Source organism: Calidris pugnax, unplaced genomic scaffold (genome assembly GCF_001431845.1).
Source record: "Calidris pugnax isolate Ruff unplaced genomic scaffold, ASM143184v1 scaffold11, whole genome shotgun sequence".
NCBI classification, from domain to species: Eukaryota; Metazoa; Chordata; class Aves; order Charadriiformes; family Scolopacidae; genus Calidris; species Calidris pugnax.
Window position 1 is genome coordinate 1 of NW_015090803.1, and position 72089 is coordinate 72089.

At 38.9% G+C, this 72089-nt stretch overlaps 2 protein-coding genes across 5 annotated transcripts in view; both read right to left on the reverse strand.

Annotated features, from left to right (window-relative positions):
* Positions 1-488: 488 nt before the first annotated feature.
* On the reverse strand, positions 489-34925 carry LOC106885440 (dnaJ homolog subfamily C member 13). Of its 3 annotated transcripts, none has more exons than XM_014937644.1 (33): positions 34730-34925; positions 28232-28312; positions 24176-24251; positions 23535-23684; positions 23149-23190; positions 21836-22036; positions 20534-20740; positions 20331-20426; positions 20089-20180; positions 18935-19101; positions 18771-18850; positions 18522-18691; positions 17580-17679; positions 17240-17347; positions 16529-16684; positions 15786-15842; positions 14352-14473; positions 13021-13096; positions 11466-11561; positions 11179-11322; positions 10033-10047; positions 9443-9525; positions 7915-8068; positions 5664-5767; positions 5425-5584; positions 4346-4408; positions 3915-4016; positions 3651-3755; positions 3049-3251; positions 2502-2586; positions 1859-2013; positions 864-909; positions 489-647 (listed from the first exon to the last, which is right to left on the reverse strand). In XM_014937644.1, the coding sequence occupies exons 2-33, from the start codon at positions 28297-28299 to the stop codon at positions 489-491; spliced, it is 3642 nt and encodes a 1213-aa protein (XP_014793130.1). In that variant the 5' UTR covers positions 28300-28312; positions 34730-34925. The 3 variants fall into 3 exon arrangements, with proteins under 3 accessions (XP_014793130.1, XP_014793131.1, XP_014793132.1); XM_014937645.1 differs by having other exon boundaries at positions 34833-34855; XM_014937646.1 differs by lacking the exons at positions 10033-10047; positions 34730-34925 and having other exon boundaries at positions 28232-28299.
* A 16403-nt stretch (positions 34926-51328) lies between these two features.
* The window catches only part of ACPP (acid phosphatase, prostate), a 22879-nt gene continuing 2118 nt past the window's right edge, over positions 51329-72089 (reverse strand). For both annotated transcript variants that reach the window (XM_014937662.1, XM_014937661.1), the window contains exons 2-11: positions 67552-67647; positions 66089-66175; positions 65085-65237; positions 62116-62214; positions 60334-60438; positions 59068-59200; positions 57623-57705; positions 55688-55794; positions 54930-55099; positions 51329-54247 (exon numbers count right to left, since the gene is read on the reverse strand). In XM_014937662.1, the coding sequence (XP_014793148.1) occupies positions 54129-54247; positions 54930-55099; positions 55688-55794; positions 57623-57705; positions 59068-59200; positions 60334-60438; positions 62116-62214; positions 65085-65237; positions 66089-66169 (1050 nt within the window). In that variant the 5' untranslated portion in view covers positions 66170-66175; positions 67552-67647 and the 3' untranslated portion in view covers positions 51329-54128. The remainder of the gene's footprint in view (positions 54248-54929; positions 55100-55687; positions 55795-57622; positions 57706-59067; positions 59201-60333; positions 60439-62115; positions 62215-65084; positions 65238-66088; positions 66176-67551; positions 67648-72089) is intronic.

A 72089-nucleotide genomic window follows, 5' to 3' on the forward strand; every position in this document is an offset into this window, starting at 1 on the left:
TCCTGATCTGTTATAAAGCTACTTCAATTCCATGAAAATTGAGTTTATTAAAAACAACGTAAACTGACATTTTGTCCTCCCTCAACACCTCTTTACTTTTTGAAAACTCTAAAAATATATTGTAGTATCTCCTAGATAGGTGCTGGCAATAAATGAGTACAGCAAGTATAAAGCAGTCCACAGAAATAGTGGAGTCTCCACTCAAGAAAGGAACTTAATCAAGTAGGATAGAGGCAGATGTAAAGCACACTGTCAGATGTTAAGGGAAATATTCCACTTCCCACTGCCAATTCTGCTCCTCCCCACCCCTGTTATTTCTGATAGAAGCAAAGGGCAATGCAGGACATTGCCCTTGCAGAAGGTAAACAGGAGGGAAAAATGAGCCCATGGAATCCAAGTATTTTTGGCATTCTTTAGAAATGTCAAAGGCAAGACCTCTTCAGCATAAGATGTACTTCAGATTTATTTGTCCCTCTGACAGAAAACAATTACCTCATTTCATTGCTCCAAATTGCTTCTGGGGTGTCAAATTCTCCAAGGAATATCTCAGAAAATTTTTCTGGTTCATAGTTCTCTAAGTAACACACCATTGCTTCAGGAAGAATATGTCCAAGTATACTTCTTTGAACTATATCTTGACCTTTTGTCTACAGAAGAGATCACAGTGTCATCTCAAAGGTAATCAGAATTCAGTCTTGCTAACCAACTTAAGATCTAAAAATCCTTCCCCTTTTCCCTTATAGTTCTTAAATTCTAACTCCAGACCTCAGAAAAAGAACAAGCATCAAATATTGTTATAACAAGTACAGGTGGTCTGTGAAACAATTTGGAAACAGAGGTAGTTACTTTTGCAATCTACTCACTTCTTCAGACTTGAAGGCTTGTTTTGTATGTGTGTATTTCAAAAACCTAGAAGAGAAACAGAAGTTATTTTCTCTTTAACTGATACTTCAGGCACCCTTGAAAGATAAGCAGACCAATATAGTCCAGCAGGCAAAACTCATACTCTTTTATCTCAACGTAAATGTAACAGCAACAATTGAATGAATCTCTGTACAAAGTGCATCAAATCCTTGGGAACTCCACTAAGTTAAGCACTCCCATGCTAAAAACGTTGCCTTATATTCATCATTCAGTTTGCAAGTCACTCTCCTGAAAGCTTGTTTTCTCCAGCCACACAGAAAGAAGCTGATAAAAAAACCAGACAACCTTTCCCTACAAACCTCCCCGTGCACTGTTAGATCATCATTGCACGGGTGAAGCATGATCTCACACTAACTGCTGACACTCCTGTTACACTCGAGTCATCCTGTAACCATGTAATCATTTCCCAAGGCATTTTGCTACAGAAAAGACTTCACTGGAATTGTACAACAGCTTTTCATGAATTTAGAGGAAAAGAACTGGATTGAACTGCAATATCCACCTGCACATGCAGCGCATCTGTGTCAGGCAGTACAGACTGATTTAACTGTTTAAGGCTTCAATATTAAAACAGGCTATAAGGTTTCTCCACCAATTTTGGTAACTGCTTACTATCAAAAACTACATAAGGGTATCAGCAGCCAGTATGACTACTCTGTAGTGCCTGTAATGATTTGTTCCTCTACAATAAGCCAGACCTAGTTGTACTGTTAGAACTACATGATCAGACATGCTCTTGTTGCCTCCCTGGCAGGTCATAAGCAATTCACTTTTTTAGTGACTGACTAGACCACATAGAAGCAATTCTTCTAGAGAGTTTCTGCTTGCAGTCTCATGTTGGTTCTAGCAAACCACAATCCCCGGAGCGTTTAGAGCAGCAGTTCTTCTGAGCACGACTAGTCAAGAGGTATTTTTAGCTATTCTTTTTCCTCACCTTGCAATAGGAAGTACATTGGAACCTGTGTACATCATGATAAAGAAGAATACTCCACTCAGATAAAAACGAGGTAACTGAGGGTTATCTTGCATGACATGGAACAGCAATATAGCGACTTTTTCCACAAGGATAGGATCAAAAGTCAGTAATAGCTGAAATGAAACACATATTTACATTAGCTGCTTAAGTAGTACAAGTTACCTACCCAAAATTGAAGTTTTAACTAGCTCATTATTGGGAAAAGCCAGTAAACTTATAAGAATTTCAGTTAAAAAATACTGTAATCCAAAAATAAGTTCAAATAACAGAATATTTAAAGTTGAAGGAGACCTCTGGAGGTCATCTCGTTGAACTCCCTTGCTCAAAAGCAAGGTCACCTACAGCTGGTTGCCAAGGACCATGTCCACATGGCTTTTCAGTATCTCCAAGGATGTAAATATTTAGTAAGATACTAGTAAGATATTGGATGAAACAACATGAAATTGTTAACAGCACCCAGTGAAATAAACAGTCCAGAGATCTGCAGAATGCTACAGACATCATATGATGCGTTTGTCTCACTTTAAGTATTCACACAGGGAAGACGGTAGAATAAGTCAGAATTTTACTTGTTTAGATACATTTTTGAAGAGCTGCTTACCTGAGTGATGTGAGGAAGACAAGTACTATCTGACAACAGCCTCTTCACTCTAGGCAGAGGTCTTATAATAGCATTGTCTTGATCCCTAACAAAAAAAAAGATAAAGTGGCACAGCATAAGCACATGTGTCTTCTCCCTTTCGAGAATGAACAAATTTATTAAGCGATAAGTATCAGGCTACTGACATCATATTCAGTGTCATTTTTCTCCTTAACTTCAAAGTTTGTTGTTTGTTGATACGTTGTGGTTTAGTGTCATGCATTAAAGCAACTTTGTTTTCAACCTGAAAAAGAGCCTGCCTGGAAGAGTAAGACTACGTATCAGAAACACACATAGCTTGTGCATTCAGTCTTGCAGTCCCTTTCACAATATTAGTATTGTCTTATTTACAAACTCTCTATTTGCCCACAGAATTAATTACTATTATGTAAAAGGCTCTTTAATACAGTTCATTAGTGTGCTACTTGGTTTCTAAGAGAAGCTTTAAGATCGAATCTACGCGTCTGCCAGAGAAAGTTAACCACTTCTGCTGAAAATTAGTGTTTACCTGCTGGGAAAATATCCACACATTGTGATGAGCATGTTGAGTACAAGCGTGGCAAGGTCAGTCTCATTCAACACAGCCTGGCCGCTGGCAAGCAAGCACCACTTCAGCTGAGGGATGACCTGCAATGGTCGCCAGCCATCCATACCTTGAGCCCAGCAGCGTGTTTTGGAAGTCAGCTTTCCACTGTTCCAGAGCTCCTGCATCTGTTCCAAGATCAGAGATGAATTTAGTTGATTCAGCATTCAGAGCTACCTTTGCTCCCAGACATTCACACTCAAGACAAGCTTTAAACTGCTGTATAGCAAACTACTATAGTTGCATGAAATTCCAACGTATTTGTAACTCCACCAGGAAACATGAAATAAAAAGTTGATAGATTAATTGCAGCATATTTGGGGCATGGAGGGGTAGGCAGCCTTACCAAAAACACTGTGGTTCTTTTCACACCATCAAGTCTCTTATCTAGCTTCAATCCTAATTTGAAGGGTTACTTTAAGAATATAGTTTAGCATTGTTTACAGTTTTCTCTCACTGTTTGAAACGCACGTGGTGACCAGGATAGAAATCATCTGTGAAGTTTGAGAGTTTGAAGCTGACAGTACCTCTTGAAAGCTGTAAGGACCACTCCTTTCTTTGTCAGCATTGCCAAAGTACCATTCTTTCTCGCTCTCCCTCTTCATATCAGGCGCTGCTTCAATCACGTTGCTCTAGAAGTTGATGTTTATAAGAATAGCTTTAGATTCAGTGCAAATATCACATTTCTACAGGAAATGTGAAAAAGGACACTGATTTTTTTCTTTTTTTAAGAATTGTCCTTTTAGCAAAGCTATATATGAGTAAGTAAGAAACAGAGGCCACATACATACCTGCAGAGGGACTGTAGCTCTGCTTGTGTGAAGATGTGCCAGAGTAAGCAGATCTACAAGGATTCTAATGCCATTTGAATCCATAAGGTCCTTCACGTTTTTCTGTTAATGGATGAACTGAGTTAACACAAGCGTTTTCTAGATAAGAGCTGTTACAAGAACTGAACAGTTGTACTCAAATAAGAAGTGACTGTGAGAAAAGTCGGATCGTTTTCTAAAGCGACTAGAACAGTACAATCACAATATCTGCATTTCCTTCACCTTTCTTACCAGTAAATAACAACTAGCATACCCCAGAAAGATGTATCAAACACTGTTTTCAAACTTCCCCAAGACTTCGATTTTTGCTGAAGTTAACCCTGCAAGACTAGTCCAGGCCATTTTATACAGCTGAAAGATTGATAAACTACGGTTAAGCGTATCCATCTTACCTTATTAAGGATCAGCTTGTTGAGAAACAGTATCAATCTGTCCCGCTCGAGCCTATCAGTGCACTAGGGCAGCAGAAGAAAACAAATTAGTATTTCATAGCACTTGTTAGAAGTCACTTTGAAGAGTCAATACAGCTGCACCTGCAAAGACCCATTTTACTTTCTTCCTGCCCAGCATAAAACTCTTGACTATTAGAGGTGCCGTTGCGTGCACAGCTAATAAATGCAGGTTTCTGCCACCGAGGAGAAAAGGCCTTCTTGCCTCCCATCCTCTTTGTCACTCTGGGTTTGACACTCAAACCCACTGCTCTAAGTTTACTGTTCTACAGGGACAGTGTTGGGATTTCCCAGTGAGCTGGGTAACACAAATACACAGGAAAAAGAGAATGCTTTCACCCAGCAGAAAGAACAGGTCTCTGATGTTACACCTCTGCTACCAAGACTCACGGTAAAAATAACAAGAGGCCGCATTGGTTCAATTTCACTTACAACAGCTACATCTAAAACCCATACTGACCTTAGTAAAGAACCCCTTCTTCAGGCCGCGTGGAAATGCATTTTTGCAACCCACATCAGTTGCCAGACACTTAGCAGACACTTAATAGGCAAGTAGTTACCACTAAAAATCTAAAAATCATCATACGTGCTCTGCTAAAACTGCTCTTTCTTTAGGTCTGGGGCTGTTGCTACTACTCTTGATATCAGTATTTTGAAATAGTGTGGAATAAGGTTCTCCTCTTAAAAGATGTTATGCTTCTGCATTTCTCAAAAGCAAACACAAGATTAACGTAACACAAAGTTGCTTCATGCTATTTCTGTACAGCCTGAAAACCTGTTAAGGCCAACAAAATGCAGATATAAAGAGATTAGTATGAAATACCTTTATAATCAGGGGGTTTTTTAGCGAAGCTTCAACTGACTCAAGGGGAGATACTAGGAACACTTGGTGACAGCATGGATAAAATGTATTCATTCTACAGCTTCATGTTCTGTAAAACCAAAACTTGGGTTTCACAGAAACTTGAATCCGACTGCCTGTATGTTAACTACTATAACAAGTAATTTTAAATAATTCTTACCCTTTCTAACATCCCAACAATGTACTTTGTATCAGAAAATGGTCCTATTTCTTCATGACATCTTCCATAAACAATGGCCAATGCTTGCAGACATAAGCATTTCATATTCACTTTTGGAGTAAGCAAGAAGCGATGGTATAGTTCATTGAAGAATTCATACCTAAGAAAGAGATAATATTTTAGTGAAGAAAACGAATTGAAGACCTTAGGAATAAGACAGGATTTTAATAATGTCTCACGATTTTTTGATTGCTCCACTCTCTTCGGTTTCATCTTCTTCCAGTAGCAATCTTAGATAATAGTCCCCTATTTTTATTTCTTCAGAAAGGCACTCATATTTTACCTGTAAGACAGAACAAGTTACTTAATAGCAAATATTGTTTCTCTCTCATTAAGTTTTGCTTGCATAACAATACTGTACTTGCTTGCTTCCAGAAACTCAACAAGGGTAGCAAGCCCTACAGTTTGAGGAAGACTGAAGTCTGCACGTTTGCTGTTAAAGAAATGCATATCTACAAAATACACACGATAAGCTATTGTTGCTCCCCAGAACAAGTGAAGTTTCTTATCTTACTGAAATCACAGCTTCTGGCCTGTAAGTAACTTGTTTCTAATATCAGCTGGTTTTATTAACTAAATTTGGATAATACACTTTGAATTCAGTGACTCAAGCTTTAATAAGTAGTTACTCCGTTGCAAGGTATTTCATACAATGTTACTACAAGTATGAACCACAAGCACAACTTAATTACTGGTTATACTCGCTATTATGCTGGGTAATAAAAGCCTTGAGGTATCAATATATACACCAAGAACGTAAAGTGAAATTGCACAATGAGAGGCATCATTAACTTCAGAGCAACTACATTAAATTTAACCATATGCCTCAACTCTCAGTGGTTGGCAAGCGCCTCATTTAGTGGTAAGTCTAACATACCACAAAAGCCACCCTCTACAGTGGTTTTCTTATCTATAGTTTGCAGGCCGCTGTCACGAGGCCACAAAGTTATCTACAGATTTCACCACAGCACACAATACAATGAGGTTCTACTAACTAGTATGCTTCCAGAGTGATCTTAAGCCACTGTACCCAGGTTCCATAGCTGACAGAGAAGCCTCTGTCACTACTGTGTAGTTAGTTCAAACACAGTGTAGCCTGATAAAGTATTCATTTAAATTATTTAAAAGCAGATCTGACACAGCAACTGTCCAAAGATGTTACAGAAGCCCTCTCAAGCAAGTCTCAAAGTATCCTGGCCTGTAACTGCACGAATGCTAGTGACACATTCCAGTAGCATAAGCCACATAGGAGCACAAAGCGTGGGTGGGAAGCCTGTATTGCTAGATTTCAAATCTGTACTTCTGATTCTGCCCCAGTTGGCACCTCCAAAGTACAGAGATAGAGCTGGGAGGCACCCAGAAGTCCCATGCCTGACCCATACCTGAAAGAAACTTCAAAACCTAAATACCAGTGAAGAAAATACCAATCCAAACCCAAACTTAGCTATTTACAAGGTAAGAAGTAACCTGTAGCTGCATGATACAGGTAAGTTGTGTCATAGTTCTTTCTCCTAAAGCCTTAGCCTGATGTCTTGCAATTCCTTAGTCGACTACTCTGGCAAATCAGAAGAATTCCTCAAAAGCAGCAGTTGACTCTTGTTTCACTTGTCCCCTGCTCAAATTTCCACTAGAAAGTTGTACTGTGACAAGCATGGCATTGGGAATATCTAAGAATATCCTGCAGTTGCATTCAAGTGTGACCTTGCTTTGCTAAAGAATTAAACATTAAATAAAACTGTGTAGAACCATAACACTACTGCAGATAAGAGCAGAGTACAGGAAGTGTCTCCTACACACAGTACTTGAAAACATCTTGCAAGATGTTTTGAGAAAGCCAACTAAGACCATATCAATTGCTTTGCAGAAGCCTGAAGTGTTATTTTGACTGTAGGTACTGCTGTTCCTAGAATGTGAGAGATGTGAAAGCAGTATCCTCGACCTGTAGTTCACAGAGCAGCATGGTTTTAGCCACATAACCTATTCAGGGTTTGGCAACCCAGTATTTCATGGACTTAGGATCACTGAGACACAATGGAAATAAAGACAAGGAGCTTGCTATCAGGAAGAAGTGACTTGTGAAACAACCCCAAAGAAGTCTGATGGAGCACATTCAAGACATACGACTTATCCTGACAACAATGTAATACCAACTCTTCCTCTTAATGCAAGAATACATCAAGGGTTCCAATCAATGTCTCATCTCTGCAGTAGTATTTGTCAGGCTGGAAACGTTTCAGTTTTGCAGAGTAACATGGGACAACAATCCCTCTCCACAGACTTAAGCCTTAGCAGTTTATTCCAGGACCCCAAAAGAACTCTAGCTTGCAGTCAGGGATTGTGAAGATTTACTCATGTAGGTAGACGTAGAAAAGTGACATTTTAAGCAGACATATTTTATACATGCAGTTTCTCCTACAGTGGGTCATTTACCTCAAACTCCTGATGGTTCCATGAGATAACATTAGCACTACCAAGTTCTCTGTCAATATTAAATGCTCTCATCTCAGACTCAAGAGTATCTCTCAGTTCTTCCCGTGTTTTGAAGTTCCAAATCAAGTTTGATCGAGCATGATCCTGAAGAAATCTAAGAAAGAAGTTACATTATTTAAACCCCAGCAAACATTATTTGAAAGGCAGACAAGATTCAGCTGGCAACCTCGAGAAGATGAGCATTAGTGGACCTTAATTAAAATGTACTGAGTAGCCATCTCTAGTTTATTACAATAATTACAGTTGTTTGCTTCTATAGTGTTTCCATAGTCATGGAAGTCAACATAGAGTAAAACATGCCCGTTGTCATCCCTTTTGGCTCAATTTATTACTCATCTATAGTTGATCAACAGGAGACTTGCAAGCTATTCACCGTATCTGCCAGTAAGGGCTACAGGTGAGCAATAACCCAGGACAGCAGACACGCACACACCAACTGCATGTTTTCAACAGAAAGTGTACTTCATGCAGGAAAATACAAGTTGATGTCTCAAGTGTCACAAGACAGTCAGTGGACATTCTTCAGTGGCAGTTACAAAACAGCATTCGGATCCAGAGACTGGCTGAGAGCAGCACGTTAATACTCAAGGTTTACGAGCATGCAAATTTTCCTTTCATGCAACACTTGTGCAAAATGGACTATATTTCACCTTTAGAGACATTAAGTACTGAATTGAACAGTTAAGTTTAAGGAATTTCCCTGAGCTTGCTTTCATAGAGTTTGCTGAACAGTCCAGCATTATTAGTCTTTTTAACATAACACCCCTAGCCAAAGTGACTATCTTTTTCAGATGGAGGCCCCTCCATTATAATCTTCAACAGTTACAAGAACTCACAGGTAATCAAGCTGCATTTAGGACCTGTGGCACTATTTGAAATCCAATATCCAAGTGTTTTCTCTTTGCCTGCTTTAAGCTAATTTTTATCCCAATTCAAGTTCATAGAATTATAGAATGGTTTGGGTTGAAAGGGGTCTTGGGCAGGGCCGCCTTTCTCCAGACACGGTTACTCAACCTTGAACACTTCCAGGAATGGGGCATCCACAACTCCTCTGGGCAGCCTGTTCCAGTGTTTCAACATCCTGACAGCTAAAATATCTGGAGTAGCTCACAGGTTGATGCAAACACACTACAGTGCTTTTCAGTGCTACTCTGCTTAGCCTTCAACACCATGGAGATCTGCACCTGCAATTTGTTGCTCACACTTCCTTTTGATTCAAGGGTAAAAAGGATGTAGTTTGGTAACACTTGAGAAGCCTTCCAAATCCCCCCCTTTCCCAAACACAAGCTAAATCCTTGAGTGTATCTTAGAATTTCATTTTTCATAGGTTCCTGTTACAAAGCACTTGGACTGCTTCAAGGCAAGCAGAAATTGCAATCAAGCCACAGCAACTAAGAAAACATTAAAAAAATTTCCAGCCAGGTAATAACTGGTATCACAAACCATCAGATTAATCTTCGTTTTTTACCTGTAATAGAAGAGATCCCAGTTTGCTTCTATTTTTATTCTTTGGCGTCGTTTCCTTAATATCACTGGCTTTTGAATAATGTTCTGCAAAAGAGTCACATTTAAGAAGTCAGGAGTAACAGCTGCTCCCCATTCCTTTTTCAAAATAAAAAGCTAGGGTTTTTTTTCATTCCTTAGCCACACTATGTTAGGTCTCATTAATAATGTCTCCTTTTCTAAAAAGTAGTAGCAACAGACTTCCACAAGTGTTATTTACACAAAGTTAAATCATGCCAGAGAAACTTTCAGATGTTAAACAAGTCACTCATTTAGAAGCAAGTTAACCCTGAGAAAGGCTTAGTTCCCATCACCCTAAGAACTGATCAGCTCCGGAGCTGATGGAGGAGAAAGCCCACAACAAGAATGCTTTGCTCTTGAAAGGACATAATTAGAGCAATTCACAGAAATTAGTCACAAGTTTGACTCGGCCACTGAAAGGTTCCCTAGTTTGGTCAAGCATGAAATCCATATTATACTCTACAGGAGGTACCACATGCAAGCAGAAGTCTGAGCAATGTAATCCACACAAGTGGCAGAGATATACACACTCACCATATTGTTTCTGTCCTGATTGTGATGCAATGTCAGAAGAAAAAGAAAACGTACATTTAACAAGCCACAGTCACTCAAGCAATTCAAAGTGGTAACACCAAACTGGCTACTACCCATTCCAAGCTACGCTATTTACTGTGAAATTAAACAGCTCATAACTCCAGGTAAGAAAATGGCTGTTTAAACTTGGTATCTACACAAGATAGTGTCATTTGTCCTTGACCCACCAGTGTCCACATTTCTCCATTAATGCTGTTTTGAACCTAGTTCACATTTATTCCAGAAATGCCACCCATCAAAATTCAGCACCACAGCACACAAAGTTGAGCTAGATTTTATCAAGTTAGGGTTTTCCTAGATTAAAACTTATTGTTATGTCAAATCAAGTACAAATACAGGCATTTTCAATACTCTGTATTGCTCTTTGCATATATAATAGCCTGTTTCATTTTCAGAATGCAAGAAAATAAGCTTAGCTGATTAAAGGAAGTTAAAGGAAACCTCTCATGATTCAAGAAGTTTGTCATACAGAGCATGACAACAAAATGACAGGAAGGAGGAGACCAACTATAACAACTCAAGCAGTCCTAACATCACGGCAAAACAGTCACATATCACTTCAATCTTAACTGTGGTTTTATGTATAGTCTTACATTGCAATTTAAGCACTAAGATACCTACATTCAAGGTAATATTAAGCTTCTTCAAGCAGGTTCCATAACTAAAATACCACTAGCATAAAGTGCACTAGCATAAAGACTATCCATAGTTTCTTCAAAAATGTAAATTTCAAGACTGGTCTTGCCACATTTCAAGAAACTTCCTGTTCTCTCGTATCTTGGAAGAGATGCACGTTAAGCTGCAGTCCAGTTTGATAAGTTTGGCTAAAGCAAGGAGAAGCTAAAGCTTAATACAGGTGCTGAATGAATCCATTTGCCTGCTTTACATTCTCCTTGAAACCCATTTCTAAGCCAAGATGAAGATTAGTAAAAGGCAGAGAGTTTACTAAAAGGAAGCAGAACTACGAAGTCTCTCACATTCCTGGATTTCTATTACTGTCAAGGTTCCCCTGATTTCATGGAGTTGGAGATGTTCCTCTCTACTCTTAGTGACGCTGCTGTAAAAGAGAACTTCAAATACTTTTACCTCTTTTTGAGCTATGCCCATTCTATCTCTCCAGTGCATCAAGACTAGATCCACCTTCTCTTTGGCAAATTTTTCAACTTCCTTTGCAGCCTTTCCAGCCAGTCTCTGCCACTCGGGCACTTTGTTAAACTTGCCGTACTGATCCTGCAGAATAGATCCGATTAGTCATTTGCAGTTGCAGGTCTATCAACACATTTGATGCAGGACAATACAACAGTCAAGTGTCTGTATTAAAAAAGCCACTAAGATTACATATTGGAGGAGGTAAGACAGCTACATTTACTTACAGTTGCAATTTTCAGGTTATCTCTAACGTGCATCCTATCGGCATCTTTTTCAGGAACAGGATCAGCACTGTCAAGGTACGCCAGCAAACCTGGTGGCTACAAACATTTAAAACCAGTGTAAACATGCACGTGGCTACTGGAACAGAAACCATCACATTAGGTAACAAGATCATTTCTTTAATTTATGATATTTCAAAACAATTTCTATTCTACTCTAAAGCAAGTATGTAAGGTTTCATCAGTTTTTTGCTTTTATTACTGAAATGCCACCATCCTCAACAGAACCATCCAATAGAGGCACATAATTAGCCACAGTACAGCAGAGGTCTTGCCTATATCCCATTTCTTAAAGGGAACTAAGGAGTGCAGGAAAAAAAAAAGAGCTGATCCCACAGCAATTGAGGGGGATGAATACTATAACACTAGATTCCATCAATATCCTCTCATATGGATTGGACATTGCATGTGACATTGGAGATGAGATAGTCTCACAAACAGTATAACACTTGATTCCATCAATATGGATTGGACGTTGCATGTGACATTGGAGATGAGATAGTCTCATTTGACTAAGCCTTCTGGAAGATAGTGGTCACAATCAAGATGGTTTCCTCTGCCAAAAAAGAAGGAACTGCTATTTTTAATTTAAAAGTCAGTATTTTTCCAGATCTCGTAATTCCTTACAATACTATTCTTTGAACTAGTTTCATCGTATTAACTTAAGTAAGAATCTTTCAGGAGGCTGTAAGTGTGAAAGAACATAGCAAGTACCAGCTAATATGTAAATTTAGCTACTGACTAAGCCTTCTGGAAGATAGTGATCATGATCAAGATGGTTTGCTCTGCCAAAAAGAAGGAACTGCTATTTTTAAATTAAAAGTCAGTATTTTTCCAGATCTTGTCATTCCTTACAACACTATTCTTTGAACTAGTTTCACTGAATTAACTTAAGCAAGAATCTTTCAGGAGGCTATAAGTGTGAAAGAACATGGCAAGTACCAGCTAATATGTAAATTTAGCTACGTTATACACAAACAAAGTTGGACAGGCATGAAAGCAGAGACAGTGTTATAAGCAAAGTTGGACAGGCATGAAAGCAGAGACAGAACCAGTGTCTTCATTTCTTACTGGCACTAAGCATTAGAGACTATGTTTATCATGTCTCCTGTATTTTTGTCCTTTCAATAAGGAGAAAAAAGTCAAACACCTTAATTTGTGTGTCATACACCATTTTTAAAAGTGGCAGCGTTTATCGTGTCTCCTGTATTTTTGTCCTTTCAATAAAGAGAAAAAAAGTCAGACACCTTAATTCGTGTGTCATACACCATTTTTAAAAGTGGCAGGAAGTAACAGAATACTTTAAGAATCTGAGGTATTTTGTACTAGTCATCAATACCCTTCAAATAGCAGATGACAGGCTGCTGATGTCCCAGACTAGACTTCCCCCTTGGAGGGAAAGGGAATGTGTTTACCACATAGACTATCCAAAGTTTTCTAATATTACAGGCTTTCAGATTTTATTCTTTCCCTACTTCTACATCCCGTTTTTACTCACCAAAATACGTTTCAACAAGTTCATAGCAGTTTTGTTCTCAGCTGTCCAGAGGCCAACCAAATGTCTACTTAACTGCCTGAAAAAGCCATTGAAATTAACAAACCCCAAGTTAGTATTTTAAATAGATTTTTTTTAAACCACTGACCCCCCTATCATGCTGGTGAAATGAAGATGAGCAAAAGCTTCGTGCTCTTGAGTAAGACGCACAAAGCATTATATTGTCCCAGTCCAAGTATATGCTCAGCATGCTTTAGAGTGTTGCCTTCAAGAAGTTCCAGTGAAGTTAGTGGAACAGTAGCAGCACATGCTTTTTGATCTAGACCTCAAAAGAACACTTGAGCAATAGAGCAGAAACTAAACATCTAATGACCAAGTGTAAGTTTATCCAGTCAATCTTAAGTTACAGTTAAGAGTCTAGAAGCCATCAAGAACTGTTAACTGCTCTACTTGAAGCTCTTAATACCAGTTATTGACTAAAAAAGCCTTTTTGGGAGCCTGCCTTCTATGTCAACTGACACTTTCTGCCAACATCTGTAACTAGGGTTCTGCTGCACTGAAGTATTGCTTGCAAGTCATTAGTAGCTCCAAGCAGAACTAGTATGACAGAAGGTTTCACACTAGCTCTCTCTCCTGAATGACAGACAGTGGCAGCAAATTCCACTTGTCACTACATTGCTTAGCAACTCTAAGTGCTTCAGCACTGTGCAGTTAAAACTTCTATAACCTTGTATTTGTAAGTAATTGAGTTATCCTCAGCATGCCCTCAGGCCAGTCTCAACAGCTCACAAGTTCTCCTGACTGACAAATTCATGGAATGATTTCTCTTTGAGGAGACTTCTCTCCACGGAATGATTTCTCTTTGAGGAGACTTCTCTCAGAGGGGATGGTGACCCTAACTGCAAGATGACTGAGGTGTGTACACCAGGATTTAGAGCTGTATAAAGTCAAAACTTTTTACAAGTTTCTGACATTCTACTTGCCTTTTCTTTCCCTGAATGTTTTCAAGGGAAAAAAAAAAAAACAAAAAAAACCAACAAAACTTGAGCCTTTAATAAATAACCAACCCAAGTCCCATTTTGGCAAAAAAAAAAAATAATAAAAAAATCAAAGCTCTATTCAGTGGCTGCAGACTCAGCTGAAGTTTGCTCTGCTTACCAGCTGCTGAAGAAAATATTCTCCAGAAGAACTGCAAGTTTCCCTCCCAATGTTTCTAATGTTAGCCAGGCCAAAAGAACTGCAAGTTTCCCTCCCTGACCTCCCAATGTTTCTAATGTTAGCCAGGCCATTAATTAGACTTTTAAAATATAATATATCAAGTGATACTGACATACCTATTTGTAAGCATCCTCTGATCTGTGCTTATTGTAAACATAGCAGTGTGCAAGTGACGAGGTAAGGCACCTTCACTGAGGGCAAGATCTTGCATTTTGGTAGCAATCTCTTTGTCTCCTTCCTTTGGAAACAGGGCAAGATGATTACTAAAGAAAGAATCTTAGTTAAGCTGCTTTTATCTTAGTCTACAGTTCCAAGGCCTTCTTGACCATCAATTATATCAACTAATATCCAAAAAGCCAGAAGCTATAGTATGATGGGCTTTAAGTGCAAGTTCTCAATGGCAACTGATCAGAGTTGTAGTAATACCATGGCCCACACAATTGGTAGTCATATCTATGAGGACAGTAACTGGATTGGATAAGACACACCTCTCCCATCACAGATCAGGAGGCTGGTAGTACTGTCACAACTCCCATTTCCACGCTGCAATTGCAAATTAGGGTTAAACAAAGAATGACAGCCACAAGTAATTGCTTGTGCCTTGACTTTGGTCAACAGTAACTATTTAAGTATAGCTGCTGCTGTTCAGTTTAGGCAGCCACATGGATAAACCACTGGAGACTGCCACTCAGTTGAGATACATTAATTGCAATGAACAATTAAGAAAAAGGTTTTGGTGCATTTTTACTTGCCCATGTCCCACTATAGTTCAAATGACAGAAGTTGTAATGAACAGCACAGCAACTTTTAGCTAACGTTATCAAGTATTATCAATGGAAACTTGCTGATTTATAATACCTCTATTTCAAGTGTTCATTCACTTCCATTCCAAGAAATTACTCGATGCGTAAGCCACTGTGACACAATGAGGCACTAATTTAAGCCCTGAATTTCAACATAGGAAGTGTCAAGAGTCAGATAGCAATGTCACCCTGCAACAATCATGAGCAGCCCTTGGGAAGTATGGACTTGGCCCATACATCATGTGGTACAGAAAGTAACAAAGCCAAAACATCCTTTGTTGAAGCAGAAAGACCAAGAACGGAGGCTGACATCACTAGTCTGCTCTGGGACACTAATGCCTGCTAATCCCAGTCCCATTCCATCCTACATTGCATCCCAGGAAATGTGGCCTCTTCCCCTTGAGAGACTCCCTTTAACATGCAGAAGTCTGGTGGTTCTGAGGTAGGTGACTTGAGCTACACACAACATTAACAGCCAAATCTTGACTGCAGTATGAAAACATGCAAGGCAGTATCTGATGTCCCAACTCACATGCCTTCCAAACCCCCAAGTGTAAGATAAAGGAAGCTGCTATATTAAACCACCCACAATTAAGCAGGTGTTCTGTTCCTTGCCTTCCCCTGACCCCTCCCTTCTGCCCCCAAGAGCAGCTAATTTAACAAACTTCTATTGGTAAGCAATTGCACTTCCAAAATATACAAAACACATTTAGTATGCTATCCCAGGTAACACTGATAAAATCTCACCTCTATTATTGCCTTCATTACCAAACCTGCTCCTTTCACAATTGCCATGGAAGGGTGCTAAAACAGAACGTTGAAAAAAAGAATTAGCCAAGTGCAAAATTTGAAGACTGGATCATCCGTGCTTCAGGTTCCTTAATTCATCTACACATATGTTCCATCTCCAGTTCTGGGCAAAAGTTTTGTGAAAGGTAGCCCCAGGAAGGAGTTCCTATCTTAGGCATTTAAGCAAGAATCTCTCATGCTACTCTCAGACGGACTTTTTGGCACTGAAGAACAGCATATGCCAGAGAAACTAGAATAATGCTGGGGACTGACATAAGCTGACACCAACCAAGAAGCAGAGAAAGCATTGACGTTTTAGCTAAAAATCCTACAATTCTTACAGATTTGGTACTGAAGAGGATGCTACTCCTATTTTGTAACTCTTAACTCGCATTTACTGAAAGAGAAACAAAAAGGTGTCAGACTCTCCAAAGACAGGAAGATCTGTGCATTTGCTTTATCTAGCTTAATATTTAACTACTGTTTCCAAAAACAAGTCTTAGTCTATTCTACAATGATTTGGCACCTCAATCTGTTATCTGAAGCGAAAGCAGCAAGTCACTGAGAAACTCACCAAGGTAAAAAAGGTTCAGGCACATTAACCAGCCAAACAGTAGACAGATTTGTCCCTCAGGAGAAGAGGAAAAAGTTCATGTTCGCTGACTACCTCTAATAATAACGAAAAAACGACAAAATCTTACCTGAAAGAGCTTAAATAGTGTTCTTCCATTAGATGCCACCATTTCCAACAACATGTCAAACTGCTGCCCCTCAGTAGTCTCACTATATGGAGCACATAGGGCAAATGTCAGGAAGTCCAGAAGTGAACTAATTACTAGGGCACCCGTCCCATGGTCCTGAAATTAGGAAGACAGGTATGTAACACAGATGCAGTGTTTCTCCCCCTGCCCTACAGTATTCATGCAAGTTTTAATCAGTACTCATAATGCTGGAGGTGCCCTTCCCTGTCATACCATGAAATAGCCTGCAAACAAAAATTAAAAGTTTAATATATACCATTACTCTGAGTATGGCAATACTCTGGTAAAGTACTGGCTCCTAGAGCATATTGGAGACTCGTGACCTCATATATTGGTGTGCTGCAGATTACTTTTTCTAGTTTTAATCCAGTAAGTATCAGTTTCCTTTTAGTTAAAAGGAACACTCAGTTTCCATACTAAACATGCAAATATTTGTTGCATGACCCACGTTCTGCAGTACAGGCAGCTACATTCTAACCTGTCAAGATCCAAACCTATTTAGAACAAGCTTCAGTGCCAGACATAGCTGTGTTTCCTGCACTTCAATTGCAGGCACAAATAGATTCAAAGACATATCCAAGTATGACAGACGTGTTTTCATAGCAATTAAGAAAAGTACTTCAAGTTATTTGTTTTCAAAATTTGACTTACCACATGGGAATTGAATTTCTCTAGTAGATTTTCTAGAAACTTCTTTGAAGAAAGAAGGGAAGCTTTGTTCAACTGTTCCTGCCTCAAGTCATAGTCATCGTGCATGGGCTATGAAAGGCAAAAAAAAAGAAAAAAGCATTCACTATGCAGTCACATTTCCATCCTTAGTTCTTAAAAGCTATAGTCCAAAAGCCACACTCTGAACCTGTAAAAAGCACATCCACAATTTGTTTCATGTTTGAGCACACTGCATGTTGAAGGGCAGTCCCTATGCCTACATCATTCAGTGGACTGAAGTTCACACATTCCAAAGTGAGAGAATCTGCAATTTAATACTTACACACATGAGAGCACAAAGCATGTCAATAGAGGCATGGGTTACTCCATCGTTGTTCCTTTTGAGGGCTTTCACAACTTTCACTCCTAATCGTTCTCGAAATCTTTTGAAGGGAAAGCAAAACCATCAAGATTAGAGAGGAAACAGAAATCCTAGTTTTAAGATCAAAGTCCAACTGGGCACCAGAAATGGCCTGCTCCCATTGCATTCAGCAAGCCAGTACCTTGACGTTTACATAAATTTGAGATTCCTTGGTAGGAAAATATTGACTTCACTTCTAACAACATGCTGAGAGCACATTCACCAAAACAAAGACATCTTTCTGTAGTTACAGGATAGTGATAGTACAGGACACTATCCACAGAGAAACAGAACTTTATAAAGGTCTCTCATTACTCTTTGCATCATTCAGTTGCCCCATAGTCCAGAGTCAGAAATATTCCAAAGAATTTTTCATTTTCAGAAGAATGTTAAGGCAGTTTTTCTGATTCCTTATGTTATCCAATTAAGACACAAACTCCAAGTGGGCTGTGCTTACTGTAGGAGTACAACTCAACCTCAAGTCAAGTTTTATCTTGTGTTGAACTGAAGATAGTAGTGGCATCAACTTAAAGAGAGAAGAACTGCCTACTTAAGGACCGATGAAGGTGCACTTTAGAAGTTTTTCCACTAGGAAAAACATTAAACTTATGCTTGACTCAAGGCACAGAGTATTTACCAAAGGAACAACCAGCTTTACATACTAATGAACATTTGGGAAGGTGAATTCACATTAAAGCCCAGTGACAGCCTCATACTACTGGAAGCAATCGTGTCCAGAGTCTTCCAGTCTTTTTCACAAGTGAGGCTTAGATCCAACTGTCAGTTTTAAACATAAGACGCCATCAGAAGCTGAAGAACTGTTTTCACCTACTACTTCCAAGCTTGAAGAGACTTCTCACTTACTTTGGAAGCTGAGTAAAGGCAAGGAAGCCTGCTTTTGAAGCCACGAGTCTTCTTACTGCTTGAAATTGGCTTTCAAGCTCTGCATTAGATGCTGCAACATCTCCCTCTTGCGAGAGTAATGCTGTTATGGCATTATTAATGAGTTTCTCCTTGTTTTCCGAGAACAGACCCTGGTTAAGAAATAACAGTTATTAATATCTCTATGCATTAACAACATCTTAAGAGGATGGGCAGAGGATTTATTCTTACATCTTGTGTAACTGCATGTAGTACCCCACTGTAGGAAATGTTAGCATTGAACCTGAACACAGCATCTGCAAAGTTACCATCTGGAAGAAGACATGACAGAAGTTAATTGCGCAGTACCTGACTAAATAAAGCACTACAAAACCACACAATAAGCATTAGCTTACTTGGAGGAGCAGCCAAAAACCTCAGATGAAGGCTCTCTACTTCTTCATCTACAGGCATACTGAGTAATCCCCAACGTTGACCTTTGTGCGTAGAGGTCATTTTCACACAGACATCTCTATTACCAGAAGCTCTCACTCCATCCAACAAGCTAGCCAGGAGAGAATCTCTGGGTTGGAAGAAAGGCATACAAATACAATTTAGATCAGAAAAGTGATGCCAAAGAACCAAGTTATAAGAAAAAGAGGAAAAAACACCCCAACCAAGCACAGAATAAAAGGCAACAACACTTGGAATCTCTTACTAGCACTGATGTTAACAGCTACATCTCTGGAGGAGGTCACTAACTTTCAAGTGTTTCTTTATTCACTGTAAGAACAGAGCTGTCTCACCCCCAGCATAACCAGCTGCAGCCTTTCACTGAAGGGATCAACTCTAGATTATCTGTTAATGAGTTACACATGTTGTGAGCCAATTCACCCCTGCGCTTTATGCAAAACCTCACTTAGCAGGATTAGACTGCATTACAACTGCGAGTGCACTCGGGGACTATGCTGTTGGTTGTTTTAAATAGAATCAACTAAGTCCATCTCAAGCAGACAGCTCAAAGGGTTTACAGCCACTTCATGTTTCCATATCACTTAAACTGTGCTTTCTTTCCTTCTCTCAGATACACTGCTTAACCAAGTACAACATAAACAGAGCAACATCCCTTATGAGAAACAGGCTGTATCTAACTGTCCAACATCCTTACATGTTCACCAGAAAGCTTCAGGACAGATTTGCTGAAACTTGGTATGAAGGTAAAAGGGGAGAGTCCTTATGAGAAACAGGCATATCTAACTGTCCAAATCCCCTACATGTTCATCAGAAAGCTTCAGGACAGATTTGCTGAAACTCCCTTATGAGAAACAGGCTGTATCTAACTGTCCAACATCCTTACATGTTCACCAGAAAGCTTCAGGACAGATTTGCTGAAACTTGGTATGAAGGTAAAAGGGGAGAGATTTAAATCCTGTAACAAAACTTGATTTGTAAGTGGTAGACCACTTCAAGTTAACACTGTCAAGGGTCAGAGTTTATGGAAACTGAGAGACTAGAAGCACTACAATGGCAACTTCCATTTGAATTTGTAGCTCACAGGAGCTCCAGTTACCTTTCTGTTGAAGAGTACTTCCGAATCTGTCCTTTGATAAATTCTATGGTAAAAAGCTGAGGGTTTTCACAGTCACATACTATTGCAAATACCTAAAAATAAGAGATAAGGATCACATTCATGAAGCAGTGTTATTTATCTGCTCTACAAATTGAGGCCATCTTATGTATACTATCAAATTCCTACTATTACCTTTTAAAGCTTCTAATTGAAGAAGTGATACTGAGAAAGATTGCTCTTACCTCTCCTAAAGGTTTCAAAGTTGCAATGTTATAAGTAGCTGGATCCCGCTCAACTAAGCAAGCTTCTGTAAGAGCAAGTACTCTTTTCACAGGTTCCTTGAAAAGAAAAAAACAAACACAACCACAAACAAAAAAGCACATTAGGGAAAAGAATTCTTGGCACTTCAGAGGAACCAAGTAAGTTCAGAGTCTGATACCCTTACCAAGTGTCTAGGTGTTATTTTTTGAACAACAAACTCTGCTAAAGATGTTACAGATTCATCATTGCTGTATTTTCCAAAGCGAAGATTCAAGTATTGCTCGAATTCTAGGGATTCTTTCCTTATCCGCAGGGAGATACCTATGAAATTGCCAGCATGTTCTATTGCACTTTTGATAATTTCCTCCCTCTGCTCAGATGCAAACAGGTGCTGCAAGTTTTGAAAAGAAAAAAACCAAAACAAACAGGTGAAGATTAGGACATAGCTCAAGAAATCACAGTTCCATCAATAATCCTCCACCCAACAGTAGAGAATCTTTCCAGCAACGAGGCTGGCCTTTGCTAAGTGCACAGTGAAAACAGAAGAGGTATTTATTACACAAGAGATCCACTATTAAGTTTACATCTCCCTTTCAAGAAGGGAAAAAAATCTATAGCAGCTATTCCTAAAGGATACCCTGCTACACATTAGCGTGCCACTAAAATAAAGGTCTGCATGACCTGCCTGTCCACCCTTGGAAACAGATCCTGACAGCCTGGCAGGAGTGAGGAGCCGGAGAACCAGTGGTAGCCCCAGCTGCTATCTGTAAAGGCTGCCATCCAGCCTTGCCAGGCAAGGTTAGGGCAGCTACAGAGGATCAATCATATATTGCTAGTTTTATGCCAGAGAAAAGCATGCTGCAGTACAAGAGACATGGAAACCCTCACCTAGAAAGCAGAGTCCTATTTTGTTGGTAGTGACTGAGGCAACTATGTTTACATTATTAACCATGAATCAATTCCTCAAGATCCATTTCAGCTGCCTCCAGTATAGCACACAGAAACCCTTTTAAGATTCTGACACCAACGTTATACTGCAGTATTTCCCAAGTGAGAATGCTGCGTATCAGATCGCAGGGCTAAAAAGGAAGCATCACCACTGATCGATCTACTTCTGAATAGAAATCCTCCATCAGGTCGGTAGATTAGCAGTACTGCCTATCACTTTTGTAACTTTGAGAAACATCAAGAAGTTCCATGTCCACATTGCATTCATGTTCACTATCCAAATATAAATAACTGGGTATTTTACACTGTGTAGTTTTTAAACAGCAATAGGCAAAAAACTTCACACATTGCTCTCAAATGTTTTGATTAATTTCCTGTGGAAAAGAGGTTTTAAAACCTGTCCACATGCTTTGAGGCTCAGCAGCTGGGTTCTAAAGATGCACATACTTGTATGCTCAAATTATGTTGAAGCTTCATTATTAAATATTAATATAAACATCCCAAGCACCATACCAATATGTTTTGTTTTAGTACTCACCAATCTACTAAATCCTCCATAGAGGATACAGAAGCCTCCCTGATAACCAGTAATATCAACAAAGCCTTCAATGTTTCTGTAGTCATAGGAGCACAGGACTTTATTTGTTGCAGGATCGATTTGGTCAATACCTCCAGGAGTCACCTCCAGAACCACAGATTTCCTCGTATCACTCCAGTGATGTTTATAGCAGTTATACCTCTGCAGAGAGAGCTATTTTAGACATATACACACACACTCCTTCACTGCACAGCAGTTGTTCTTTTCCTAGTAGTAAGCAGCATGGGTGTAAAGTTCAAAAAAATTGTATCATCTCCCTTAATGCTCTTATCTAGGTTAAGAGCACTATGAATCAAATGAAAGTAGCTGTCAACTGACAAGGAATGCACAGCTTAAACTATGCATTTTGAAGAGAGAGCAGCAAACCCAAAACAGCCACCCAAAAAGGGAATAAGTTTCTCTTGCTGCAGAAGGTGGCCTACACACAGACTATGCGCACTGAGGTTATACACAGAAATAGCTATTGCATCAGATGTTGTTATCCAGCTAATCAAGACTAAATTAAGGTAAACTTATCACTATAGTGCAATTTTTTTCTCCAGCTCCTGCAGTCATATTCCATTACAAATAGACTTAGTGAGATCAGCAAGAGTTAGAGATCTGTTCTAAACTACAGTAAGACAAAAAGGGACTCTCATAGTCCAGCACTCTTAATATGCTCATCACTGAAGATTTATTCTATGCAATGCCTAAAGTTACTTTAAGTGCTATCTTCTGTGACCAGAAGACTTAAAACCAAATACAAAGCCCAGCTCTGTATATTGCCTTGCTCATTACTGTATTACCAAGATTCATTAAATGGCAATCTTGTCTCTACACTGACCTACAGAAACCTTCCCAGAAAATATTCCCACATCAAGTATTCAGGAAGATATGCAGAAAACTACTTAGAGTTAAAAAGTAACAAGGTAGAAGTAGTAAACATTGAATAATGAATGAAAGCTTATGTTTTCTTCTTACTTCTCCCAAATAAGCACTCCCTGTGGCAGAACCCTTTATTTCAGCAGTCTGAGCATACTACCACAAGGCTCAGGCCAAGTGAAAAGAACTCAAATATTTTCCTGTTGAAAAGGTTCCCATTGCTTTTGAACAAACTCCTAATTTTCTCCTCTCAAAGCAAGACTTCAGATCCAAATTCACTAAAGCTATTTTAGGTAGCGCAGATAGTAGAAGCACAACAATACACAGTAGAAGTTTAAATCTCTACATCGTGTCATTAAACTGTACATGATCCAGACAAGCCAGGCACTTACCCGTCCTGTGATTTTTCCTTCTGAGAAGTCTGTCCTGAATCTCTGTTTGTAAAAAAGTCAACCGTGAATGAATGCAAATATGACAGCCAATTTATTCAGAAAGCCTACATTTAAGCTGACCCTGTTTTAAGGGACTTGAGCTAAGCCTTCTTGAAGACTCACCAGTCCACTGCAGTTTAATGTATTCAGTACTTTTAGCTTTACTTGCTATTTAAGAATCTTGCACTAGTTGCTGCAACTGACACTAGATCAAGTACATTAATGTAACAGCTCAAAAGACAACTTGCTTTCATACTTTTCACATAAGGAAAGAAAGCATAATAGCTATCACAAAAGGTAATGATAACCAAGTACTTACTGCTTGATTAAAGGAAAAATAATCTTACCAGTGCCTCTGTAAGGAGTTCTGTTCTGTGCTCTGTGGAAAACTTAAGTGTTTCAGACTTTTTTCCACTCCCTTTGCGAAAAGTGAGACTAAATTCTGTTCCTTGTCCTTTTCCAACAGGAGAAATACTACAGATATCTCCATAAGGCCACTAGATAATTGAAAAGTAATTAGGTTATACTGTTAGTAATTTTAAAGCTACACCATCTCTCCTCAAAAACTCTTAGTACCTACAATAACTAAGCAAGTTGTAATGAGACAATGCTACGTGACAGCTTCAGCTTCCTATTTGATACTCTGCAATGTAAATACATGTCCTGTCTCCCTTTTGGGATATAGCCTCACAGTGATCAAACTTATCCCAGTTCATTCAGAATAGCACACCCAAAAGCTAATTACTACTTATTGGCCAATAAAAACAAATTGCCTAAAAGAACAAAATCTACTGGGAATTTGTAGAGTTAGTGAAGGCAACACCAACTTTCTGTTACGTGTGCTTTTGTAGCAGCTGCCCTACCTTCTGGTTTTACTGAGATCTTGTCAGACTAGATGGTTTCTGAAGACAATGCCACTATTCACTCTGCACGCTGAGCATAAGTGAGAAATCAACTCAAAATAGCCCAGTTCAAAAATGACAGTTACCTGATTTGTAACTTCTAGCGTGTTGGGATTGTATGTGGTGATGGCATGGGTTCCAACTGAAAAGACTCGCTTATACCTGGAACACAGAAGAATATTAGCTTCTCCAGAATCACAGAAAACTTCTGTTAAACAGTAAAAGCTATGTTAAAAAGCTATATACAAGTCAGTGTCGGGAAAGGGATAGGGAGTTTTCTTAAAGTGGTTAGTTTGCAGTTTATCCTTACAGTATGTTAAGCTCCTTTGTTCTACATATCCAGAAAAGGGATACAAGTTAAATACTACTAAATTTATTTCTTTATGCCTATCTTTCCCTATGTTATTGGCTAAGTAAAGACCAAAGACTCTTGGAACTTGCACTGGAAGGAACCAGACCAGAATAAGTGCGAAAGAGAGCAGACAGATAGGAAAAAAAGATATTCCTGCAATAGCTGCAGACAGATGCTTTAGGGTATCTCAGAAAAGAGTAGTAGCATGAAATCACTCAACTCACACGCCTGGTCACAAAACTGTAACAAGTCAAAGTGTTACTATGGCCAAGCCTAATTTTCTTCACCCTGAGGAAAACTAATTCTACTAAACTCAGAATGACTCAGACCACTGAAGCTACAGTTCAATACACAGCTAGCCATTGCATATTGTCATCACCAACATGTTAACTGCCACAGCACTTAAACAACAGCTGCAGCAAGGTAGCTGCTTGCATTTCGGGCTTATCAGAAACAAGTGGCAGTGACCTAAAGCTAAGAAATTTAGATGCATCAAGTGCAAAATGGAAGCCTTACCATGGTTTCATTTCCTAGACAATCCTCACAGCATACCCAGAACCAGCTCTTTATATATAGACTGTTCACATATTTTCCAATCAGAAAGCTCTGCAATATAACTAACCAGAGTTTAAGACAGAGTATTACTAATCTCCTACTACTTATAGAAGCTTCTTATTCTAGAGTACTTCTGTCTGGAAACAGTCCTGCCCAGAAAGTCAAGCCAAACCTGAACCAGAGTCAGTTCTAGGAACTATTCTCTGACCAAAGAAACAGGATCTGAACTTGAATCAAATCAAAATACTTTGGCTAGCTGTCCATCTCAAAACTAATTCAGTGTAACAGTTTAAGTTCCAGTTCTGAGTAAACCATGGGTTTGCTAGGGAAAGAACAGGATAGGATCAACTTGACAGCTATCTATCTGCACCTGTGCCATGCTAGACACTGCATCAGTAAGCGGGTTGTTTTCCCCCTGTCTTTCTCTGCACTCTTGTGGTGCAGTCCCTTCTCTCTCACCTGCCAGATCTGCAGTCTAAGCCATCGTTTCTGTGTAAGGACAAACACTGCATGGGCTTCAGATACATTCAGAGCTGCTCCCTCACGTTACTTAACTTGCCTCTCGTAATAGCAAGGCCAAAACTATCTGACAACCTCAAAAACTTCATTGCCTACCACCTTCCATTATTATTCAAACGAACTGGTGCAAGTCCAACCCAGAGGAGTTCATCTAAAAATTAAAGCAAGTGCTTATTTTGTTCAAAGCTTAGAAAAATCTGTAATATTGAAGTGACATGCCACCACAGTGCTTTGTGGCAGACTATGGATCTGCCACACATAATTGAAGACCAGCTTCCAAACGTTATAGCCCCTTTTCTCTTCTCCCCTCATGCTCAAGCCAGCATTTCAAGATCTAGGAAGCTTATTTATTATCCAGCATTTTTAATGTGTGATGTGACAAGGAACACAAGACAGAACAGCAGATTTGCCGAGTTACCATTTCCTTCATCTCCTCTCCCCAGCAAATTCAGAAGATTCAAGTCTTGTTACATGAACAGAGGAGGCTCTGAAGTCAGTTCGTACACGCAGCCTAAATACACGCTCACCCAGAATTTCACCGTTAAATATGCAGAAAGGTATTTATACCTCTAGGCCTTGGAGACTTTACCATTAATTATCTGTCAAAACTACTCAGCAGTACAGTTTAATGCCAAGCTGTTTTGCGAAGAAGAATTTGAAGCACATGTCCTCTGGTTTCTTAGAAGCAATGTAGAATTCAGAAGTGACATTTATTTTATTTTTTATTTAAATCAGGATGAACCTGGTAGACAATTTTCATACCACCATACTCAAGAGAAAGACAGTCTTCGTCAATTTTACAGAATTACAGGTCAACACTGGAACATCACCTGTACTACTAGAAAATAGTTTAACTGAGCACAGAGCTCATATTCAGCAACATGACAAATCATATGAATAGTAGAAGTGATTCAGGCTCATTTAGCACTGAATATTAAATTACTGTTTGGCGTGGTTGTTTTTTTAATGTTATCCATAGATTATACTGAGAAGGTATAACTATGAACCGAGTGGACTTAAGTACTCAAATATAACCTTACTAAAAGCCATATAAGCTTCTGCTACAACATAACAAGGCAACTACTCACTCAATACTCCTTTCCCCTTCATTATGTGAAAAGTGAAGTGCCATTGAGTTTTTAAACTAAGCCTCTTTTAGACTTTAGACTTAGTTTGAAGTTCCCTAAGACTGCATAGTTAATCAGAATGCTACCATCAAAGTTCAAGATCATACTGCTCTAACTTCAACAGCTTGCATGATGTTGGAACAAGCTCTATAATGGAAGGCATTGGGCAAGAGAAGCAATCTGAGTTCTATGCATTTTATTGTCATCAAGTGGCTCAAACTGTATGCACACCAAATTTGCAGATATGCCACAGGAACTTCAGAGGAAAAGATTAGATATCTTCTGTTGGGGGACAGAAAGATTAAGAGGAACAAACTGTTCTAGTGTTCTATTCCAACACAGTATCTTATGATTACTGAAGGAAACCGCTCATTCACCCATGCCCACACAAATCCAAATGCCTGGAACCTTAACTCAGGTAAAACTCAATTTACACAACTATCAGGTAGAATGAGGTAAGACTAAATATTAAACTGTCTGTTTCAAGTCAATCAAGAATCTGTCTTGGTAAAAGAAAGATTTTGCCCTCAGACAGCTGCTCAGTCCACTCCGGACTCTGACCTACCCAAGGCTTTAATTTATGCTGACAAAGGCAGGAAGTTCTTTGATTAGACACCGAAGGAATCTCATAGTTCTTCAAAGCACAACTGAGAAAGATCTGTGGCTGCCACTACTTGCAATCCAATCTTCCTTTCCTTCACAGCGTTCTTAACCTCTAATAGGAAGAATTTGTGAAGTATCTATCAGCAGACAGGCAAAAAAGCAGCCAGTTTCAACTGAATCTGTTTGACCATTAAGACATCACTGCTCTGTATAATCATTAGAATAATGCAATACTCTTGCTCCTGAGGTGCAGGCAACATATCTTCTTTGTTCTGCTGATGTTTAGGTACCAAGGAAAAAATTTCAGCTCCACAGCACTACTATGCACGTGAGAAAGAACAAACAAGAGGCAAGGATACCAAAGAAGTCCTATGAAGCTTCAAAAAGTATGCACAACAATTGACTTCAAACACAGTATAACAGATACCAGTTAGGATAATTTAATGGATGGTTTTATTAGAAGTTCTCTAGCTTTTGCAGACAGAAGCATCACAGAAAATTAATTTTTACACCCAAGACCCCCATTAGGGAAGAAGTGTGTTTCTAGCAATGGAAGTCTTCAAATAGCCTCAATTAGCAGTTTAACAGACAATCTACTACACAACATGTTAACTATATGTGTCTACTAGTGACCCTCATCTCTTAAGGTATATAAGACATTACTCCTCCAAGAACCTGATCTGAGAAATACTTCCACTTTAAAATTAGTGCTCTATATAGTAAGTTCAAGAGACTCAGAAGCCAAGTCAGTCAGGTGGTTTGTTTCAGAGGGACCTGAGTGTGGGAACAGGTGCACAGGAAGGCTAAGACACAATGTTTAAAATCCAAATTGATTCTAGGGAAGATACATTCAGTTCAGAGATTGCACAGCAGGAGCCTTTAGTTCAATTTTCATCTAGCAATACATCTATGCACTTACATCCAATAATGGAAACGAGAAATGTCACACAAAACAAAAAAAACCAAACGAACTTTAAACTACTTACTTTCCCCTCCATGAATGTTTTGTTGTGTAGAAACAAGCAAGATCTCTGTTTTCTCTAATTACATTCATTCTGTGCCAAGACCTGAAAACAAAAGAGACATCCTGTTAGTATTCACAATTTTCATTTAAAACCAGAGTACGCTAATCATCAATATGCTTCAAACAAAAATACTTTGTTTTTAATACTCAACTCGCTTTGTCAATTCCACACACAAAAAAAATATTAGGAATACTTATGTTTATCAAACAATTAATGGACTAAGTTGCCCATGATGTTGAACATGAAGAGCTTGCCCACTAATTTTGTTACATCAGTTTCTCCTTAACAGTACCAGGATACAGTGATTTATGCCCTATTATTTGCCATATTATTACAGATCACACTACTTTTGCTGCGCCTTCACACATTCAGATTCAAGGGTATTTCATGTCATCACCAGAACGTGTAACTCCTGAAAAATTCTGTAACATCAAAATGATTCAAGTACCCTGCATCCATAATTCTAGCAAAGCATAATTCTTATTGCCATAAAAAAACCAAACAAACACACAAACAAAAACACAGCAGCATGGAGAAATCTGGACAGATAGAACAGCTTATTTGCCAGTCTGAAATGGAATTTGAAGTTGAGAAACTTACTTATTAGCCAAGCATTGCAAGTAAAGAGCTGACTAAGTACCCTTTCTGCACTGTAAAAGTTTAAGCAATCCCACCACTAACATCCTGATGTGCTTATTTCACACACGAATACCTATTCCCTAAACATGTGCAGGAATTTAGAGAAACACCCACAACTGCTTGGCTGAAGCTTTAGGAACTGCTGTGTTCTAAGGAATGCTTCTCAACACTGATCACTATCTTGCATGATTGAAACTGATGTACGTTGAGTACTTGGGAAATTAACTTCCCTTTTACTACACTTTGCTGTTATTACAGATACAAGGCATTTAAGTGGATGTACCCTAATTAAGCTGCAAAAGTGAAGTTGTTACTCTCATTTTACTGCTATAGCATTCGTTGCAAGAGCGAAGTCGTCACTCTCAGCATTAGTTGCCACTACAGCATTAGTTTTATTTTGAAATGTGTCAAAGCAAGCTTCCCTGTTCTTGATGAGAGACTGGTACTACTCAGTTTCACACCATTAATGTGGTGGCATCACCAAAACATTACACACTTACAAAGACAGTCTGCAAGAATTCATAATCATAGCTTGCATGAACCAACACTGAAATAATCCCATCCCAGTCAGTACCTCACTAAAAGTTAGACAACAATCCCACTCATCTTTTTAGGCTCAGCTAACTCTACTTGATTTGGCAAAGGAAGATTTCTCATTCTGACACGGTTGACTTGTAACATTAGCTCATTGCTAATTTCTACCCTCTACAACTTCAGGCTATTTTCTTTCTGAGCAAAGACTGTTGCAGTTATGTAGTCATGAACGTGAAGAATGGATAGCCTGACTGAAATGAACTTGAGAATTCCTTCCCTCAGGTGAAGAGCCAGCACAATCATCACTACCTACTGAAGAGAACTTGTGGTACCGCCTCTGGAAAAGGAGTAATTACATATTTCAATGATTCAATCTTTGAGTCAAATTTTCAGAGTTAAAACCCCATTTTCTTGCAGCAAGTCAAATTCTCTAAATCCAGTTTTTAAAAGCAAAGTTTTGTGAGGGGTAAGACACTCAACAGCATTATTCCTGGCAATCTCCATTTTTCCCTGTTTAAGAACTATGTTATATTATTATTGCCATGGATCAGTATCAAAACAGTGGACTCTGTTCAAACTACACATATCTTACTGTATAGTAGCACACTTTAGATCTGATAATTTTGTGTTTGAAAGTTATCCTTCAGAAAAAAGTACTCAGTCTTCATACCTTCCTTTTAAAGCCATTTTCTTGACATTGACTAACGTATTAGTAAAAATAAAAGGCTTATAACAAGACAAGCTCCACTAAGTATAGGATTATAAGATCTATTTATCTGTAACTCCAATTTTGACAACAAGAGATTACTCTGACCAGCTCTATTAAGTCTCCCAGACCTGAATACCACCTGCTCTACAGTATTTAAAGCAAGATGTTCTCACAGTTGCAAACATCCAGACTTAATAACACAGAACTGAGAAATACTCACAGAAATACTTATGAGTTACCAGTGGCTTCCATTAATTTTAATACCAGCATCTAACTAGATTCAGGATACTGATACATGAAGTACCATACATGCAGTGGAACTGAAATCCACAAGACTGCTTTTTTTGTTTGTTTGTTTAGATTATTAAAATCACTAAGCTTTGATGCTTTACTTACTGCTCTTCTGGAAGGTGATTGTAAATATCTCTCCCACTGAGAAGTCTAGCACAGAGGCAATATATGCCAAAATCTAGTAACAATTAATTCTTGTACACATTTTCCTGCAGTTTAACAGAGAACAAGGCTAACAGTAGGCTAGTGTTCTGAGCTGCTATGTTGAAATCCAGTAATCATTTTTCACTTGTCTTTGGCTCCACAGTAAGAGCAAGATGAAAAAAAAATGGTCCATGGCAAAGATGTTTTAAAAAAAAAAAAAAAGCAAAAAACCCCAAACAAACCAGAAGTTACCTTCCTTCACTCATTCTTGCAGAACCTGTGTGACATCACTCCTACTACACTACCTACAATGGGATACATTGTAATTTTAGTACCTGAGATACTATAAACATGGACTTTGCGAAGCACATCAAGGGTTTTTATTAATCAAGTTTAGCCATATTGCCAGTATAAGGTAGAACAGCCTGCCTAGTCATATCACATTAATTTCCCAAAGCAAGAAAACCTTATTATTGCCACTTTTACCTCTTCTTCCTGTATTCAACATACTTCTAAAAAGTTGACTGATTGACACAAAAATGGAGTAAAAGTCTTCAAATAATCTGAGGTTCCTCAAGGCAAAAATATTGTCCATGACTTGCAACTTCTTTTGGGAGCTTAACTAAAGCACTCCCCCAATACCTGGGTATTTTAATTAGCTTTTTCACAAGACAGAGGTTCAGCGATATTTTCCTATTTGGTTCTCGTAGTACTGTAAGTTGCAATAAAACAGCTTTTGGGGGAGGAGTTGAAACCAGATTTGCATCTGCTGCATTTATTAGAAATAGCAATCTCTAGAATTAAAGAACCTGAACTGCTGCCAGGACTCCCCCCACCTCAGAGTTTAAACTACATGAACAGGTACACTACTTAAACCGTGTTCAACTTGCATACACTTTCCACTTTTCCAGGATTTCACATTCTTCAGACAAGGTTACCATCTGGGAAAACAATCTATTTCAGGAAACAGACAAGTCAGTCTCAAACTAACACTTGAAGAGTTAGAAGCAAAGATGTGACCTTGCAGGCATCAAAGCAATAAGCATAGCTGTAATTACATGTAAGTATCTCTCAGTTTAAATAAAGTTTGGACACGGGTTCAAAGTTTAGTGCAGAATTCAGATTTACGTTCTTCCTGATCATATTGCTCCTTTGCTACCACAAAGCTTCCGTATCTTTCTTAAGTGAAGGTTAATCTATGCACTTCAGAACCCCAAACCGGATTATTACTCTATTCCATTGGGGGGAGGAAGAAAAAAATGCTGATAAACTGAGATTTCTTAGTGGGAGAAGGAAGAAGAATGCTGATAGGAAACTGAGATTTCTTTTTAAAAATTTATTCCAGCAAGGCTAAAATACAAGGTAAAGTTCCTGGAAAGTCTGTATTACAGTGGGGCAGACACTCACATCAGACTATTCTGAGAGAGAGAAGACATACCAAGAGGATAAAAACAGGGACCAATTAGAAAGAAATGAGAGCAAGGTAACACACCACCCCAGGTTCTCTTAAACTGTAGTTCTACATACCTGCCTTTTAGTTTAAAGGTCTGCAGCCTGATTTACAGTCATCTACTCATCCATAGCTTTGAAGGCATTATTTACATAAATGAGTTTTTCTGCACTGTTTTAGCTGCCTAGGTATCATCTGCCTCTTTTACTGCTGTGTGCAATACCTGACAGTTTTGCCTTCAGACAAATTCTTTTTAACAAACTCTAAACTTTTTCCTCTACCCTAAACAGTACTCTGCTCTTAAAGTACTACAGCCTAATTAGCTGCAGAAACAGAGATTTCTTATTCTGTTGTGGAGCCCTTTTTGTAAGAGGAGAAAGAGATGAGACCCACCAGACCCTTAACAGAGGATTAGTGCAACCAGCCTGAGTGACAGCAGCATTGCCACCTTCCATAGTCCAGGATGCAAACAGACTGAGAACTGCAACCTCACTACTACCAGAAGTGATGTGACAACATTAGCATCCACTCTCCAGCTGACTGCTCTCATTCCCTCACTGAGGACCAGTGCTCTTTTCAGTCAGTTTCATAGTTTAGCCATCCTGTCATATTTCTTCAGAATATTGTTCTATTTTCAGTTTTAGTAGTAAGGTAGTATAATTGTTAAGGGTTTTTTTTGGCATGAGAACAGGTTTTTTTCTAATTTTAATGAGAGGCTAAACAGTTGAAGGTTAACACTTCAAGATACAGTTGAGTATCAGCTGAAGAATTATTAAGTCACTAAACTTCACTTACTGAGCTTCAAACACAAGTTAAAAGCCACATGCTCAATCTGAAACACAGATTGACCTGAAAACCAATCCCCAGCATACTGTTTAAAATCTGGAAGTACAGTGATTCAGTCCCTCGGGACAAATACATGTTTGGAAACTATGAAAAATACCACATGACACCCAGCGGGGCAAGAAATACATATGAAATAAATCTTTTTAGAAACTTATTCCAGCAAGGCTAGAATACAATGTAAAGTTCCTGGAAAGTCTACTACACAGGGACAGATACTCAGCTCTGAGTCTCCAAACACTTAGAAATGTGTTGTAAGTGGAAAAAAAAAAAACAAACTGTCAGTAATGATGGAAAACAGTAATTTTTGGTTAAGTGTTCTGGCACTTGGCTGGAATTAGACCAAGATCAGTCAGTAATGACGGAAAACAGTAATTTTTGGTTAAGTGTTCTGGCACTTGGCTGGAATTAGACCAAGATATGTATCTATAAACTGAAGCAGGCTAGAGCCAAGCATAGCTTTTACATCTATAACACTGGTACTGTTATTTTGACTCACGCCACGGCAGACTGTTTGAACAGCATCTTCCTAACTCAATTCAGAGATGGAACTTAAGTCACCAGCAGCCCCTTCGACAGCCTTCCTCCTTTTCTATGTATCTCACTACACGCAAGTAGCCTACGTAGACAACTATCAAGAAAAGGCTTAGACTTCAAAGAACTTAAGGAGTAAGTCAAATAAAACAAGGAATATTTTCTGAAATACAGTATTATTTAATTAGTGCTGAGTAACAGGAATCAAAGCAGTTATCTACTCGACTTCATCTTCTCCAACTCACTGCCATAGATCTTCTCTGTGAATGAGCACAAGAGAAAAAGGAAAAATACACTTCAGCTTACATTAACTTCAAAACCAGCCACACAGCAGAGAATAAGTGCATTAACAGGAAAAACTCCAAATAAACTTATATGGCTATCTTTCCCCCCAAGCAGCATGCTCAAACATTCTTTCAGCTTGAGAGCTCTGAGCTGAAAATAAACCCTTCCTCCCCCAAACTGGTGCTCGGTGGAAACACAGCTATCAAGGTGCAAGCTGCACACCACCTGACAGGAAAATCCATCCCAAAGTCTATCGGTTGCTCACCGCAGACAGAAAGCCGAAGCAGTATGCCTATTTGTTTTGACTTTCAGAAAAACAAAAAGCAAGTGAAACGCATCCACGGGAGAAATTAAAACCCTCTTGGAAAAATAAGCACATTAAGGGTAGATTTTCTGAAGGATACATTTAGTTCTGCTCATGCTCGTCAGGCACACCATTACCACTCAAAAAAGAACTAAAACCTCATCCCTGCGAGAGCAAGTCTCCTCCTCATCTCTCCCCCTCTTCATAAATTATTTCCCAAAGCATCTCATGACGGCTATATATTTTGACCCGAGGCCAGGCGGAAAGAAATAACACATCTTTTCTTAATGGACACATCTTCGGGAAAGAGTGCAGCTCCTGCCCAGGGCTACAAAAGCTGCACCAGGTGCAGGGCACACTCAGCCAAGCACCCAGGCAGGCTGAGGCTGGAGAAAAGCCCAGCCTCCCCTCTGCTGGGAGATACAGGAAGAGAAAGCCTTGAGAAGGGCTTGTAATGAAACAGGTACCGCACCCGGGGCCCAGGGCCGCAGGGCCCGGCCGCTCTCCGCCCCGATGCCTCTCACCCCTCCAGGGCTGGGGCAAGGCGGGGGGAGGCTGCGCCGGCGGAACCATCTGCCCCCCCGGCGGCAGAGAGCGCTGCCTAAGCCCTGCCCCCGCTCCCTCACACACCCACACGGCCTCGGGGATGTGGAATGAGGCGGGGGTCGTCGTCGCCACCTCCACCTCCTCCTCTTCCTCCTCACCCCCGCCGCCGCCGGGATTTACCTGGCCGGGGAGCCTGCGCTGCCCGGACCCTTGCCCCCACCAGCACTGCGCTTCCCGCCGCTGCCGGCGATAAAGGCGAAGGGCCGCTGAGCGGAGCCCTCACCCCTCCAGCTGGCCGGGCGGGCGGGCAGCCGCTAACACCACTCCAACTCCCTCAGAGTCTGGCGCTGGAGGCCGCCATCTTAGTTCCAGCAGCAAGACCGCCCTCTCGGCGCAGTCGCCGTCAAGCCCGGGGCCGTCACGGGACACGGTCAGCTGATATACTGCCCTCCCTCCCTTCCTCCTTCCCTCCCGGGGCCGCGCTGGCGGGGACCGTGGAGCCGTCTCACCCGCCCTCTTCCCGCCCCTTGCCCCCTGCCCTGCCGGGAACCGGGGCGGAGGGGGTGAAGGGGGCAGGCTGGCTCCGTGCGCACGCGCAAAGCTCCCCCCCATTTTGGCGGGCGCAGGCTGTGAGGGGAGCGGTGGCTCTGGTTCTCTGGTTGCTCTCTGTTGTATTTTAATAGGCTATTCGGAGACCAGATCAACTAATTTTGAGGCTCGCTGGTAGTTTTCCGAAGTGGCCAGCTCCGGGAGTCTCGTGATTGTGTAGCTCGGGGGTTTCGGCCAGCTGCAGTGCAGCCAGTTTTCTGGTTTTTGGGCTCGGTACTGGTTTGATGCTCATCCCAGAAGTATGTAGCAAATCATGGAATCACAGAATGGTTTGGGTTGGAAGGGACCTTAAAGATCATTTAATTCCAACGCCCTCCCCTGGACATGGACATCTGCCACCAGACCAGGTTGCTCAAAGGCCCATCGAGCCTGGCCTTGAACCCCTCCAGGGATGGGGCAGCCACAGCTTCTCTGGGCACCCTGTTCCAGTGTCTCATCACCCTCACAGTAAAGAACTTCTTCCTAATACCTCACCTAAATCTACTCTCTTTCAGAAGCTATTACCCCTCGTCCTATCACTACATGCCCTTGTAAAAAGTCCCTCTCCAGCTTTCTTGTAGGCCCCCTTCAGGTACTGGAAGGGTGCAAAAGGTCTCCTTGGAGCTTTCTCCAGGCTGAACAACCCCAACTCTCTCAGGAGAGAGGCAAGGTACTCCAGCACTCTGATGATCTTTCCCCCTGTACTGGGCACTGGTGAGGCACCACCTCGAGGGCTGTGTCCAGTTTTGGGTCCCTTACTACAAAAAAGACATTGAGGTGCTGGAGCGGGTCCAGAGAAGGGCAACAAAGCTGGTGAGGGGTCTGGAGAATAAGTCTTAGGAGGAGAGGTTGAGGGAGCTGGGGTTGTTCAGCCTGGAGAAAAGGAGGCTGAGGGGAGACCTTATGGCTCTCTACAACTACCTGAAAGGAGGGTAGAGAGGTGAGGGTTGGTCTCTTCTCCCAGGTCACAGGTGATAGGACAAGAGGAAATGGCCTCAAGTTATGCCAGGAGAAGTTTGGATTGGATTGAATATTAGGAAAAACGTTTCCACTGAAAGGGTTATTAAGCATTGGAATGGGCTGCCCAGGGAAGTGGTTGAGGCACCATCCTTGGAGGTACTTAAAGGACAGGTTGCCATAATGCTTAGTGACATGGTTTAGTGATTTATTTTTTTTTGGTCAGAATTAGGTTGATGGTTGGGCTAGATGATCTTAAAGGTCCCTTCCAACTTGGACAATGATGTGATTCTGTGATCTTCATGGCGCTCCTCTGGACCCACTCCAGCAGGTCCATGGCCTTCATGTGCTGAGGACTCCAGAGCTGGGCCCAGTACTCCAGGTGGGGTCAGATTAGAGCGGAGTAGAGGGGCAGAGTCACCTCCCTCAACCCTATTGGCCATGCTTCTTTTGATGCAGCCCAGGATGTGGTTGGCTTTCTGGACTGTGAGCGCACATTGCCGGCTCATGTTGAGCTTCTTATCCACCAACACCCCCAAGTCCTTCTCAGGGCTTTTTTAATCTGTTCTCCATCTGTTACTAAACTGTAGACTCCTTTTTGAGAATGGACGTCATCAAGCCATGAAAGGCACATTGAACAATCAAAAAGCAAAGTACGCTTTTTAATTATGCATATTATTTGTGTGATTGTACAAATGATATTAAATCCCAATTATTGTTGCTGAACCACTGATTTCTGTGGCTTCCTATGCACCCTCAAAAGTTGTTAGGGGACTCGTAGGCTCTCCATCAACTTCCCATACTCTGTACCAGACAAAATTTCCCAAAGATGTTGTAAACTACAGCAGCATTTTGAAAGCTTGCCATGGTCTCCTTTTGTCTCTTTAGGCATTTTAGCCTAAAGACTGATGTAAATATTTTGAAATATAACTCACATTAGCACACGTGAGCTTGCCTTTCCTTTAAAATAGTGTTATCAAAGTCTGCAAATGAAGAGACAATTGAGGACCAAATTGTAACTGGAGCTAATTATTTTGGAGAAAATATAAGATTAAAATCATAGGCAGTATCTTGCTATTTTTTAATATCCTTTTCATTGTCGTATAAACTATCGTTCATGTCTTATATTTTACATAAGATATTTAAATACTAATAAGTCATTCTTTTGATAATTCTAGTTCTCTGAATCTGGGGCACTGTGGTAAAATAGCAGTAATGGGAAAATAATATTACTTTGGGGAAGCTGATAAATTACTTTTGGTTGCAGAACTTTGAGGGGGGAGAAAAGATTTAATGTTTTATTAACATACTAGGAATTGAGGAAATCTAATTTCAGAGTGAGGGATATGATTCAGAAGAGTTTCTTTGGCTGAGTATGTGGAAGAGTTTTTGGAGGGGCTTGGGGGGATTTTTTTCTGTTCTTGTTAATTAGGAGGCTTGGAGAATTTTTTTTGTTCAAGGGGGTTATATTTTGTCTTAGGACTTTTTTTGTGGTGTTAATATAGATAGGTAAGACATAGCAAGTGATGAAACAACTTGATAAATGTTTATTACTTGAGACCAAAGAATGACATTTGCATAATGAAATTGGTGTAACAAACTAGGAATCAGTGTTTTCATAGCCAGATTTTAATAATACAACATAGATTATATTTCAGCATATTTATTCAGCTCAAGATAGTATTTCAGTAATAAACTACATGTTTACCTGTCTTTCCCTGTGTTTCCCTTATAAACTACCTCTATTTTTGGATGCCCTTTTGTGTAAGTAGTGACGTTAACTTTGGTTATAATGCAGAAGAATAATAAAAGGAGGATATAGACTAAAAGTGAGAAAATATGAGAGAAAGTGGAATAATAATTTTGAAATTATTATTATTCAGAGAAAAAGCAAAGAAGAAGGGCGTGTTTCGTGGTTCAGTCAGGAAGTTATGGAAATGATATTGTGCAACATAGTAGAGTACCTTTCAGAAATTAAAGTAGGTCAGGATTTCATATCTGTTTAATTATAAAGCATGTGTGAAATTATAGTTGTGTGCAGATAATACCATTCTAGTTTTCTTTGTCGTTTTTTCTTGTGAGATGATACTACTGAGTATTTTTAGAGATAGGGCCTTGTTTTTCTGTTTACTAAAGATTTATGGAAAGCCTGGAATACAAAAGTTGTATTTTTAACGTCATCTTCCAGTTTTGAAGTTTACAATTTTATTTTAAAAAGCTATTAAAAAGAAAGTGAACAAAATCCTCACTCCATTAATGTCAGGGGCCGTAGTAAAGCTATTCTTATTATTAAAATAAGAATAACAGAGCACCGTTTTGATGCCTTCCTGAAAGATAAAATGTTAAGTTGCTACAATCCACTTTGGAGAAGCGAACCCATCTTCATTACTTCTAGATCTTTCATCTGAAGAAGTACTGCAAATGTCAATCTCACCTTGTCAGTTTAAATACTGCCATTTGCAAAAGAGTTTAGGCCACCTCCAGTCTAGAGAACAAGCTCTCTCCTTACTAACCCATTATTGAAATCCGGAAGGAATGAAGAGTTCCAGACCACTACTAAATAATTAACACTCCACTGGCTATTTCTGTTATTGCAGGGTCTGCAGGGGTCTGTAGGGGGTTGTAGGGATCTGTAGGGGTTCGTAGGGGTCTGTAGAGGTCTGCAGGGGTCCGTGGGGGTTCTTAGGGGTCTGCAGGATGGCTGAATGCTTCAAGCACTGTACAGTACAGATATAGTAGAGAGCCAATGCTAGGACTCTCTGCAACAATAGTAAATATGATGATTCTAAATGCAACCAATAATAGCAGAGCTCCTATTATTTTAAAAACAAATATATTACAGTTTATAGCAGTAACAAATAACAAGTTTCTACCCAGCCTGCATGCAGCCAGCAAAGGAAAAATAAACTCCCTTTCCTCATACCGTCTCTAATGATGGGTCAGAATTTTGTGTTGGCTTTCTGGAGAAAGGAAAGATTCCTCCACCCTTCCTTGTCTTACAAGAAAATAAGTTCCTAGTAGAATTGGAAATAGTTACTTCACCTTCTTACTCATAATGTATTTGCAGTGTAGGAGGATGCAGGACCATTAACTCTGAGACCAATTACTTTTTTTCTGCCATAAAGTGATGGGGATCTATCTAGTGATCTTAAAGATTGTAAATTTAGGATAATTAAGGGGGGAATATGCTTAATGATTGTATTTTTTAGGTTACCAGATAACACTAATAATAATAATAATAATAATAATAATAATAATAATAATACTTTGATGCCTAATTGTAGGACCTAACTGATAGAGGATAACAGAAAGATTTTTGAAGGAGCAAGGGGGAGGTAAGTATACAAGTCCCACCTGAAATCAAGAAAGTAAGATGCCTTTGAAAACCTCTCTCATGAATCTTGTCACTTTTACTCCTAATTTGTTGATGATGCCAAAATACAAATTCCACGGAGGGCCTTCTGGGAATCAGACCCACGTTGCTGGGTCAGTCTTTGTTGTACTCTTTGTTATCCCAAAGGTGCATTAAGACTATGCACACAATTTGCCAGCAGTTCGAAGCTCACATCAAATTTTTATGTATCTTGAAATTTTTTGTCTAAAAATAAATGCAGATAATATTGATAATTTACCTTCTCTGTAAGATTAATTAAAAGGTAACTTCTGGATGCTCCCTATTAATAATTCTATATTTCTTGATAGACTCGTTAAATGATAACTTGTTTGTTATCTCAGCTAATAGCTTGATAATAACTGCAGCCTAAGCTAATTAGCTTCATGCTACTGTTGCTGAATTTTGTTGAATTATTAATAAGGAGCATCTTCAACACAGTGATTCATGCTAAACTGTGTTCATATTCATACCATTCCTTTTGGCTACAGTAAGCCCTTCTCTTCTGTTTGGATAATCCCTTCATTTTGGCATCAACATATATTGGTAAATACTGCCATATTAACTTTTGATCTCTTCATCCACCCACAGCCCTGTATAACTTGGTCTTTTTGGTGTGTCTTTTGAAGATAATCTACAGATTATCATTTAACTCTTTCACCTTCCAATGGATAGGTTTCAGTATGCGTTGTGATCCAGTCTTAGTAGTTTATGTGGGTATATCTGACGCAAGTACAGGAAAATATAATAGATTTACTTAACATCTCAGATGTCATTCATACTACAATGAGTCTTTTCATGGACTTAGTAGCAATGGCATAACAACTATTAACCGAATTACATTGTTTAAAAATGTGTAGTTATATTTTTTCAAGTGAAAAAGTAAAGGAGACATACTTTTTTATTGCATGTAAAAGATAATAGCAACCCTTTCACAGAGAAATTCCCTAACTACTGTCTATTTTGACTTCATTTAGCCAGGTTATGTACATCAGAAAGAACTCCATTCACACATGTTCAGTGGAAACCTTGGCAAAATACAGCAATGAAAATTTCCAAATACTTAGTTCATCCTGAGGATGTTTCATCTTAGGACTGCAAGCCTGCTTAAGGTAAACTGCTCTTTGAGATACCTGGCCCTTGGGGACCATTTGGCGATAGTAAGTACTGAACATGTCCCAGTCTTATTGCCTTCCTACTGTTGACACACAACCAGTGCAGTGGAATGGTCTGAAACACAGAGAGGTGGTGAAGAAGGAGTAGACACTGAGAAAGGCAAAGGGCCTAGGGGAAGGAGAAACTGGGGCATAGGAAAGGAAGACTGGAACTGGAGAGCAGGTGCTAGTTGAGGCTGATGCAGTAGGAATGGGTTCTGCATATGGGAATCATAGGATGTATCCATCCTGTGATCTTGGAATAGCTGAGAGGGGAGAAGGGAAGTGACCAGTTAGCTTCAGCAGGCTATACTTGAGAACTGGGAAAATAGAAAAAACTGAGGCTACAATTTTGGAAAATTTGAAGAAGTAGACTATGAACAGAAGCAGCACTTGTGTAGGGAGAAGAGGACTTTTTGTCAAGAAGACTGGAACAGACAACTCACAGAAGAGGGAAAGTAAAAGGAGAAGGGTAAGTAGAGAAACACTTATATCTGGCATAGGGAAACTGTTAATGATAGGAGTAGCTGAGAGGAAAGACTGGGAATGGCTAAGGAAGGAGACAGAGACTGAGCTGAGGAATACTGTGAAGAATAGGAGCTGAGTCAATGTAGGATGCTAGGAAGATTCAAGTGTAGAAGCAAGGAGAGGGAGAAAGGGCTTAGCAGAGCAACAGGCTGAAAAGACAGGGCAAAAGAAGCAGTTCTCACAATAGTCTGCTAAAATAGAACCTGGGATTTCTCCAGGACAACTCCAGCTGAGAAACTTAATGCCCAAATGTATTTAACATCTTCTCTAGTGGAAATCAGTCAACCTCATTTTGTTGCTAGTTACTGTTAGTTGTCTTGTCAGAAATCTGTGTTGTGGATCTGAATGTGGTATATGACGTAATTCCACATCCTAATTACATGGCTTTTTAAAAATAAACCTAGAGAATTATACATCTACACACATAAACAGCTATGCAATGTTGATACTGTAAAACTGAAAGACTTTAAGAGTTATAAAATTCCAGAAGATTGGAATTTCCTTTGCAAATAATTGTGTGCTTATGTACCATTTTTTTTTTCCATGGGAACTTTGCCTTATTCACTCCACGAGATGAAAGGACACATTGAATCAACATTTATGTGATACTGTGTTCTCGCCACATTGCTCAGTTTGCTGGCCCAAGATTTATTTACCGTATGCTCTACAAACTCTATTATTCAAGCTCCAGATTTAATCGTTTCCATATTGACATTTCTATGACATTCTTCAGTACACTGTCTGAGTGCTCCAGGAACATGACTTAATTAATTTTCACAACACCCTTCTGCTGCTAATATTTGACTGGTTGAAAGTACATTAATATTTCTTTTCCTGTATATTATTGTGTATAATTTCCAAGTATCCTAGCAGAAGCTTTAAAAATCATGTATCTCTTAGCAAAAACACACTCCTCCTGTAAAAAAAGCAAAATTGCTATTTGATTCTCTCCCTTTTTATGGACAGTAGAACCAAAACAGAAGGTAGTGCACATTGGCACGTTGCAGGCTCATTCAGTGTATTGATCTGTGTGACACCGGGTCAAGTCATATTTTACATGCCTTGCATATTTGAGAACATGCTCCTGCCTTATGAAATTCAAACACTTAAGACTTTGAATTATAAATTTATCAACTAACTTGTTAAATGTTGATTCTTGTGGAAAGGGCTAAGTTAAATTTAAATACTAGCTCAGGAGTGGGAATGCTACTAATTTGAGAAACTGGAGGTTGACAGAGTAGCCAAGATTTATATTCAGCAATTAAGGTAACAAAAAAAAAAATCTGCTTCCTAAAAAGTGATTTTGAACACTGTTCAAAATTTTTCAGAAGCAGAGTGGATTAGTAATGCTTGTGTTGTGATTTCAGTATAATGCTGTATCACTCTTCTAAATCCAAATCCAGTTTAATTTCAAATATCTACAAATAAGTAAATCTGCTATTAAAACATTAAACTCTCCTGTCATCTCAGACCACCTCAGATATCTGTTAGATAGACCAGAGCTTGTTGGTCAGGACAGGCAGCCACCAAGCCTCCTTGGTACTACAGAGACAACAAGCTCCATCTGGCCCACAACTCACAGACCTCCTTGTCCCTGCAGCACCACGGAGACTTGGAGCAAGCGGGATCCAGACAAACAGAGGTGAGTGGGTACCTTTGGGTAGCACATTGAGTAGGCTTTTTGCTGAACTATGGACCAGATAATTCAGCTTGGCAAGAAAGGCAGCAAATTAAGAAATGGGACATCATCATTGGCACGTGGATTATTGCTGGTGCTTGTGCAAATGATGACATGGTGGAGCCCATGGAACAAAATGTCCAAAATGGTTGAACCTGTGGAGGTGGGATCACTTGATGTGCCCTACAGGCAAACCAAAAAGGTGGGATCACTTGATGTGCCCTACAGGCATATGTTCTGACTCTTGTTGTGCTCAGGCAAGAGGTCTGGTCAGTCATACGATGAATGTATTAAGCTCACCCTGCAACACCAGTGGTTACTAGTGCTGGTCTGAACCAGGGTGGGGAATATCACTAGGCAACTCACCCCGTCCTTGGAAGAAGGCCCAGAGGAGATGGGCACTTCTGAATCCCACGTTATGAGCTATTTCCAGTGATAATCAGATTACATACATGTTAACAAAAGAAGGAGTGTAGCATTGTACTGTGATAATGCTAAACTCCTGCCTTGCAAACCGCAATAGAGAAGTTAATCGTTATTCTTTCAGCAGTTACTGAATGACATCTAGGCTGTAAGAATGCCAGGCACAGTGAGTCATAAAAAGAGCATCAGTCAGCATAATTTTTAGGCTCTTTCCCTTTTTCTGTGATAAGCAGAAGTAGGACTTCGGAAATTTCTGTTTTCTTTTGGGTTGGTCAGTATTTTTTCTTAGGTCTTTACAGTTTCACCTTCGTTTTCCTCATGCTGTTGCTGGTTTCAATTTTCTCATCATGACTGAATCATTGAGTCACTTACCAATTTCTCAGTATTGCAGAGATATAGGAATTTCAGCTTTCAGAAGAGTTGCTTCTGATGACAAAAAAGTATTTTGGCTTTAATAGCCTTAAAATTGTCTGTATTCAGCTGACTGAGACAATTGGCCCAATTAATAGAAACAGAAGTATATGAATCTGAGAAAGCACAACACAAGCAAAGCAGAAATGCACACAGCAAGTTACCACCATTTCTAGCATCCATTTCAGGCAGTATATTATTCATATTCCCACTCCTTTGGTTTTGCTTTGACACAGATCGTGACCATCAAATGGTATATAAGGCATCTGCTGTTGTTTTTAAGCATAAGCATATGGATACTTACGTAATCTTATTTAGTGCTAGTTTGTAATGATACTATTAATGCTTGGGGTTTTGGCCAAGTTTCCCTGAACTTCTGCTGTCCCATTTTTAATGTAAAGCAGGGAATATATTCCTATTTACACCTCTTTATTTCTGGAAAAATTGAATTATTATTGTACTAGTCTAATAAAACAGGTTTGGATTATATGAATTAATTATTTATTTGATAAATTACTCAACAGTGAACTGAAATTAGCTAGTACACTTGTTTAATTAGTTGGCCAGCAAGTAAATGCTATCCACTTGAGAGAAGGGTAGACTAAGATGTTCAAAAATGTTTGAACTGTCCCCCAGTTGAGGTGATGTCCTAGCAGCCATGAAAAGGAATATGCTTTCTGTCATACAAGCACAGAATTTGTTGCTGTTCTGGGTTCAAGTTCCATTTCGACAATTCATTGTTCATTATTTCTCTTCCATTATTGGAGTGTCAAGAATAAAATTCATGAATGTGTAAACCAATTTTATACATGCTCAAGCTTTTTACTGATACATTTGCCCCGCAATCTGCAAAATAAGAGGTTTGTTACTAAAAAAGGCACTGAGCATGTTCAAACTGAATCTTTTATGAAGAACTAGTTATTTCCATAACACCAGATATGCTGAATTAATTTCTTCTGATGCGACTCTTGTGATCTGAACTGACCTGACCCTTAAAAGAAAACTTTTGTATGCACAAATAAGATTGAAGTCAAGAAAGATATCACGGAGTTGTCGGAGTTGGAAGGCACCTCTAGAGATCTTCTAGTCCAACATATTTAGTACAGAAATAGCCTAAAACCAAGTTGTTAGTTTATTGCATTTGAATAAACTAAGCATTTTGGTAGTCATTAAGAGAAGTATTTTATTTATTTGTTTTCTGCTCTTTTCTTATGCAAAGGTGACTAGCAATTATGTCTTTGAATGTAACTTGTTTTTCTCTCTGACTAATGCTTAGAGATCTGCTGCACTCAGTTTTTTAGGAACACTAACAGAGCTTTTGACAGAAGCACAGAGTGATGACTTGGCACTTGGCAGATAAAAGACAAACTGTTTAGTTGTAGCCCTAAATTTATTTCAGTTCAGCCAGTAAACAGTGGTGAAGCATGGACTTCACTGATTAAAAGCAGAACTAAAAAACTGAAGCTGGGTTTGGCAATGTTCCAGCTTGTAACAAGCTCATTACATGGGATTCTGTTTCTTTTTACATTCAGCTCCTGATAGCTATTGGCTTCAGGCATCCCAGTGCAGAATATTAATGTTTTGTTGTGTTTTGTTTGTTTGGGTTTGTTTTTTTTTTATTTCCTTCTCTCAACTTCCTAGAGAGACTTAATACACCTGCCCAAAATTTAAGATGCTTTCATCTCACTAGTTCTTTGTTTAACTGCTCACTAGGAAAACCTCCTTCTGCAAGCCTTTGCTCATGCAAACACTCTGTGTGACTGATCAAGTCAATGGAACTAGGTCTGTGTGATGGGTAATCACATAGGTGAGGATTTCCAGCAGGTGGCTACAAGTATATATCATATCTTCAACTTCTCTTGGCTATTTTTGTCTCATGTGTACTCTTACGTGTCTCCTCTTTGTGTGTTGTCTTGAATGCACTTCAAGCAGCATTGCTTTGTACTGCAAAAGGCAACGCAAAGTTAGTAATCAGTTTTTGATCACTAATTCAGCTACCTCAAAAAATGCATTTTTTACTGTGATTACTACTATTAAAAGGCGTAAATATTTCTTGCAACAGTTAAATTGCTTTCAGTATATCATAATTTTCAGTAGTTACATTGTATAATGTCTTGAAGGGAAACTTTGAGGTGGGAATTTCCTTGCCATGAGACATTTCTCTAATTACTACAGGCTTATCCATTAATAGCTTAGTTTTTAAAGAATTTTTATGTTCTAGATTTTCCCCAGATTAGAGAGCTACAAAGTTTCAGGCTTGCTAGGCCAGAAAAATCTGTTTGTAAAACAAGTATGCCTTTTGCTGACTTCTGATGGAGAGCTTACACCCGTGTGTGACAACAGCATTTGACTACAGGTGACAAAATGTTGAAAAATCCTCAGCTGAAATTCCCAGTGTTGGATTGAGTGGTCAGATATGATGGGATGGATTTATCATTGTAATCAACAAGAAATGAGAAAATGCTTATGGAAAGTCTGTGGTCACCGTGGAGGTTGAATACAAAGCTAAGGCTGTAATCAACAGCTGGACTCTAATCAAAGACAGTTCTCCTCATGTTCTTCCATTTAGGGATTCTGTTGCATTAGCTGACTACAGGAATTAAGCAGTTTGACTTAAGATACTTTCCTTTCCCTACTATCATAAATAATTTTGTGCAAGATTAATTTGAAAATTTCAGTGGTTGATTAAAAAGGCTCCTAATGACATGCAAAGTCATCAAACACATTAAACAACTAGCAAAATCTGGTGCTACTGATTTCAAGCAAATGCTTCCAGGCGAGTAGTTATCACACTTGCCTTACAGTATTAGATGTTTTTATTAAAAAAGGAAAAAAAAAAGAAGAGAGAACTATGCTGTGCATCTAACTTGTTAGAGAAAGTAACTGAAAAAAGTCACACGCTGCTTCAGCAGAGTAGAAGAGTAGAAGATACCAAAAAAATAGCATATAGCACCAGGGAGATCCTAATCTATCAAGCACAATGTAATTATTCCTTCCTTTTAAGTAACACAGATTAAGATGGACACAGACTATCAGAAGGTCGGAAAAGGATAATCACATAATCATCCTCTGAAATTTAGCCAATTAATATGATTCAATATTAGTTTTTGTCTTAGAAAAAAATTTACTGATTAATCCCTGGACCAGATGTATAGTCCAGTCTTATTTTCTGAGGCAGCAAGATCCATTCAATTTGACACTAACCTACCTATCAACTTCCTTCATACATGATCTAGAAGAAAATTCTTAACAATCTCTTTTCTACTCCTTTAAAAGAGAACATAGTTCTGGAAGGGCAGAACTGCCCTTTTAACATCCAAGATGAGTTTGGCTGCAGATTGTGAAGTATCAAAGTCGGCTAAATCCCATTTAAAACAAGCTTTCTTACAATTTAGGTGGAAGGCTGCAAACAGAGTGCTTGTAAAGGCAGTAGGTGGCAGACTGCTCCCAAGAATCAGTAGGAAGCAGTGACTCAAGCTTTTCTTAATGCTCACGGGGCCGTAGTTAAAGGTGATGTGAAGAGAGATGTACAGGTGGAGAGACTCCTAGGGTTCAAACAGACTGCCTACTTTTATAAAGCACACCAGGGATACTCTGGTAAGGATCTGCCAGGAGAGGGGATGTTGCATCTATGTACCCTGCATTATCAGTTTCTAAAGTAATTGTGGCAGTTTACCCTGCCCTGCAGCAGTTGGATGACCTTGATCTTGCTTTGGAGGGTTTGCCACTGTTGATAAGTTAGTGTTCTCATGGCTTTGCCACCCCTACAGAAGGATATGCCTGTAGTTTACTCACTAGTTGGAAATCCTTAACTCCAGATACCTCAAGGAGTTTTTTAACTGAGAGTTTAACACATGGATTATTATATCTGAAGATGTCTACAGATAAACCAAGGCCTCCACTGCTCTCTACATACATGTGACACGAATGATGTGTCTAAAGTAATCTCCAAACAGCAGATCATCCTATTAAATTGGCTTCTCTACAGTACCAAAAAAGCTGGGATCCAGTCTTTTGACAAAACTTCTCTTTCATGCTTGCCCTTCCTTAATTGATGCTACCCTGTAACCAATCTCCTTTTCTCTAATTAGCAGATTTTTTTAAAGCTTAATTTCACCTTGAGAGATTTCCACAATGCCCTGCTGCTAATACTTAATGCACTTAGGGAAATACCTTGTCCCTTAGCTTTTGTCTGAGATGTTCCATTGGAAGGGAAGCTTCTGTCTTTCCCACTGCATTTGTATTTCATACCGTTATTTTGCTGACTGCCAAAGGCTCTGTCTGATACACATTGAGATGTTTCATTACCCACCTAGAACTAGGCTGTTGTATCAAAGTAGAGGACTGCCCAAAGACTGCTGAAAACTAGGCAACCCGATGGTTGGTAAACACTTGGGGGAGCTGCCCATCCACTACGTGAAAAGGTTGTATCTGATTTATGGAATGATATGCTTAGCATTCACCAGGTTATCTAGAACTAGTTTTGTCACCAGACAAGATTTAAAAGCAAAAAATGCAGTTTTTTTAAAGTTTATCATTGTTTTTTCAGGATATTTGGCCTCTTTCTTGAACAATCAAGGCCCATCATCATCAAGACCCTCATATAAGTCTTTGTGTTTTATCTGATAACAAAAATACTTAGAACTACATTCTAAAACCACATCCTAAAGTAGAAAGATACATCATTATAAAATGACACACTCAAGACGAGTCAGAGTGCGTTTGCACTATCCAAAGTGGCAGTTACCTCACTGAAATAAGGAGGTAAGTTTGTATGCAGTGCTTAGTCTGCTTTTGATAATGCAGGCACTGGTTATGAAAATCTCCTAGCTTTTTGTTCAGACACACTTGTCTGCAGAAAATAGAATTCTTCTTAAGGCAGTGATTTCTTCTCGAGACAGTGATTCTTGAGACAGTGATTAATGACAACAACGCTTCATGACGGAGAATGGTCTTCTTTACAGAGAATTGGTATTCAAATCATAGTGAAACATCAACCAGACAATGAGACCAGCAAAGACAGCTGCAACTGTCTAATGGCTAATGGCTTTTTTACAATATTGATATTACTGAATGTGTGGTCAGAAAGGGAGAGATAAATCAATAGAGGTTATGCTTTGGTACGTACTCTAAGGCTGAGTGTGGTAGTTTAGTTAGAATGAAAGTTGAGGGAATTGAAGACCCATTTGGTTCACATCTATGACCAAATAGTTTTGGTGGTTAAAACTTGTAAGAGTAAGCGACAGCAACTTATTTACTGTCCTTCACCTCTGTCCTACCAGTAGTTCAGAGGTGAGAGTGAATAGCCATATAAAAGAAGACAATAACTGTGCTAGAGATATGCTAACCACCATATAGTGTGGCTTAATAGATACTGTCTCTGCCAACACCATCTTTCCAAACAGTGAAGTGAAGAAGTGAAGTGAAAAGTGAAGTGAAAATTCAACCTTCATTTGTCAGAATAAGATTTTCGTGTGCTTATTTGAAGGGTCTTAACTTATAGACTAAGGTGGTTTTTGATCCACATCTTCCTTTACCAAGAAAAGAGGAGTCTGTTGTTCATAAATGGATTAATAAAGCTCTCTTCCACCAGGATTTACAGAGGATACAGAAGATTCTTGTGAAGGTCTGCTTATATCAGTAGCAAATGCTCTCAACAAATGCTCAGATGAGTTGAGGTGATTCATCTCATCTGGAGAAATTGGCCTGGACTGTAAAAGTACTTCTGTATTACTTTCACAAGTGAAGAAACATATATGCAACAAACAGTAATTTGCTAATCACATCCATTTTAATCTTAAGTACCTGTGGTTCAAAACTTATGGACAAGAAGTAGGCTTCCAATCTGCTTCAGCTCCTGCTGCTTCCTGAAGAGCAGCCAGGAAAAGCTCTGAGAATGCCTTAGAATGGGAAGAATAGAGCAGCTCTGCTTCCAAGAAGTACCAGAAATCAGTCAGCTCAGCTGCTGTATGACAGAATTTTGCTAGTCTTCCTGTCATTTTTTATCCAAATGCTGTCAAGACTAATATTTTAGAGAATGGATGACATGTGCTTACTTATTTGGGCTTGAAATTACAGGGTTTTGAGTCCATATATCCTTTGAATTTTTATCTTCCTAGAGAAAAGCCTTTATGATCATCCTGCATCTTATTACCTTTCTTTCCGTAGTTGATAGGGTAGATGAGCTGGCAGAATTGCTATGTCCTTGGAAGTCAAGGGTTTTCTATAGGAAGAGGGCAAGAGCTTTAGCTGCCATAACCAGAGCACAGAGAAATCACCTTTTTTGACATGGACATGACTCTGGGTAAATACAGAGAAAGATAGATGGAGCCAGGACTGTTTTCTTTTGCCACTATCTATTTTGAATTGATAAATGGTATCTTTGTACAAATTTTTTAAAAGATCACTGGAACCTCAGTCTGCAAGATGGATGAAGTTGACAATGTACTATCAGTCTCAGGAGGGGAAATAGTGTTATAATTCTGCTTTAAGAGCAATTATAGAAATTAGCACAACTGGACTTTGGACATGTCTCTTTAACTGTCTTTCCAAATGTAGCTGATCTCCTAGATGTGATCTTGAAGGCCTTGCCTGTGCTAAAATCCCTTTGGCAGTGAAGATGCCTAGTCATAGAAGAGACCATGTAATGTAGCAGTTCAAATGATTTGCTGTTATTTCAGTAGCAACTCATGTTTGTTTATTTGAGTTTTAATACTTGGCAATTTTGATGAAGCATTACAATCTAAATCAATAAAGCTAGCCCTTTATAGGTAAATGTATGCCTTTCATCCCCATCTTTCTTTATAAGAAATGCTGTCAAGAGTAGAGTAGTTTCAGCTATTTCATGTCCAGAATACAATCCTATGCAATATTACTGACATCACCTCAACATGGATTCGTAAGGGCAAAGGTTATATGCCTAAGAATAAGCCAGCCTCTACCCTCATCATCACTCTCAAATTCCATCACTATGAATATTTATATTCTTTTTACAGTAGAATTCTTAGCATATTTTTGTTTGTGGAGAAAATTTTTGAAACATAATCCTTTGTTGTTTGGGGTTTAATCCAAACTCAAGAATTTTTGGACTGAACAGATTTTTTATTTTTTTTAATGTAGCTCATTTGTTATTCTGTTTTCTGTATCTTACCACACCTAAGAAATTTTTTTTAAGTGAGAAGAGATAATATCATTTGGATCAAATGTCTCTACATTACAGGTGTAACAAACATGAGCGCTCCAGACGGAGCCAGTGTTACTCTGGTAGTCAGGTCGCTGTGCTCTGCTGTGCTGACCCAGCGTGTGCAATATTCAGGACCATGAATAAACAAGTTCCAGAATGAAATCAATTCGGTAAGAGGAGGTTGTTGCTGACTGAGCTGGGAAGTGCTGTGTATGCACTGCTTTCTGCCACGTGCACGAGAAAACCCTGCTGCAGAGGCAGATGATGTCACTGCTGGAGGGCAAACGGAAGAGCTTGATGTCATCAGGCTTAGCGTTATTTGTGTCAAAGCATCAGTGCTTTAAAAATCTATTCTTACAGAAGGAGCAAACCTGAACATTCTCTTTTGTTTGGGAACTCTAGGCATACTGAAAGCTCCATTATCTTTCACTCAAATAGAATTGCAAATGTTGAATTGTTTCTTTAATGTACTTTATTTCAGTGCTACAGGTAGCTTGGAGACAAGATATTTTCTAATCACAAACAGATTGTGCTAAGCAAATTGTAAATATGGCTGAAAAAATTAAAAAGCCACAAGCTTGTCAGACACTTAACAACCTTTTACTCCACTGGAGAAATTAACCTTGTTTTAATCTCAGCAAGACAAAGCGTCTTTACTATAAGTTAGATTCAGGGCCTACATTACTAAGGCACCGCATCTTTTTTGTACCTTCATAAATTCTGAAGTTACATCATCTGAATCTATCCATTACATTCTGTGTAACTTGTGTTCAATGGATCCTCTCTAAAAGTGCATGGACATTTTCAAGTATGACTATCTGTTAACAAAAAGGCATCCCTACAAAAAAATTACTTTGTGACAACTCTTGCCACAGCTAGAATTGCTTCATCTCCTCAAATTCTCTGTAGCAGATTAGGCTGCAGTAGAATAAACCACAAAAGATGCCTCAGAACTTCACATTTTACTTTCTGTCTAGATGTGCTTCTTATTATAAGAAGCAATCTTGGAAAAAACATGCTCCGTTCTACTTCTTGTGGGGAGCAACCAACTGACTTTCTACTATCTCACAGCCAGTTATTACTGCACATTATCAGTCAATGATACATCTTCAGTTGTCGAGCATTTGACTGCCTCTAATAAAAGATTTCCTCAGTCTATCCTTAGTGAGTACTAGCAGCACTGTGGGCATGGTAATACAGAGCTCAGCATCAGGTAATCACTGAGTAAATATATATATATATATATATATATATATTCAGGAGCCAAGATCAGTTTTGCACTTTGTCCTGAGCTTTTGTCCAGTGTGAGTACACTGCTAATAGTAACCAAGGCAGCTCAGACTTGTTTTCCAGAGCTGCTGTAACACTTTTTACTGCAGAATAGACATTCCTTTAAGTTTTTGCACCAAGGATCAGTTACAAACTGAAGCTTGTACATCCAAAACATCTGATTTAAGGATAGGCTTTGATCTTTCCGGCAGCTTTGCCCCAAATTGTTCTACAATAAAACATCCTTCCTATGTAAGAATCAAATCCATCACTTTATTATGACATTTCCTAAAATAGATAAAATGGAAATGTCATGGATGCTAGTAAAGGCTTTTTACTGAGTGGGAAATACTGCTTTAAAAGATGGACAGCTGAGTAGCTGGAGTTACTGCAAGAAAACACAATGATATTTGTAAAGTGCTGCATTCCCTCAAGCCTTTGTTATTCAGTTTGATTTATGCTAGTTAATATCCATACATCTAACTACATCACATTTTAATTGTGTCCACAGCTGTAATACTGAGGGCTGATCTCTAGATCAGTGGTAGCTGACCCAAGCTCCTGGGCACCAAGTTGCAACCCACAGATATGAGTCAAAGTCAGTCCAGAGGCAGTGTATTCACACTGGTGCGATGCTGTGCCTGAGCTAAGCAGCTCCATCTCTCAGCTTTCTTGAGACTTCTGCACCTCAACAGGACTCATTAGCTTGAGCACATGATTGCTCATTATATCTGTTGGACTGGACCTGCTGTTGGCACACCTGTCTGTATAGCCATCTTGATTTTCAAAAAGGCTTCTCCATGGTAATGCAATTCACAGTATCCTCTGCAGGACTACAGGATTAAAAAAAATCTTGATTCAGCCCTGGAAACATATGATGATAAGCAGTATTTTATACAGCAATATTAGTGCTTATGATACTAGTTTATGATACTAGAGAGCAATTGTGGAAAAAAATTTCCTGCCCTTAGGAGCTTACAATCTAAACAAAATGTATTGCACAGAAGAGATCAACATACAAAAAGCAGAATCAGTCTTTTCTTACTTTCAGTGCATGTCTTGCTAACAGAAAGGGTTTTGAACAGAGCAAGGAAGTAAAGGAGTTACTGTAAATGAAAATGAAAATGAAAGGTGATGAATAGAGTGATAACTTGAGGAATAATTGTAAGAATGGCTCAAAGAAATAAGATTATAGAGGGGACCTGAAGCAGGACACAGAACTGTTGCGCCAGAAAAGATGCAGGGAAAGGATCATTCATGATGGGGAGCTCAGAAAAATAGGAAAGCAGTGTAGCAACAAAAAATACATTTTAATGTATTTACTTATCCACATTACTGAAGTTGTGGACACTGACCAAGATGCTGTTGCGCTAAGCTTCTTGCTTATGCCTGGAGATGCAACAGATCTCCCTCCAGTTCCTACTAATTTGAGTGAAAGCTATAGTAGTGTAGCTTTTGAAAAGCAGGCTGCAGACTTTTATTAGCTGAAGGCCAAGGTCAAAACTCATGCATAGATTTGCATTAATAAATGCAGAAATGGTATACCCAAGTGCTGGTACGAATCTTTTTCACACAGTAATTGGAGCTTTTGGTCACTGCAAACATTTTCCTCTGTATCAACAAAATAGCCATTTATAAGAAGTAAGGAAATATTACAGATTGTGATTTTCAAGAAAGATTCATTCAGCAGGGAAAGACAAAAGTAGAGGGCTAAATGGTAATAGGCAATATTAAAAACAGTAGTGGAAAACCTAAAGATAGAAAATTAAGCAATTCTGTCTTGCTACAAAAGTAAATTCTTAACAATAATGTATTTCTACAGTATTTCTCACTGCAGATGTTTAGTCTTTTAGGAGCTAGGCCACAGATACCTCAGCTCTTCAAGTTTATGAATATGCTTTGGAGATTAAGTTGGCCAGAGCAAACGGATGGATACAAGGAACTTAAAGGATTGCTTGAGGTCTAGCTGCTCTCTCTTTCATTTCTTTACCTCCCCTTTAAATGTCTTGGTAATTGTTTCTGCGCCTGCAGCGTCCATAATGATAAAGGAGGTAAAGCAGTACAAGGTCAAAAATGAACAACAAGCCAACAGCAATGTCAAATCCGATAAAAATATCTGTGAAAGAAAAACAATAAAGGAAAAGGGAGTTAATGAAAGACATACACATATATCATTTTGGATACAGTCTAGTTACAGGTATGTACAATGGAAATACAGTTAGATTTTGCCTCACCCTTCACTTTCCTCCTGGAAATAGTATTCAGGTAGGAAGAGGTAATCAGCTGTCAGCTGTTGGTAGTTGGAGGCAAACAGCTACTCTGTCTGCATGGATCAGCTGCCTTCTCTGTGTACAGCTGAGGTTAAGGTACCCTCAATACACAGCACACATGCCAGAGATGCACATGCATCTATCTTACTGTGGGTGTGCAAGCCATTTTTGCTTTGTATCTACTGAAGGACTGATGCATCCAACATACACAGGACTCCTTGCATAGCACCCACCCCCAGATTTCTGTTGGACATTTTCAGCAAGCAAAGCTCTAGCTTTGGCCATGCCTTTAGGTAGCTCTTTATGTGGGTATGCTAATAATAGCACTGCCTGCACACTGGTGGCCAAATGTACTTTTCATATTTTTATAGAAATTCAATTTCCTTTGGCTTTCCCTGTCCATAGTAAAGCTGGTCCGCACTTGTTAAAGGGACACCTGTCTATTGTGTGGAAGGTGCAAAGTTTGGAGCCATTGATACAATTTCCACCTCCATGTCTTGTGTAGAAAATACAGAGCTGTTACACTACCTTTCATTTTGTCTTTCTTCCCACATTCTTTTGACCAATTTTCTGTAATCACAGGAGAAACTAGTTCAGCAAACTTCTCAAGTGGACAAGAAGAGTTGCATCCTGGCAGAGTGAGTACATAAGGATCCTTTGAAGAATCGTTCCGATAATGCATTTCAATGCTATATTGCCTGATTAACAACATTGAAAAGATTTTTTAAAAAAGGTTCTTAAACACAAGGTTTCCTATTTAGAAACACAATGTTGGAAATGGGCTCTAACATCCTACTCTAGAACCTGTTCTTCAAGAATGGAGACTTTGTGAAAAACATCTGCAAAGACCGCTTTGCAAAAGCTGGTTACGTTACTGCACAGATCACTAATCAGCTCAAAAGGTCCTTCTGAAGGCTTCTTGAATGGCAACAGCACCAGGTTCTTCTAAGCCAACTGGTTCACCTTAGGATTTATGAGAAGACTTGGAAATGTTGTTGCTGTCTTTTGAAAAAGCAGGAAAATCTATTTTACCATTTATGTCCAGCTGGGAAGGCGTTTTCTTCCTATCGTTCGAAGCACACAGATACATGCATATCTAGCATATCTAGCAACTGTAATTTTTCCAAGTTTTAATATAACTTGGTGCCTGTGGACTGCTCAGGGAAGTATCGGTTTAAAATGAATTTGTATGTCCTTGCAACATTTGAGGGGAAAATGATTTTGGGGGAGGGGGGGAACCAAATTCCAACCACTCCTTGTTCTTGCATGGATAAGAAAATACTTGCCCATTGCTTTCTTGGTAGAGTTCAAAAAACTGGCAAGAAGCATATGGTGGCAGTTTTCCGTTGAAAATATTGAGAGCGATCTGGAGGGCCCCAAGTGTGGTGTCATGCTGTTGGGAAAAAAAAATATCCATCCTTGAAAGTCAGTTACTTTCAGGTCTAGTCTGTCAGAAAGTCACCTACCATTTATCCAGAGTAATGAGACAAAAGTAGAGAGGCAGTGGAAATCATGATAAAACAAAACCTGTGTAAATTTGATGATAAAAATATATACAGTGTATTCACCACTGGGAAAAACATATTAACAGTTTACTACAGACAGCAGGGGGCATTTCCAAAGACTTACTGCAGTATGTGTCTTACGCCATCTGGCAATGTTTTGGAGACAGAGATACAGAGAAGTCAAGATGTGGTCTGAGAAATAAATCTAGTTTTTCTATGCATTTTGCTACTCCTTCCTTCAGGAGTGTTTTTGGTTCCAAAGTCAGATTAAAGCAGTATAAGGTAATATATCCTATGGCATTTCGAGTAAAGATACAAGTACTTTTTTTTTTAGATAGTATATCAGACAAATAGCTGCATACAAATACTTTTCTCCTCACCTCCACACGCACTCCAGCATTTTTTAAATTGCTGTTCCTTCTGTTTGGACTTAGACAATAAATTCTCAGTTTGACTTCTATTTTGGTGGAATTGGTTACCCACCCACTCCCAGCCTCTTCCTCTCCTCATTATCCCTCCTCTTGCAGGATGTCCCAGGAGGAGGAACTGAAGGAAGGAAGTCCAAACACCTTGATACCTAAATTTTGTAAGCATCTTTATATATATATTTGCTAGGCTTATTTATAGTATAGTTTAACAGCTATGCTTTAATTATTATTCAGGATCTGGAACTTTTTAGACTGATCACTTTCAAAAATAAGAGTATACTTGGCCTCAAGGCATTAAAGCAGCAGTGAAAATTCTGGATGCACTTCTTCCTTTTCAAAACGAATACAGTAGGGCTAGAAGACACATAGAAAAGGCAGCAAGAAAGATTTAAAGTATTAAGAGGTTTCTATATGAGGAAAGATAAATAGGGTAGGACTCTGTCTTGGAAAAGGAAAGATGAAAGAGGTGTGACAGACAATAGTAAATTCATGAGTGACCCAGGAAAAGTGAATAAAGAATTATTCCCCGTTTCTCACAATAGAAATGCTAGGAGGGAGCTAAATCACTATTAAGTTTAAAATAAAAATAAGGAAATACTTTTTTTCTTTTAACACACGAGCCGTTGCCACAGGATGTTGCAGAGGCCAAAAGTATAAATGCATTAAAAAAGCAATTAGATAAATTGATGGAAAAAAGACTGACAAGTGCTATTAAATACACAGACACAGATTCTGTCTCAAGAAGTCCCTAAGCCACAGATTGCTGGAAGGTTGTATCAGAGGAAGCATCACTCTGTGCTGGCATTATTCTCACATTCTTTCCTGCTGTTGCCCATTGTTAGAGACAGGATAATGAATGAGCTAAGTGGATCTTGGCCTGACTCAAATGGCCCTCTTCATCCTCTAAAATAAATTAAAAAATAGAATCCACAGCTATATCGCCCCTTTCTAAGCAGAGGAAGTGTTTGGAGGTGCAGCTGAAGTTCTGCAATGTGCCAGCATCCCTGGGTTGGGAGCACTTAAGGAAAGATGCAACTTATAGGAACTGCACCATTAAGTTGCAGAAAAACTGGCTGATAAAATACATCATTTTCTTTACCAAGTACAGTTTGACTGAAACTGAGGTGAGACCCATGCTCCGGCTGTGTTTTTGTACTGACTGGTGTTCAGCTTGTTAGCTGAATTGAACTGTTTCTTTCATTTAACTTACAGGGAGACTGATTATTCTCTTTAAGGATCTTTTACTGGTAAAATCATAGCAAGATTTATGAAAGATGAAAATACTCACTGCAGAGTAGACCTCCATTTTTCTTTGTTTTGAAGAATTGGCAGCTTGTTTAATACTCTTTAAAATGGCATTCACAAGAACACCTTAAGAAGATGGGAAAAAGGAAGGGGAAAATGAAGATATAACATTTGCGTAGAAACCAAAAAGGTAAAAGATTATGAGTATCAAATAGAAGACATCTGCTCAGGCCCCATACTCATTTTTTTTAGCTTGCTGCAAGTTCATAACTAGAGAGAAGATATTGCAGAGGTGAAATATATCGTTCATCATCCAGATCAAGTGAAGTGGAGGATTTTCAGAAATTCATCTAGAACTATCCTTAGAACTGGGGCTAATGACACTTCCAGTTTTGTTATGCTGAGCCCTCCTCTCCATCATTTTTTGTCTGTTTGCAGTTTTGCAATAATGCCAGCTGTGCTAGCCTCTTCCTCTCTAGATGCTGAAGAAACATTTTCAAATCAATTCTTTGTTTTTCCAAAGCTCTTTTGTACTCATTCTCCAGACCAGAGATATTCTAAAGCCAATAGCATAAGGGCAGCAGGAATTCCCTGCAACACAATTGATACCATTCTAGGGAATTAAGGCATAATTGATATGCCTGTGAACACTAGAAAAAAAGTCCTGACCCCATGATACATCTAGTGGGCTTTAATGCAGGTTTGACTTGTAGTTAGTATATGGCGTGATCAAGTGATGTATGTGCTTGACAATAAGGCTGCTAATAATTCTTTAGCTGGGTCTAGACTGCAGGGTAGGTGCATTACAAAGCCTAGCCCCAAACAGTCCAGCCTGCAGATATTCAAGCTCACTTGCTTGGGTTTCCTGCTCACGGACACCTGGGGATCACATGAAAAATGCCTGGGTTGTGTCCTGAAGTGGTGTCATTTCTGCACAGCCCATGCACCTCGATTTCGGAGCTAAGCAGTGGTTCCCCTTCTTGCAGTATAGATATAACTTGAATCTCTCATCTATTCTGATTGGATTGTTTTGGAGCAGCTTTATATCAGTCTTTCAGAGAGCTACCAATGTGTTGCAAAGGTTTTGGCACAACATATAAGTAGTATGTCAAAGGGAAAAACAAAGATCAGGAAACAAAATAAATATTGGAGAAACAGAACTTAAACTTAATCTAACAATGTCAGACAAGTAATGATCATGCTCATGTAGGCTTGATTATTCTCTTGGATTTCTATAATCTTTTAAAAAATCATTATCTCTTAAAAACTATGGGATAACTAAAGACATTCATATATACACCTTGTTTCAATATCTCATCCATGGAAATGCCGGCATTCGGCACGTATTTTCATGCTTAAAATGGCATTCTATGTCCACAGTTACAAATCTAGGTTCTTTGTCAATATTTTTGCATGAGTACCTTGACAGGATGTTGCACATTATCATAAGCATTGTCTCCTACTTTTCTGTGCATTTTTTTTATTTACCTCCTTGCAGTCGTGATTTCTCTTCTGTTTTATAAAGCCCAAATATCGATAATAAGGACAATTCTGCCAGTTTTTCCATCTTGTCGATTACATCTTTGGTGGCCCATACAGGGAGAGTAAAATTGTGAATACCCTAGTGATAAAGGAAAAGAAAATAATTTATTTTTAATTCTACAGGTTTCCATTATCCTGTTGCTCGACCTCACACTACTACATTTGGAGTCTCCAAGGCTGCCCTGCAATTCTTTGCCCAGTGTGGTTTCACTTGTCAGCACACCCTGCAGCATGGCAGCATGGGAATGGGGATCAACCTGAAATGGAGGTATGGAAATAGGAGAAACACCTCTGTGAAGGGGATCCCTTGTAGGTATAATGTGTTCTTGCTATAAAGATATATGATTTTGGGTTTTGCTATTGTGAAAGATTGCAGACATATGTCTTATCCTCTTCCCTTCAGGGTCTTCAGGGTATAACCTAGCTCCAACCTTTCCTTCCATTTCCATACAGTTGTCCAGGTACCAGTTCCATCACTGGCCTTTTACAGACAAGTGTCACTCTCCAGTCATGTTAAGAATGACAGTATCTGATAGTGTCCAAGTGCCAGTGTGTGGAGGATATGTTCAACAGCCTTCATGTGCTGCTGATAATGACAGGGGCCAGATGGACTCATCCCATGCTTGGGGCCAGCCTGATTTTATTCACCAGTTGCTATCATCATCTCCGAATTTTCTAACTGATGGGTCATATTCCTACTCCTCATTTTCAAGCTCTAAGTATTTTGATGTTTACCTGTTGATAGATTAAAGCAAATAATTTCATTTTCCTGTTACAAATCATATATATGTCCTAGGTAGCATGCTGAAGTGATTCTATAGCAGCATATTTGAAAGGAAAATGAGGAAAAAAAGGGAATGGATTCTGGTACCAGTGCTTCAGAATAAGCCAGCAAATGGAAAAAACAGTTTTGAAAGGGTAAATCATGTTTTTGGGTTGTCTTTTACGAAAAAAGGGAATGGATTCTGGTGTCAGTGCTTTAAAATAAGCCAGCAAATGGAAAAAAACAGTTTTGAAGGGGTAAATCATGTTTTTGGGTTGTCTTTTACCAATGCACTAAATTAGAACTTAGATTCAATTTAAAAAAAATATTAAATAAAGCAAATGCAGGAGAGAAGGCAACTCTTTCCTATGAAGCCACATTGCCATGGTTTAACTGAAACCCGACTTAGGAGTTATATTCTTTCCCAACCCCTATTGCCTTATTATTACCTCACAGTATAGAGTATCGTACGTATTCCAGAGCTGGAAATTGTCCAGTATTTTAAGATTATTTAGTTCAAGTCCTGTGTTTGCTGCCATTGTTTGTATAAAGTCCTGGAGGAAAAAGATTGAAGAGTATAACGCAAATACTCAATACATATGGAACATATATGCATACAGATTCATTAGCACCCAACCAACTGCCATTGTTTGTATAAAGTCCTGGAAGAAAAAAAATTGAAGAGTATAACACAAATACTCAATACATATGGAACTTATATGCATACAGATTCATTAGCACCCAACCTGGCAACACAACAGTATTTAATATTACACGAGTGAAACCCTTGTAGCAGAGGATTCTGGTTGCAGATTTCATTTTGTAACCATGTCAAGGTACTGATCTCTGTTTCAGACACTGCTTTTTCTCAGCCCTGCTATGGATTAGTCTGGTGCTCTCTCTGCTGCACTCTCCTCTCCCTCTTCTGACTGCTCCAGGAGGCTACCTCAGTCACCTCAAGCCTTCAAATAAAAGGAACTGGAAGGCTCTAAGGCAAAAAGGAAAAGATGAGGAAAAAATAGAAAATTAAAGAGAGCTGAGTCAAGTATTCAGGATGAGGGAAAAAGAAATTGAAAAGGAAACTAGATTTTCCTCTGCCATTGAAGGGGAGCTAAATATCTATGTAATAGTTCCACAACAGTTCCCACAGGGATTCTTGCTACATGCTACCACAGAAGAATAAAGGAACTCCTTAATATCTCTTATTTCCACATTGCCTTTTTTGTACTAGTGGCTGAGGGAGAGGATAGCTATGAAGTTATAATTCACCTCCCATTGCAGGTGAGTGAGGCCGGCCAGAGTAGCTGAGCTAGCAGAAAGCTAGATATAAATCAAAAAAGGAAAATGTTGGGTTTAACATAAACCTTCCCAAGCTTCAGATTTCATAATTCACCTCCCATTGCAGGTCAGTGAGGCCGACCAGAGTAGCTGAGCTAGCAGAAAGTTAGATATAAATCAAAAAAGGAAAATTTAACATAAACCTTCCCAAGCTTCAGATTTATCAGATTTTTTAGAATGGGTTTTGTGTTACCCAGCAAAATTAGGAATTGCTGCATCCAGAAATTTCTTATAGAATCATAGAATCATAGAATCGATCAGATTTTTTTAGAATTGGTTTTGTGTTACCCAGCAAAACTAGGAATTGCTGCATCCAGAAATTTCTTCCTTCAGATCATGGAACTTTAGTTATATGCAGCTGTAAATAGTATCAGAACATTAATGTTAAATCTAAATTTTAAAAGATTAGTATAGAAAAGTATAAGAAATGCATAAAGATATAAAACATAGTTTTTGATCATATTGGCCTAAATTTCTGATTTTAAGAGAGTCCTAAGCATTTGGGTTTTGTCATAGAATCATCATTCTTCCTTCAGATCATGGAACTTAGTTATATGCAGCTGTAAATAGTATCAGAACATTAATGTTAAATCTAAATTTTAAAAGATTAGTATAGAAAAGTATAAGAAATGCATAAAGATATAAAACATAGTTTTTAGTAAAAGATTAGTATAAAAATGTATGAGAAATGCATAAAGATATAAAACATAGTTTTTGATCATATTGGCCTAAATTTCTGATTTTAAGAGAGTCCTAAGCATTTGGGTTTTGTTTTTTTTTTGCATTTATCTATTTTTCCATTTTAGCGAAAGCAAACAATGCAATTCCATATCTTCTACATCTTAGTTACTTTCCTTCTTGTTAGATTATTTTTCCTTTTTATTTTTTCTTACCATGTATGGTTGTATTCTGTTTTGAAATTCACTAGATGTTTGTGTTTTGTTCTGAAGTTCATCAAAACGGGGACATCCAGTCAAAGGAAAGTGCAGCATCTGAAACAAGAGAAATGAAACTTAGGAAAGTTCTAAAATTAATCACCTCTAGTATTTAAACAAATTAAACACCTCTAGTTTTTCCATTGCTGAGATTGCTGATGTAATATTAGTTAGACAGATTCATGGCCATACTACAGCTACTCTGTCGGGGTTTGTTTGGGTATGTTGTTCATGAATTCAGCTGAAATAAGCAATGGATTGTGGTAACCTGACTTTTCAGTGGCTACTTGTGGCTATGGTAGCTAATTTCCCTCAGTTTAACTGATTTTGGCAAAAAGCAATTGTGCGTGTCTGTCAGGGAATTGCTTTGGGAAATGGATCCGGATTCCATGATCAGGAATTTTTAAAAGTTACCATCTCCCTTTTAATTTCTGAATCCCCCCAGATGCAGCTTGGCTCCACCTGCTACTGGAATCTGAATTACTTCTGCATCTACACATCCTGCTTTCATCTCTTTGGAGGTAAACAGCATATTATGGTAAGCTTTTTAAGTACCACTTCATGAACAGAACTCAAAACAAGAGTGACAATTAATTTGTGCTTCTGAAATATCAAAAATCTATGAGCCAAATGGCTCTGTTCTTGTTTAGGGGTATGGTTCACTTTTAATAACTCCAAGTGTGTGCATTATGAGGTCGCCTGATAGTACGTATTTGATCTCAGGAAGAAATTTTTTACTATGAGGGGGGTGAGACACTGGAACAGGTTGCCCAGGGAAGTTGTGGATGCCCCATCCCTGGAAGTGTTCAAGGCCAGGCTGGATGGGGCCTTGAGCAACCTGCTCCAGTGGGAGGTGTCCCTGCCCAGGGCAGGGGGTTGGAACTCGATGATCTTTGAGGTCCCTTCCAACCCTAACCATTCTATGATTCTATGATCTGAATCATATATAAATGCGTACGTGTCCATCAAACTCTGTACTCCAGTAAGTATGCTTTATGCCAGTTGCAGAAGGACAGATGATACCTGATCCAGCATAAAGTGTCAGTAAAAAGTTATGATGAGCAAATTAAGCTTGTGCTGCTTTATCACTTTATGTCACATCACTAGAGCATTTTTTGACCCAGCACCAAATCTTATTCTATAACCATACAAATCGTGTCAAGAAGAAATTAACTTCAGTCTATGTCTCATGTATGTGCAATGTGAACTCTCTCTTGGGGTGGATATTTGCAGACTGCACTTCCAGTGCTTCTCTTTTCTCTTTATCAACATGAATTTTGCAGCAGCCACCAACTCACACTAGCACACATTCACCCGGACAGATTTCCAAGTGTGCATTTTTTTCTGTAGCAGCAGCACACCAGAGAGTGAGGGCTCAAAGCTGCCATAGGAAACTGGGGAATGTTGTTTAATTACACAATAACAAATGTTTCTCTTGCTGTATGGCTTAATTATTCCCCTCTAGGTGCTATTAGTTAAGCCACTCCCTTTGGCATCATTAAGCAGTACTCAGTACTGTTGCCTGTCGGGTCTTGATAGATCTCAGTGGCTGAAAAATAAACTGTGATTAGGTTTTTCTACAAGACTGTACTTGGCCTCAACTTCCCACTTTGTGTTGCTTAGGGCTTGAAAGGACCCTCAAACATCTGCTTGGTTTATCAAGGGAAAAATGATTTTTCCAGGAGGTTTGCATATTTAACAGAAATTTTTAGTTGTCACAGAGCTGTGTTTCAATGAAATACCTGCTCCTGGAGCAGCTGCAGAAGTGATGAGGTACTGGAGATTCCTAGAAATGAGCTTGCCTTCTCTCAGCAGGTCATTGCACTGCACTGTGATTCCCCTAAGGGCTTGGAGATGTTATTTGGCCAAAGCTCTGACCGCTTTGATGCTTTTTCATGTCTTCCAGTGAAAGAACTTCCCTTAGTGTTCCACATTTAAATAACAGTGGCATTCTTTTTTGTTTAGGGACAGAGTCAAGTTTCAAGCTGAATCACATTGTGTGTAATCCAGTTTGTGGAAACTCTTGCTCTGTACCTGCTTTCAAGCAGGGCCTCCAAGAATGGAGGAGTGCCAATGGGAGGCAGGTGTGGCCACCCCCTAATGACAAGGTCCATCCTCTGATGTTGGTGACTGGACAGGCAGTTATTTAATAAAGTTTTTGTCTACATTTCCTTAAACTCAACTTCTGTCCTCAAAGGCAGAAGAAAATTAGCCTTTCAGTCATTACTCTCTGTAACTCTTTGTCCTTGTTCAACACACTGTTCCTTACACAGTCCTTGTCACAGGAGCCAGTGAAATTAAAATCTAAACCCAAGTCAGCCAGAGAGAGCTGCCTGCAGTAGACCTACCTAACATTCAGGTAGGTCTGCTCTTATTATGAACCGCAAGGCAAGTCCTAGGGTTTCATTAAGCATTTGTATAGCACTAAGCATAAAAGGGCCCTTGTCTGTAATTAGACTACCTAAGTGCTACCAGAATAGCAAAGTAATAATTGAGACATCATTATAGTGGCTGGTGAGAATTCCATTCCTTGAATAAACTATGGAGCAAACTTGTCGAGGAGAGTCAGTCTGTTCAGCTGATTGGTGCTTAGAAAAGCACCTGTCCTCTCTAAAGGTTTAGGGCTACTTTTCCTTCAGTTCTGTCCAAAAGTGCCCTTGCCAAGAGACATGTTAGAGCTGTACCTTGAAGAAAATGCTAGTGTGGGCAACAATTCAGGTATTCTGCAACTATAGAAGGAGGATTTTCATGCAGCTGTTTCAGTTGGCCTATGGCACGCTTGTCAGGCAGTAGCTGCAGTTGATGTTTTCTATTAGATTGAACTCAAAGAGAATAAAAAATATTTTTTGGCCTTTTTCCCCCTTTTTTCTCTTCTTTGCTTCTGGGAAAGTTTAAGGCATTATAGAAACTGTCCAGTCAGCACTTACCTGGTCTGTTGATTTTTGCAAAACATGAACTGGGATGGGTTGCCAGAGAAGCTCAGGGTTCCAAATTTGGCTGCTAGTTGGTGGAAAGAGGCCAGAAAGGTATGACTGGGCACTCATAATTGTGCGATCATAATCTGTACTTCGGATATAAAACTGAAGATATAAAGGCAAAAAGTTTTAAAAAAAATGGAAACAATGAAAATAATAAGGAATTTTTACCCAACTAATCAGTCTTGGCTTCTTATTTCCAGTTTTTTGTTTTTGCATAAAGTCAAAACATGAAACCATAACTCAGCTTTCTAGGGCCCCACTTCATTTGCATAACTGGAATTGCCAAAGCGTCTTTCAGTTTGCAATCTAACCTTCAGACTGAACTGAGAAGAATAAGAAAGCATGATTTAAAATAAGGCAGCTCTCCATTTTCTGAGATTCAAAAGAACACTGTTATGATCCATCTGCTGTACCTCAGGAATGAGGGCACTTCAATCTGTAAACTCTCTTGGAACCATGGCAAAGCTGTAGTCTTTTATGCCTTCCCACCGATGTATTGACCAAAATGGTAGTCGTATCTTCTGGATATCACTGGATCACAGATCTTCTGGATCTGTACTGTATGACAGGGACATCCAAACAACCGCTAGACTTTTCTTTTACAGGATGAAGTATGTGAGCGTGGACCATCATATTAGTGGATATGCATTCACCTTTCAACAAGGTAGAACAATATAGGGTCACTATGTATAAATTCCCAATTCATTTGGTGGTGTGGAGGTGTTCAGTCCTGGAAAACTGGACAGTGGAAAACCCAAACAGAATGTGGGACCTGAAAGCTAGACTTTAGTTTATGTTTTTACCTTGACATAGAAGCCTGAATTTCAAAAATGTTCTTCTATTACCTTAATTTTTCCATTAATGAAATGAATATGATGATGTGCTTTTATCTAGCACAAGTCCATAGTTCCGCTATGCCAGAGAAATCTCTGCCAGGCAGTGCTGTTATATACCTCTTGCCGTTTGTACGTGCTGTTCAGGAAGTTGGAATATCTTTTCCTCGTGTACTGTCCAAGTTTGAATAACTGCTGCATTCCAGTCTGTGAGTAAGCATACAGATGACTATTAGATTAATGTGATTAGGGAATCTTAGTGTAGAAGTTTCTTATCTATTTTCTTTTTTGTCTTCAGCAGTCAGTTTTTGAGTAATCATTAACCATTCTGTATACTGTATATCTTGTAGGTGATCTAGAATTTTTAATAGAAGTACTCATTCATATTTATGAAAAAATGACGTGTTCTGAGATGTTAAGACTCTGACATCTGCTAGAGGAAAGGCAATGCATCTGATTCTATACAAATGCTGGAGCTCTGTAGATGCTCCTGGAGTTATTAATGATCAACACCATAAAGAGTATGTCAGTTAGTTACAGCTGAGAAAGGATGATTGATAAACCTGTATTTATTATTGTCATTAATCTGCTATTTGATCAACCTGATAAATTTGTAGCTTGCATTTCATGCATCAAGTAATGTTCTTCCATCTTTGCCTTGGTGCACCTGCAGTTGTCTTAGACTGCACACTGTCTTTCCTGTTAATCATTTCCAAACCTGTGAGATGAACTTTTTGACTTTTAGCTGTCAGAGAAGTGTATTCTTATTACTGTTGCTGAAAAGATAATAAAATAGAAAAAAGCTCTCAAAAAAATCTGTGCCGAAGCAGAATTTTTTTAGTTCTTAGGACTTAAGCTATGTATCTGGGGAAAGTAATGTGTTGTCTGCATGTCTGAATTTTACAGATCTCTCAAGCCTCACTTCAGACACTAAATGCTGAATGGTCTCTGATACATCCTTTGCCATCATGATGAAGTATTATTAGGAAATGCTTCAGCCTTTCTTTGCTACAGAATTTCACGTGTCAAATACAGGTAAAGAGCTAAGGCTTGATGTTGAAATGCACGAAGTAGGTTCAGTGCATCCTAGTGAAACTCTGGGTTGAAATCAGCTTTCTTTGGAAAACACTTTGTCCCCAGAGAAAGCCTCCCCCTGCAAAACTTCCCTTGTTTTATGAGTAGGTGGTTGCCAGTCAAATGATGAGTTGTGGACTCATCACTTGGCCTGGTGGGCAGGTGTCATTCTTTTACCCTGTCACAGGGCTCAGTTCTTAGTGGTCATTAGAACTTCATCAATGTTAAGAGTGTAGATAATGTTTAAGCTTGCCATTTATTTGAATGCAGACACATTATCAGGAAGTTGTTGCTTTCATGAGGGTGATTATAAAACTATGATGAGCAAGATTTAAATTTAGCATTAGCTGGATGAATAATGTTGCAAAAATGTTTATGAATTATGGGGTATTGCTAATACCAACTATGAGTAGTTGGGATTTGCAAATGTTTCTGAGGCACACATAAAAAAATCTGCGCGCATCCTATTTTAGTAGTATATAGAAGTGCTGCTAAGAAAGTCAACATACCTTGGTAAGCTGTCCAAATCCCTGGGGCCATTCACTTTCTTTGTGTGGGTCAGTTGGAAAGTTTACAACGGGTGTTCGGTCACCATGTCGGAAAACCTAACAATATTGCCAATAAAAAAAATCAAGTTAATTCCTGTTAACGTTCCTTTCTTACCTAGCTAGAAGTTAAGCATACATTATACTTCCAGTGACATTTTTCAAGTGAAAATATTGGAGCGTCTGCAGAAACCTAGTCAAGTAGGATTGGAGTACATTCTTTAGACACCAGAATAGGTATAATTGTATGGGAATTTAGTGGGAATGAGCCTGATGATTCTTCCTCCTAGAACATAAAATTAATCAGCAATAAGTTAATGCTGAGATTACATTCATAGCTAGGCACCTACACAAGAAATATGACTGAATTTTTGGACAGTCATCACCTCTGAATATTAAAGGAGTTACTGATGTGCTCATATGAGTATTTAATTATTTTGGCATAGACACTTGAAACTTTTGGTGACTGCTTTTTTCATAGCAGCATCTTTAAAAGTAATTTCATGTACACATGGATTATGCTTGATTTCTCAATCATCCTAAAATATAAAGATGAAAAACATTTACACTGCTAGCTTAATATTTATTAATACATGTATGAAAATATTTTTGAAAACCTGTGTGATTTTTTTTTCTGTTAAATTCAGTCAGAACAAAGAGTTTGGTCACTTTTCTATACTGGACACTACAGCATATTAATGTGATACACTCAACCATATGACTTTTATATCAGAATCCTTAAATGAGGCTTTTTGTATTTTTATTCCAGCATACAAAGAAAGTACATTAAATAGATTAAAGTTCTGAAAAGCTCTGAAGTCTGAAAAACTCATGACATACTTCCCTAAGTATGTCATGCGTGGTCTTAGAAAAATGAAGTTGACAAAAGTTCCACATGAAAGAAATGCTGGAGTACAAATTCACAGGGCTCCAGACAATCTTCCAGGCTGCTCATCCAAACTGTTGGAAAAGTTACCTTTGCTTGTACCAATGTTCACATAACCAACCTCATTCCTGACTTTGCAGAATAAAATGACAATGTAGAAGTATGGTATATTTGTTCATAAAATGACATTTATTCCATAACACCTCACTGGCGTGGCGTACAGCTTGATAATAATTAATACTCTGCATTGCCTCATTAAGCCACATCATTATTCCCAAACATCAGAGAGGTTTGTACACGCTAGTTAGTTTGCCACTCCCACTGGGAGGTGCTTTATGTTTATATTTTTCAAAGTAAACACAGGCACTGTGGCTTAATGTTTTAATTACAGCACACACCCTTTTCATCAGCCTTCTGTACTAATGTGCACAAACCTGTGCTAGAGCAGGTACTTCAGAGATGAAAAATACTATCCTTTAAAGGCAAATATAATTGGTTTTCTCACTCTGTTCATTTCCTACAATAACCAGTAAGGTTTGCTAGAATAGATGTTGCCATTAGAACCATGTAGAAAGCTAGTTATTGTTTTTTTGCTTTGCTAGTTGAATTTTGCTGAAGATGTGGCCAACCTGAAATGAATATTTTTCAGCAAATCAAGGAGGCTTTTTCACCATCACCATCAACATGTTGATCAACATGAAATTGCACAGTTTCAGGAAAAAAAACATTTTTTTCTGAGTTCAAGTACCACAAAACAGTCCATAAAAATCTTTCTTCAATAATTTATTTTTGTTTCTCTATGCAATTTTTAATTCTGTATATGTCTTTTTGTACTAATCTGGAATCTCAGTTGGTTGTTTATAATAATTTCTCAGTGAACCTCTGGTGAACAGAAGAATAGGTAAAGAGCTACATTGTCTGGTGATTGATTCAGTTGTATGTGAGAAAAATGGGTGAGGAGGACTTTTATGTCACTCCTTGGTGTTTTGGCATACTGACATAAATAGATGTCAGGTGGGATTCATCCACTTTTCTGGGCAAGCTGATGCCTCTCTGTAAAGAATGAAGGTTAAATTCCCAATTACCATGTAGCTGCATATTTTCTTGTTAAATTATCCAGCTTCACAGCAACGCATTTTTATGAGTAACTGGCAGTTGCTCAAACTGACCAACATGATTAAATTACTACTTTTTAGGCAATATGTAGCAATGGATCAATACTTGGCCAATAAATAATGCCCTTTTTATTAGTGAAAAATTACTGAAAGTGTGTTAGATTTTAAATACTAGTTTATGGTGCTTTATACTTAATATGCAATACAGCCCCCAGTGTATGTTTCACTGTCACAACAGTCAACCCTTAAAACCTTTCAATAAGCCAGAACAGAGTAGCATTCTGCCTGAACAGAAGTGAGAGGACAAAGAGGTAAAGATTGAAAGATACTCAAATATATGTGGGAGCAGATGTAAAGAAAAATATTTTCTCGCTTTGTAACCTTAAGAAATGGAAGCAGTGGAGGGTGTTCTCTTCTAAAAAGCAGCACAGCTTCTTTAAGTCCACACAAACCAGAAAAATGTTCAGTTCCTTGTTTGTAGTTCTGGACCTTTATTGCACAGTGACAATATGATATTAGCACTAAGTTGGAAGTAGCAAGGAAACAAGAAATATTTCTAAGAGCAGAACTCTGCTTTTAGGAACTGAAGACTAAGCTTCTCAGCCAACTGATTTTTGTTTGTGCTCAAGCGTCCTTCTTGTTTGCTACTTCTGAAGATGACCTTGCTTCTGTTGCTGTTGGAAATGAAACAATGACCTTATGAACAACCACTTAATGTAAAAGGCTAACTCAGCCAGTCAGACAGCCACATTTTAGGAGGCTTTTTTTTTTTTTCCTTTGAGTTTAAAACTTCAGGAACAGCTTGTGTATTTGCAAGTTTGTCTTTTTCATTAGTACATCCGATACTGTTAGGGAAAGAAAATGTATCCCTACAAAGCTCATCTTGTTCATCGTTATTCATTTCTCAACACTCATAATTTCAATTTTGTTATAAAAGGAGTTGATCCTTCAAATTAATTTAAAAATATGTGTGCTGCAGCTTTTATTATCCCTGGCCTACAGATTGCCTTCCTGACCTTTCAAAAGACATAGAATATGGCAGTATGAGAGAAAAGGAACAAGGAAGCATCATAAATGTTGAAAAGTACTAGAAATCAAGAAGGAAGGGAGGGCAAGAAGGATGTACACCAAAAAGAGCAAAGCACACCCATTTGATGTATTCATTTCAGCCCTTCTGCCAGAAGTGCGTCACCTCAGTTCTCAAAAGCAGTAGATGGACAGTTACCAAATACCCTCTCCTTTAATTCTAATACAGCTGGAATCTCATTTGGTGTCTGGGTTCTTCCATTCACTCTTTGACACTTTGTGAGGGTGGTTACTTCAGATCAAAACAGCCACACGACTCAGACTTTGGCCACATTTGCTTACATTGTTGTCTGGTGAAAAATCATCCTGGAGAAAAGCTGGTGTGGAGGAGAGGGTGAATTAAGAATATGGCATGTGCAGTATATAGAACATCTTCCTTCAGTAATGCTATGAATTACAGTGAATTATCTGTCTCTGAGTAACAGTGACTCTTTTACAGACATTTTTATTGACAGACACAACTTCAAACAAAAAGATTTCTTATTTTGAAGCCAACAATAGGAGTGAAGGAGCAGGAGAGAAATGGAACCTGTCCTGCTGCCAGCTCAGGGAAACCAGAGGTGCAGAAATACTGAGCATGTTTAGTCAAGCTTTCAAATGGCTTGGCTTGATTAGACAAATAGATAACATGCTCAGACACTTCCTATCCTGAGTTACAAGAAGAAAGACATGATGAAATCACAGCACCTCAGAAACCACACCTCTTTGTATATATGACAGGTAAAATGAGTGCCTGTGTGGAGGGAGAAGCTACAGGTCAGAACTTTATACAGAGGCAATAAATCAGTATTTCATTTCTAGTTAGGTGCCTATGGTCCTACATATTTCTTATTTTCTTCTCTTATGTCTACTTTAAATCCAGTGCACAAGAGTCATGGTGAAGGCTAATGTCTACGTGTGGGAAAGAAAACTAAAACAGCATTTTGACAAATTGGCTTGAATTAGTGCTTTTCAGCCAAAAGGACTTGTGACCAACTATCAAAATGCACAGAATCAGCACAAAGAAGGAAACCATGTGGAGAGAGCGAGATACCTTCCCAGAACATAGCACAATTATGGAACTGAGCAAAAGGGAACATTTGTCTTTTTTTTCTCCCCTGCAGATGTATTTTATATTGTGCAATTCTGGTAAGAAAGTTTTAAAAATCATTATGACACATTTTCACAATGCAGTCATACACTCAGGTGAAAACAGCAACTTACAGAGGACAGCTGGAAAATGCCTATTGATTTATCTCAGAAAGATCCCTTTTAGATGTACCTTGACTCTAGCCATGCCCATATTATATCCCATTATCTGATATAATGGGATATATATATGAAATATTCTGTGGCCAATTCCTACCCTATTTATTTACACTAGCAGTTCCATTCACATGATAATTCAGTTCATGAGTTCAGAAGGCAAAATTCAG

Bases quoted from the DNA above. Each gene is read 5' to 3' on its own strand.
- LOC106885440 (XM_014937644.1), bottom strand. From the start codon at position 28,299: ATGAATGTAATTAGAGAAAACAGAGATCTTGCTTGTTTCTACACAACA. The intron at 20,741-21,835 runs GTGAGTACTAAA...CAAAACTTGCAG, and splicing joins ATGGAGGATTTAGTAGATTG to CACCTGTTTGCATCTGAGCA. The intron at 13,097-14,351 runs GTATGTCAGTAT...TGGCTTTTTCAG, and splicing joins CAGAGGATGCTTACAAATAG to GCAGTTAAGTAGACATTTGG.